The sequence below is a fragment of the Megascapheus bottae genome, chromosome 13 (assembly GCF_031878675.1).
Source record: "Megascapheus bottae isolate mThoBot1 chromosome 13, mThoBot2.hap1, whole genome shotgun sequence".
Taxonomy (NCBI): domain Eukaryota; kingdom Metazoa; phylum Chordata; class Mammalia; order Rodentia; family Geomyidae; genus Megascapheus; species Megascapheus bottae.
In genome coordinates this window covers 56,337,134-56,408,707 of record NC_143521.1, presented here as the reverse complement: position 1 = coordinate 56,408,707, position 71,574 = coordinate 56,337,134, and the positions used below count along the sequence as shown (strand labels likewise).

The following is a 71,574-nucleotide window of genomic DNA, read 5'->3' as shown; positions in this document are numbered from 1 at the left end:
AACTGGACAGGACTATGGACCAACAGGAACAGGCTTGCTCTATGAGAGATTTCTTGAGTTCACATAAGTGTGATATTTTGACACAGCTCTTTATGTTGGCTGAGTTCTGATCCTCTGCTTGCCACTAACATAGGGAAACTTGTTCAGAGCAAACGCACTATCACTCATCCCTCCTGGCTCTCAGGACAAGTCTAGAAGCCATGGACCACTTAGAACAGTTGGTTTTCCTGGAGCCTCTGGGATGCTGATGCAGCCTAGAGAAATTTAAAATTAACTTCCTGTACTCTACTCAGCATGTCCAAAGACTAGGCTTTTTATTTTGAGACTAATTGAACACTGCCCTCTGGTGTGTGAGGAAGGAAATTCCTTTGAAATGAAACCACTGTGTGGTCTTTTCTGGACCCTTTAGCCTCACCCTGTTCATGTTGTTAGAAGTTCCCCAGATGGCTGGAATGTCCCTGAGGGTATTTTTGGAAGAGGTCAGCTTTTGAATTGATAGTCTGAGGAAAACCATGCTCACCAGTGTGTGAAGATACCATCTAGTCAGTTAAGGACCTGAAAACAAAAAGCAGAAGCAAGGGGAGCTTATTCTCCTTGGATTGGGGCAGCTGCCCTCAGACATTGGCTTTGAACTCTGGGCCCGAGCTCTTTAGCTCAAGGCTACCACCCTACTCCTTGAGCCACAGTGTCACTTCTGGTTTTCTGGTGGTTAATTGGAGATAAGAATCTCATGGACTTTAGTGCTGGGGCTGGCTTTGAACCTTGATCTTCAGATCTCAGTCTCCTGAGGAGCTAGGATAACAGGTGTGAGCCACTGCACCTGCCTTAAAAGTCAGTTTTTTTTCTTTTTGTGTTTAAAGAGATATCACTGATTGTAGGTATAAAGTGACATGTTATTAATCTTAAGGGAAAATACTTTGGGTGGCAAATTTATAAACCAGTGTGAAATATTAGGAAGTCCATCTAAGCAAATGTGCAATTTATACTTTGGTGTGCTTATACACATAATGTTCACAAAAGTAATATCTATCATTGTTAACAATAGTAATCATATCTATAACAGACTCAGTTAAGTGGTTTAATGACTTATTAATAGTCCCAAGAGGGAAAAAAAAAGCCACGTAACCATTATATGCAGAGGGTAATTTGGGGAGATAAAGGGAAAGGGGAGAGGGGGAGAATCTTCTCTGCAGATGGCACTCTTTGTTTTGTTAAAAATCACTTCCAGCTGGGAGTTTGGCCTAGTGGTAGAGTGCTTGCCTAGCATGCATGAAGCTCTGGGTTTGATTCCTCAGCATCACATACACAGAAACAGCCAGAAGTGGTACTGTGGCTCAAGTGGTAGAGCTCTAGCCTTGAGAAAGCCTAAGGACAATGCTCAGGCCCTGAGTTCAAGCCTCAGAACTGGCAAAAAAAAAAAATCACTTCCACCCTTTCCAGTATCCTCTCAGAAGTTCCTTCTTGTGAAAATTGTTTCTGCATCCTCCACTTGACCTCAAGAAGAAGCAGAGGATGGAGATTCACTTCCTCCCTGTCCTTTGGTGAGTCATCTTTCCTGTACCTGACCCTTCCCCAACACCCCTTTGGAAGAACCCTGCGCAGGCGTACATAGCATCTTGCTATATACACAGCAGCATTTTCCCCAAAGAACCCTCAAAAATCCCCAGGAGGGAACTACTGATAATTAGAGTGAATCATTAATGAAACACGGCATCTGCCATTGCCATTTTGCCGTGGTCAACGTTAATCCTTGCAGACAGCAGATGCATTGGATCCTCAGCTGATTAATCAATTTGGAGCCACCCTAGTAGGTGCTAAATGACCAGGCCATGCCTTGGGCCTTTATCCCTGCATGACCACAGATTCACAGGATAAATGTAGATCTGGATGATGGAAAGTTATGGATAAATAACATATTTTAATGAGTTAGAAAGGCCGAATGAGGTGTCAGTAAGAAGACTGGTAAAACGAAGGGTTTTATTTAACATCGTTCTCCAGAATTCAGAGGAGTATAACTGCAAACCACCAGATGTCTCCACACTCATTCACCAGGAGAAATGATAAGTGGACCCCAGATCACAGGGTGGCACCACATATGAAAAATACCAGCCAATGAGATTATGGATGCACGAAAATGAACAGTGTCAAGAGCCTTGGAGATCTAGCTTCCTCCTCTTCTACATGGGATAGTGTCGAGCCAGAATGGGAAAGGGTCTTGGAAGAAATCAGACCAGTTACTATAAGCATGGCACGAGGGGAAGCTCAGCATAGCAAGTAAACCAAAACAAGGACATTGTTTCCTATGGGTGTGAGAGCAATCTCACTATCGAGCACAAGGCATGACAGGACTTAGCCGATTATGTGGTGCAGAGGTTTAAAATGATTTTCTTCCGGAGGAACACTTAAGTTGCGAGGCCCTGGGTCCCTTGTTAGCTCTTCTGAGCACATTCATCAAGGCCAACTCACCAAAGGAAGGAATGACAGCTGGCTGCTTTCCGGTGCAAGTTTTCCTTCTTGTCAAAAGAAGAAGCCCAGAAGGAAGTTGCCAGGCTCTGGTCCTGGGACCAGATGGGTGGAAATAGGAGTGGGAACTCTTGGTGAGACATAATGACGTGCCAGGAAGGCAATGAAGAAACCTTCTTGAAATCTGAGCTAAGTCGTTCCTCGGCCTCCTCAGTTGACAAGCCATTCATTCCCTTTGTCTCCAGAGAGACAAAGAATTCTCAGCTACCCGCACAGCCAACTTTTTGTACTGTTTTGTACTATTTCTCTTAAGGAATGCCCCAATTTTTGTGTAAACAGCTCTACAAAACTAGTATTATTTGAGCCAGGAGCGTAGCCTAGTGGTAGAGTGCTTGCCTAGCATGCACAAAGCCCTGGGTTCGATTCCGTGGTACCACATACACAGAAAAAAGCCAGAAGTGGTGCTGTGGCTCAAGTGGTAGAGTGATAGCCTTGAGAAAGCTCAAGGACAGTGCCCAGAACCTGAGTTCAAGCCCGAGGACTGGTGGAAATAGCAAAGAGGAAGCTGGGGGAACATCCACTCTGGGTTTGAAGATGAGATGGTGGTACAAGCCCCAAAGAGAAGCTAGAAGGTAAGGGAGCTCAAATACATGAGTCCATCACTCGAGTTTGACACCGCTTATCCCTTCCTTTTCAACCTCTGGACACAAAGCAGGGTTGCAAAGGGACAGCTAGAATATGTCTGGCAGAGTGGCCATGCCATAATGCATTTCTTCCTTTAGAATTATACCTGGGTGTGCTAACTGTGCCAGCCTACTCTTTCCTCCCCTGGGTAAGAGGTTGATGTAAGCTGGTGGTAAGCTCAGAGAAAGAAAAGAGCACTGTTAGTTTTGCATGCTCACCTACAAGAGCAGGACAATGTCCCTGCTCTCTGGTGCCAGCTATAGCCACAAGAGCCAGCACAGCAGGAAGTTCCTTTGAGACCAAGGTTTAGACATGCTGGAATAAGGTCCCTGTTGCACCCTGGTGATGAAAATGATTATAATAATAGCCTTATTATAATGCTCTAATGATCAACTTCTACATGATCATAACAACACGTGCCACTATTATCATGACATCGTTTAATCCCTGTGCTTCACAGGTTGACTTTATTTTGCTCTTAAAATAATTACTCCATTAAAATATTATGTTAAGCTGTTCATTACTTTGTTTTCTTGCAGGGAATCTCAGTTCTCATTATATTTGAACATGCAAATAACTCCCCGCCTTAGAGAAACCTCATGTGAATTGAGGGCAAATAGAATTGACAACAACTTTTCACTGGAGAGGTACTAAATTATAATTTCCTCTTATGGCTTCCTTAGTGAATGAAGGCTGGAAATATTGACTCTTCCCCCCGCCCCCACTCCACATATAATACATGATCCTTTACAAAAAAGAGGGATCTGTATAAAACTGAGACTGGAAGAAAAGGAATAGTCCATTCAATGATTTCTTAAGGAGGACAGATTAAATTGGTAGTTTCCCAAAGGGATTAGTTGTCTGGTTCCTCACAACACATGGAGACTACATTAAAAAAAAAAAACAGCAACTGGAACAGGTCAGATCGAGAGAGGATTCTAGTGTCACCTGCTGAGCTCTGTTAACACCTGCCCAGACTCTTTTGTAAAAGGATAGGAGCAGCTTAGAGACCCCCCCCCCCCCTGGTGGGCCCAGCCACACAATGGCTACTGCCAGGGGTTTGTTAAAAATTATCTTTCAACCCTCCTAAGTGAACTTCCTGGAACCAGATCCTCAAGGCTGACACTAGGGGGCAGAAGGCTCCTGAGGAGGGGTGCTGATGTTTTAGCCTGGTCTGGGTTCTGGGACGTGGTACAGCAGGTTACGCCTCTGTCTGATTTACTTACTCTCCACTCTGTTTGGGGGGCAACATGGAGGAAATTATGGCTGGATTATTGTATTTAAAAGGTTCCCAGCAAAGCTAAGGATGCAGTGGCTCTTGATGTCAATTCCTAAAACCAAAGAAGGCTGCTTGAAGGTTAGGCTTTAGAGGCGATTTCCTCAACAGCGCCTCTGTTTTTCATGAGCAGGAACTTAGATCTTAAGTGTGGTGCCTGGAATAGCAGCCTGTTACCGCTGTCTTCCGATATATGAGCCAGGTTCAGCATTTCTAAGAGTCTTAGTAATTCGTGCTTCCACTGAAGGGCCTTTCTCCAACTCTGCTTAGTGTTCTAGGCATTAGCCCCTGAGTAGTTTTGCCCTGCATCCCAGCTATCTAAGCAAATGGCAATGGAAAGAACCACAGCAAGCAGGTAGTGTTAGCTCTGCACTGAACAGCTTCTAACCAAGATGGGCCACAAGGATATCTTGGCTCATTTCCCTTCAATCCTGATTTTCTCTCTAATTCAGAATCCACTTCATCAGCATGACACTGTCTTTTGGTTTCTTGCTGACCTTTTTGATTGTTCTACCCTACATTTCAAGCTCATATAAAGTTTTGCTCATGGCTTTCGTATATTGCCTTTTTTTTGTCCATCATGGGGCTTGAACTCTGGGCCTGGGCGCTGTCCCATAGCTCTTCAGCTCAAGGCTTCTGCCCTACCCCTTGAACCAATAGTCCCACTTCCAATTTTCTAGTGATTAATTAGAGATAAGAGTCTCGAGTTCTTTAGTGTCCGGGCTGGCTTTGAACCTCCATCTTAGATCTCAGCCTCCTGAGTAGCTAGGATAACAGGTGTGAGCCACCGGGCCCAGCAAATCATATACTGACTTTAAAAATAACTATGCCTCTTCCCTTCTGCATTGTAGGAGCAGCAACAACAATCTCTAACACTTGACTAAGGTTCATTCCATGGCCAGTTTTGCCTAGTGGCTACCTCTGCATGTTACCTGTATGCATCAGGTGAATTCAATCATAACCAATACAAAGGCACGCATGCTTTTATAAGCTTAATCAGCTGTGTTCATGTGCCAGGTGAACTATTACTTGCAGAACATTATGAATACATACATACTGAAATGGCGAGCTTTTCAACTTTTCTTGAGTCATTTAAGGGATAGGGGTTGCTGTTTCTGAACTCAGACGTGGCTTCCGTCTCTCTGTTTGTGCCACATTTTTTATTTTGAGATCTAACCTCAATGCACAGTAATAGGTGGGTCCTAGAAGGTGATCAGATAAAAACAAAGCCTGAACCAATAGGGTCTGTGTCCTCGGAAGAGGTGGAAGAGCCAGCTGTGCTTCCGTCATGAGAGGACACTGCATGCTAAGTGATGAACTGGGCCCCTCGATAGATGCCGCAACTTCTCACCCCTCAGTATTGGCCTTGGATAGTGAGAATACCATGGACTGACTAGCTTACAAACACTGGAGATGCTTCTAAGATAATACCTCAAGTACTACACTAGAATTGGCACATGGATTTGCCCATGAAAGATCCACTTATCAGCCATGACTTGTTGATATTTTCCTAGGGAATTTGAACAGAATAGAGTCGTAAAGTTAAGGGAAAAAAAAACATGAAATGGTATAATAATGAGAAGGAAAAACAACATTTGGGATTTTCCAATGTCTACGCTGTCCACTGTCTTCTGTTGAATACAGATCTGAGATGCTTCCATAGAGAGGTGTGGCTAAACCCTTCTAGCAGCATGAGAGGGAGAGGGAGGGAAGTTGACCCCTTTGTTTTAGGAATATAATCTTGATCATAAAACTGCCTGAGGACAGTACCTGAGGACTATGGACCAGTATCACTTAATACAAAACTATAAAATTAGATCTTCAAGTTCAGTAAGCTACACACATAGATCACGACAGAGCTCAGTTTATCCCAGAAATCAAGGGGGATTCAGCAGGACAAAAATCTTCTCTATGTAACAAACATTAGGATTTTAAAAGAGGAAAAAATAAGGAAGTTACCTAAACAGCCAATATAGCTGTGAAAAATTCAAGCAATTTACAAATGGAAGAGACTTAAGATGAGTACATTGCAAAAATCTATGACAAATATGCTTTTATCCATGGTCAGACTCCTCTGTCTGCTCTTGTTTGCATATAAAATACAGGACACTCATTTTAAATCTCATCCGTTTGAACTGAAACAAACTGTTGAAGAGTTGAAAAACCCTTAGTATTTTGTTTTTGTTTTAAATACTGAATTGTACTAGGCAACTTTGCTGAACTTTTCCCTTATTGGCTCTTATTATGTAACTTAGAGTTTTTATGATGGTGATTACAAATATTTTTCTCTAAAGAAAGAGGATAGATTACCAAATGTCTCTATTCTGACATCTACTAGTAGAGTCAATAGGAATAGCATGTTCCCATTATAATGCCAAGTTCTCTCAGTTGCACCTAAGATTTAAAAGTTCTTCCAAGCAAAATCTCAAAAGGGGTTTGAACTGACTTAAAAATGTACACAGGTCAGTGCAGTGGCTCATGCCTGATAACCTAGCTACTCAGGAGGCTGAGACAGGATCGCAGTTTAAAGCGATCTGGGCAATACAAAGCCGAGAGTCTCGTCTCCATTTAATCACTAGAAAATGGGAAATGGGCCTGTTGCTCAAAGGTAGAGTAGTATCCTTGAGCTGAAGAGCTCAGGGAGTTTCCAGGCCAGAGTTCAGGCCCCATGCTCCCACCCCCCTAAAAAAGGGCACAGACGGGGCGAGGTGGCTCACGCCTGTAATCCAAGCTACTTAGGAGGCTGAGACCTCAGGATCAAGGGTCAAAGCCAGCCCGGGCACAATAGGACCTGAGACTATTATCTCCAATTAACCTCTAGAAAACAGAAGTAGGGCTTGGCTCAGGGGGTAGGGTGGTAGCCTTGAGCTGAAGAGCTCAGGGACAGCATTCAGGCTAAGAGTTCAAGCCACATGACCCACGGGAAAAAAATGTGCACAAAAGGGATGGAAGGGAAGCCTAGTGGTAGAGTGTTTGCCTAGCATGCATGAAGCTCTGGGTTCGATTCCTCAGCATCACATACACAGAAACAGTCGGAAGTTGTGCTGTGGCTCAAATGGTAGAGCTCTAGCCTAGAGAAAGTCCTGAGTTCAAGACCCAGGACTGGCAAAAAAAAAAAAAGTATACAAAATAGGAGCAGAGCTAAGGGAAGGGATGGAGGCAGTGCTACATGCAGAAGCCTGGACTCCCACAGTGAGGTAAGCTAGGAGAGGGGTCTCCACTTGGAACTGACTTTTGTGAGAGCTCCGATCTAATCTGATTCACATTCTTTGTCATACAGAGCAATGGGAAAAATCCATGGGAACAATTTCTCCAGGGCTTATAACTAGGAACTTGTCAAGTATGTGGTATGAAGTTTATTACTATTTTTTAATGTGAGATGTAATATGAAAGACCACCTTTAAAAAAACAAATTTAGCTGACATTAGCTATATTTCACTGAAAAAAAATCATTTGAAGGTTTTCTAAAATCAGACATGAGAAACACATAAATCTAACACATAAATCTTTAGATATTGTGTGTGTAGTTTCTAAAATTGAAAATGATTGGTAATGAAATTGAGTTGTGCTATGTCCTCCCTTTTCCTGATGGCAATACTTAAGTAGTCCAGATGGTGCGGCTACAAGAACTGACATTCTTTTGTTTTTACTGTTGGTTGTGGGGCTGAACTCAGAACACTAGCCTTGAGCAGAAGAGCTCAGGCCCTATTATTTTGATCCACAGAACCACTTCTGATTTTCTGGTAGTTAACTGCAGTTGAGTCTCACACTTTCCTGACTGGCTGGCTTTGAACCACAATCCTCTTATCTCAGCCTCCCGAGTAGCTAAGATGGCAGACATGAACTACCTTTGCCCAAATGAGTGAAACCTGGCCTAGCATATCTTTGTTTTATGTTCATAAATCTCAAGCTTCCCATGAAGCTCAGACAAGGACACTGATATTCATGATGCAAAATTTTCTTGCCATGTTCTGTTGGTATGGGAGTCAGTTACCAGGCATACACGACACTTGATGAATCTTGAGCTAATTCTTTAGTTTAAAAATCAAAGCAGGGTAAGGCATCTATCCACCCACTAACACTTCAATGTGTTAGTTCAATGTGTGATTGTTTGCCCGTGACCAAAAATTTAACATCAAAACTGAAGCATGTAAAGCACACACTAGTCTTCTAAACCATTTTTCTGTTCTCCAAAGTGGCGATTTCACTTTTTTTTTTGTCCATTGTGGGACAAAACTCTGGGCCTGGGCACTGTCCTTGAGCTCTTCAGCTCAAGGCTAGTATTCTACCCCTTGAACCACAGCACCACTTCCAGTTTTCTAGTGGTTAAGTGGAGATGAGTCTCACAGACTTTAGTACCCATGCTAGCTTTGAACCAGGATCCTCAGATTTCAGCCCCCTGAGTAGCTAGGATTACAGACATGATTCCACTTTTTATGGCCCACCAGGACTGTGACAACTCAACTCTTTACAGTCCTTAGATTTCTAAGTTTTAAGTATATTCTCATTACATTTTAGGCTGATTAAAAGTATTTTGAGGGGCCGGGAGTGCAGTCTAGTGGTAAGAGTGCTCACCTAGCATGCATGAAGCCCTGGGTTCAATTCCTCTGTACCACATACACAGGGGGCAGGGGGGGGGGAGCCAGAAGTGGTGCTGTGGCTCAAGTGGTAGAGTGCTGGCCATGAGCAAAAACATGTCCAAGGACAGAGCCCAGGCCCTGAGTTCAAGCCTCAGGATTGAAAAAAAATGTTTTGAATCATATTAATCCCACCTGATTTTTATTGTCACATGGGTGATGTTTCATCTCTATTGGACAGTGCTGCATCTCTATTGGACTGCTGTTCTGAACCAAGTGTGAATTTGTATTCCGAATTCCTTAGCCAGGCATCCCATTCCAGCTGTGATGGAAGAACTTTTAAGAAGACAACTTAAGCCAGGTACTGGTAGGTGGTTCATGCTTGTTATCCTAACTACTTAGGATGTGGCAATCTGAAAATCGTGGTTCAAAGCTAGCCTGGGCAGGAAATTCTGTGAGACTCCTATCTCCAATAAACTCCTAAAAACACACACACACACACACACACACACAAAATCCAAAACCACCCCCTCCCCCCAAAAAAGAAAAAAACCCTGGAAATGGCTCTGTGGCTCGAGTGGTAGAGCTCTTGCCTTGTGCACAAGCTCAGGGTCAGTGCCCAGGCCTAGAGTTCAAGCCCCAGGACTAGCAAAAGAAGGAAACTTATCCTGAGGGCAGCTGCAGCAGAGCACATCCCATAATGCAAAGTAGACAGCCAACCTGCCCACAGTTGTGTTCCTTCTCTCCTGGGAGTCGGGTGCCACGGCTCCTCCCCAGCTTTCCCTAGTGACACAGCAAGTGACTGCCACCTCCTAACTTGCCCTTCAGTCCTCTGCTGCCGTTCCTCTCCCCAGAGCCCCTCTGGTGGTCCTGGGAGTCTTATTCCACCTCTCTTCTCCCCTGAATAACCACTGTGATAACTTCAGATGAATTCCACAGATGGAGGTGACTCATACCAGCTTAGGTAGTATACTAAACTGCCAAAGAGCTGAACATACTAAGCATGTCACCTCTTTCCCTTAGGCTCTGCCAAGATTCATCTCAAGTCCAATTCTCAGTTATTTTTTGGCTCCCCAGGATGAGGCAACGACCACCCCGCAGATGTCCTCAAGCTCTTTCCTCCCCAGGTATGAGGCACCAAGGACCAAAGACAACGACAACAGGATAGCCACTGTGGGTCCAGTGGCCTCAGACTGCAGGAAAGCCTCCCTCCAGCTCAAAGCCACTGAGTGCAACAGAACACGGCCTGTGCTGTCCAAACAAGCAAGCCTTCCAAACTAACGTCCAAGCTAACCAGAGAAACATGGCACCTCGTGTAATGATGGACCCACAGGGTCCAACTCCAAGTATGTTCTGCTTACAATGAGGCACTGCAGACTTCAGAAATGGACCTGCAACCCAAGAAAGGCTGTGGAGTGCGCAGGCGCCACGCCTGCCAATGGAAATGAGGCCAGAAAGAATCGTACAGCTGTTTTATTTAACAAAATCAATGCCAACCTCTATGTACAATCGTGTTTCAAAATCAGAGCAGCAGACACACACACTGCTATGGGCACAGGAATTCTAACAATGCTTGACACGTTGGACGAAGTTTTGTTTTCTGCTCTTCTAAACATTCCAGGGGTTTCGAAGTCATTCTGAAGGCTGAACAATGTGACATCTTCACTTTCAGGGATGGCTTATGAAAATCCTAGAGGAGGGATAAAACTGCAGGGCTAATTCATATACACTGTGTCCTGGTGAGTGACTTTAACAGACAGTACTTGGCCCATGATAGGAACTCACAAAACGTTTTGAACTGGGGCTATAAATCTGAACAAAATGTATTCTATTGAGTATACTTAGTGGCTTTAAGATTTTATTAGCCTACCTATTTCATAAACATTAACCAGGTCATCTCATTTCTGGTTCCCCCCTCCCCAAAAGATCTACTTTAAAAATAAAGTTATTAGTACTAGTAACAAAATGTAGTGACTGGAGAGCCTTCAAAACCAAGGTTAAAAATATGCAAATCTGCACCACAGTTCTGCCCTATTCTGTCTGTGGGTTACTTCATGGCATTCAGCTACATGTCAAAGCTATGTTCTACAGCTAGTTACTTAGGGAAGACAAATCACTTTTGCATCTCCCCATTTATGAATCCCAGGAGCCCTTTGAGCTCCTTAAAAAGTTGTGTTTCATTCTGAACAGTCCCCAAACTTGGCTATGTATTCTACTTACAAAAATTCAGCTCCACTCAGGTATTTCAAGTTGTGTTTTAGGTAATACTTGATAAGGCAGCGAAGTTGCTGCGGTAACACCAACACCCTCTCCTGGTCCACAGCCGGCCCCAGCCTTGCCATACAGGAGAAAGCTACGAAGCAATGAGGTATAGAGACAGAAGTCAAACTCACAGCTCTTCCTTCTCCTCTTCACCACATCTTAGGTTCCTTTTGTGTGGGAGGGGGAAACAGCTGCGAGAGGACCAGACTTCAGGATGCTGCTCGTCGTGTGGCGAAATGGTATACGCAATATTCATTTGCCACCAAGCACCAAAGAAAAATGCACAATAGTTAAATGCCAGGATTTACCAGAGGGGTTTCTTTTCCTGTCACTCAGTTAGATGACAGATCGACAGACAGAGATCTATACACCAACATAGATTGACATCACTACAGATCAATATTGATCTATATATGTTGGTCTATATATACATCTGACTCCATCTACTGTGCTTTTGTTTTCAAAAGATGAGACAAAAACACTGTAAAAAGACTTCCAAAATAAATGATTTCTAGGATAGAAAAAAATGTTTTACATATTCCCAGTTCACACATCATTACAAAACAAGAAATGAGAAAAATTACCTCTTGCAATTTTCATGGTAAAAAATATATGCGTACATATAAGATTAAAAAATGCAAGTTTTAAGTTCAATAATAACTCTTAAGCAGTGTAATCCATGTATTGAATTGTAACAAAAAAAAATCATTACCTGTAATGAATATAGGCTTGAAATGAGTGCAGTTACATCTACATTTGGCAGAACTTAAGACTTTTTTTGTGTGTGAAAATTTCAAAACAAACAAAAAAAAACCAAAGAATCAGGTCTCTGATGATCCAGTATGTCAGAAGTAATCACCGATAGCGTTTCACACATCTCCCTACAGGAAGGCTATCCTTGTGACCACGCCACTTGTGCCAGGCACATCAGTGCCCAGAACCTGGACAAACGAGGAGTAAAATGCAGGCTCAATCTACATCTGCCAGGCCACCTGTCCTCTTGAAGCGCCAAGCCTGCCTGTTCAGGGAATGGGCTTAGGAGACTTCAGTGGCCCTAAGTACCTTGTAGGACAGTCATTGCCTGACACCTGTGGGAGAGCAGGGAGAGGAAGTCCTTCCAGCAAAGGCCAACAGAAGGGAAGTGCGACTGGCTAAGATAAAAATGAGAAGCAGATTGTTACCTGCACTGAAACCCAGGGACTGTGTTCCTGCAACAAAGGCAGTAGGGGGAGATGGTGGGGGGAAGCTTCATATTTTGGGCCACCATTTTCTAATTACCTCATGAGGGACACAGAGTGTCTCTCAGGTTCATGTTCAGAACAGGGGAGTGACCCCAGTGACCAGCTAGAGCAGAAAGCACCCTCTGTCCCTGGACCAGTTCCCACGTGGACACAACATAGACACAAGCCCTCGTCACCATGCCTTACAAGTCCACCAAATGGTCTCCCAAGGTTTATCTGTGATGTAAATCTCCTTACCACCTATAAGCAGCCACTTTGTTACTGTTAGGGACAAAAGAGAGGCCCAATATTTTCTCTTCTGTAAAAGGCACATTCCCCACTTAACTGACACAGGATCAAGATGGTTTTTCTTTCTTCTAGCACCTGTTACAAGGCAAACCCTTGGAATCATTCCCCAAAAAGAGTAAACAAAAGCAAAACTCAGTGCTACACTGAACACTTAAAAGTAACAGAGAAGAAAGAAAGAGGACGGATGGCCTTTCGTATGTGTGTGTTTAGAACCAAATTCCAGGTAACAAGTAGAAGGTACCAAATATTCAGGCAAGTTAACGCAAATGCAAAGTAAGTATGAATCCTAACTGAAGCTGGAATTCTTCAGTGGCATTTGTAGAAGGAGCAGGTGTCAAGCACTCTAAACCAGGCCTCTGAACGGAAGTGGATCCACTCAGAAAAAGAAATGTTGAACACAGACAGGTCTCAGATCCCACTGGCCATCTGCCGAGAACTTCACATCCCATCAGATTTCTGTGCATCCATTTGTGTACAATCTCGGGGCTGTAAGTGACTCTCACAGGCCAATCAGAGCAACACTCTGCCAGCAGATAGCAGGCTGTTCCTAAAGCCTGCATCTGGAGACCCCTCAAACCAGAAAACCTAAAAAAAAGACAATCTGCTTCCAAGACCAGTGTCTGTTCACTTGCCCTTAGAAGACAAGACTTCCCAGTCTCTCGTGGCTTCTATCAGGTGCCTCTGGCCGTGGCTCATCCACTCTTCCTGGTCTTCATAGAGCCGTCCACAAAACCAGCACTTGAATATACACTGAGATGAGTCGTCCGGCAAGGCATCCACCACCTGGTAGTTGTTCCTGTGGACTTTCTTCAGCTTCATTTTCAACAGCATCTGCCTTCTAATCTGGTTGGCCTCCTCCGTGTTCTGGTAAGTCAGCCGCACGTGGTGGCGGCGGAGGCTGAGCTGACACCTCGTCCTCTCTGACAGGACGACCTTGAGGACGTTGCCTTTGTACTTATTGATCACTTTCATGACGTTGGTCACTTCTGGGGAGTCTACATCAGGGTGATTTAACACAATCACTGGCTGGTTCCGCCGGGGACACTTAATCAGCTGATCGGGCTTAGCTGCTACCAGGCGGAGCTGTCTTGAAACCTGAAAGATGGAAGGCTCCTTGAGGCAGCGGCTGGGCTCAGCCTGGATCTTGCTTCTCTTTTTGGATGAGTAGACTTGCTTGGCCTTATTCTTGCTTACAGTCAGACTTCTGGAAAGCAGTCTCCTTGGCTTTCTCCAGTCACTGCCTCCGTGGAGGCCCTGGGCAGGGGCAATCTTCTTAGGGGTGGGGCTACAGATGGCATCCTCTTTTCTTGGTTTAGCCCGAAAATATGTCTCCAAACTTGGGGACATGTTTCTCCGCTCACTTCCGTTTACTGAAGGCTTCAAGCCGGAGTCTATCTGCACCTCAGGGCCAAAGGGAACTGGCTGTGGTAACTGCGCTTTGGTGCAAGGTATGCTGACAGGCGTGTCGCAGGTCGCCTCTATGATCTGGGCATCCTCAGAAGAGTTCAGAACCCTCAACACGGCTCCCTTGGGGATCAGGACTGGCGTGGCAACATGAGCCTTCCTGGTTACTCTGCTGCTGCTTTTCCCATCGTTGCCTCCGGTGAACTGTGGGTAGACTGACTGCAGCTGTGCGGTGGCAGGAATCTCATCCTGAGGTTTTTGGAGAGGACCCGCGGAAGGGTCAGAGCCTGCAAGTGACACGTTAACATCCTCAATCCCTTTGGGGGGGACGGCTTTGGAAGTTCCCCGTGACACCTGTCCCGTAGAACGCTGATGCGCACTGCTGGCAGACAATGATGAAGGCTTGCCACACGATTCAATTAGCTGAGCGATCTTTTTGCGTAACAGTTCAATTGACTTTATTTTGGATGTTGCGCTATTCCACTTAACGCCGTCTGGAACATTTTCAGATCCGGAGCTCAGAGAAAATACTGATGAAATGACCGGGCCGTCGAAAGTGTTACTAGTCCTTTCAGAATGCTTGGGTTCCACAGGCTTGGACTCCCCAGGCTGCTGAGACCTCCCCTTACCTTCTGTGGGTAAGTTTAGATGCAAATACTCACTTTTATGAGGAGAGGAAATCTGGTGCACACCCGACCTTTCCTCGCTCACCTCCATCTGGCTACTCCCCAGTTTCCTACTAGGGGGAAGCATCTGCACAGGAACACTGATCTGACTTCTGGACTCGAAGCCCTTTTCTCCAGATACGGAAGAGGCTGCAGGTGGTGGTGGTGGTGGTGGCGCAAGGGGAAGTAACTGCTGGGAGTCACCGTGGGAAGTCCTGCCACCATCAGCGGAAGAAAGGGCAGCCTTACACAGACCAGGGTTAGATGGGGCTCCAAGGCCACCCCCGGCATTGATTTTTCCTACAGAGGCGGGAGCCGGTCCTTGGAGGGCCGCAGAAGGAAGAGCCGGTCTACATGGATGCAACGCCGGTTTGTTCAGATCCCTACCTGAACTGGAACTGAGGAAGGGTGCCCTGTGGTTGTCCACGCTGGAATTGGGCATGAGAAAATCGTAAGACCTCAACCACTTCACATTTCGAAGGTGTTTCTGGACCGAAGACTGAAGAGTCTCCATGCTCGTCAGCTCTCCAGGGTTCAAGTCCATCCTCGGGGACTTGGTGTTTTCTGCAGGGGGTATCTGTCTCTGCTCACCTGGGCTTCTGTCTTGAGTCACATGCTCCAAATCCCCTCCGTCCCCGGCTTTGGTGGCCTCGAGGCGCGCGTTTTCTTCCAGCGGGAACAGTTTCAGAACAAGCTGTTGGGTGCCATTCACGATCTTCACATCCATCAACTGGGCCAGGCAGTTGGTGGGGACAACCAGCTCCGCTGGGGCCACGACCGTCAGGGGCACGCCAGGCTGCACCAGCTCTTTGGAGGGTGATAACACCTCCACCTCCACGCTCCTGTTCCCCAGCAGACTCCCCTCCCTGGACTCGGGGAAGGTCATTTGATTAGGGAGGCACACTACATCTTTTTGGTATTCCTTCGCATCCGGCAACAATATGCTATTGCGTGCTTTGTCTTTATTTGCGTGGAGAGAGAACTTGGAAAGCTGACTCGACAGCTTGTTTTGAAATGTCGTCCTTGGACTGGGAGCCTTGAAGAACTCAGTGTTTTGTTTGGCAACACTGGTTCTTTTGGGCTCCAGCTTGGCCACGGCCTTAAGGGGCCGCTTGGCACCCGCGCGCTCGTGAACCCGCCGTCTGTGCTTGACGATGTAGTCGTTTCGAATGGCTCCATAGTCACAATACTCACACTGGTAAGGGAATATTCCTGTATGCTTCACCAAATGCCTCTGAAACTCACCCTTTGTGTACGAAATGTAGCTGCAATGCGAACAAATGAATTTGATCTCTTCATGCTGAAGTGTGTGCTTTTTGTACTGCAGCGGGTCTTTGGTGGAAAACCGACATTTGTCACAATAGAATTTTCCTGGCTTAAAGTTCCTGACCTTGAATTTGTTATTGACTGGACTGGAGATGGTTTCGGTTGAATTCCCAATATGGGCAGTCCTGGGATCTCCGCCGACGAAATGGAATTGGGCAGGAGCTGAATGCAGGCTACATTTGAAGCACACGTATTTGTCTTCCTTGGGGCCCGGCCCAGTGCCCTTCTTCAAATCTTGAAGAGGGATTTGCTCAACACTTTTGCATTGCTCACATGTGGCGACAGTCACCATGGCAGCCTCTGCCTCTGAGCCTTGATATAAAAGGTTTTGTGCTTCCTGTCGATCCGGCCGAGTTGCACGGTTAGAATTCGGTTGTTTGGGTGACATGGTCAAGGAGCTGGGTCCACCATTCATCGGGGTGGTGTACAACTGTTCCCCAATGTCCTTCATCTTCTTTATCTGCATTTCCAGAAAGAGCTGCCTGAGATTCACAGAGATTTCACGGGACAAAATCCTCTGCAGCCATCCCTCGACGTACTTCGTGTTGGGTGGAGGAGTCGCAGATCCTCCCTCCCTGAACACTCAACCACCATGTTTTTGTATCTTGCTGCTGGTGCACGATCTACAAGATGGCTGCCTTCAGCTCTCTATTCTAGGCAACACTACAGAAAAAAAGAGAACCACAGACATTATTAGTATTAAGAACTCGATGCTTGGTTACAATAATACTATATTCACTCTGTATTTCCATGGTGTGGGAATTCTGTGCTGAATTCCAACATGGATCTTACATGTGTGTCATGGTTAACACCTCATACGACCACACAGGTAAGCTTAACTTAAAAACGCAGCCCCTTACAAATCATTCCTTTGACCAGCCCTGAATAGGAAAGACATGATGGGCACTCAGAACAGCCTTTCATCAGCAAAAGTTCATTCTGAGTGTTCCTAAGTGCATCCCAGAGAGATCACAGGTGTGCTTTCCTGTTAGCTGCACACACCTGGCCTAGGATATGGCCATTTCAGGTTCTGACACACACCTAGGTTACTACATGGTAAAGCAGGTGTCCACACTCCATCTACATTGTGACTTAACTCTCGCACTCGGTTTGCTTTGTGATATAGTGTTAGGGAGCCCAAGATCAATATTCCTTCATCTATCAATTTCTTCCAGTTGCTGGAGGACAGTGCTCACAAGGAACCAGTTCCTACCCTTAGGAGGCATACACCATGGCAGGAAGGAGATTATGCATTTAGTTCTTAAACGGAGGAGAAGAAACACTGTAGAGCTGGGTGAGGAGGGTAAGGAAGGCAGTAAAGCAGGGCTGGGGTATGGAGGCAAGGGCAGTCAGGAAGGGCCTCTGCTAGGTGAGTCACATCTGTGTGGACATCTGGGGTCCAGGAAGTGAATCCCAAGCAGAGAGAAGGCCAAGGTCTGTGGGTAGGAGACCTGGTTCACAGGCTGAGCGAGGGGCTGGAGTGGAGGCTGCAGACATGGTCAGAAGGAAAGAGAGTAATGGCCAAGGAAAGGTCAACAGTTTCACAGCGATGTGGGCTTTCCTCTACCTGGGACAGAGAGCTAGGCAGGAGACCCAATCACTGACAGAATATGGGCTGGGTTATGCTCCAGCAACAGCCTCCAGCTTCTATGAAAGAACAAGAGTGGTTTTTGTTGTTGTTGTTGTTTTGCCAGTCCTGGGCTTAAGCTCAGGGCCTGAGCACTGTCCTTGGATTTTTCTCAAGGCTAGAGCTCTACCACTTGAGCCTTAGCACCACTTCTGGCTTTTTCTAAGTATGTGGTACCAAGGAATCGAACCCGGGTCTTCATGCATGCTAGGCAAGCACTCTACCACTAGGCCTGACATTCCTGAGATAGATGAAAGTCCAAGAGCCACACAAAGCCAGTGTAAAGGCCAGCTTAGGGGAACAGAAGGTCCCCCCTCAAGGGTTAGAAGAAACAATTGCTGTATGTTCAAATCTTGCAGTTTTGAAAAGTAACAAAAGAACTTAAAGGGCTGGGAGCGTGGCCTACGAGCAGAGTGTTTGCCTACTACACATGAAGCCCTGGGCTCAATTCTGCAGTACCACATACACAGGAAAAGCCAGAAGTGGTGCTGTGGCTCCACTGGCAGAGCACTAGACTTGAGAAAGCTTTCTGGACAGTGCTCAGGCCCTGAGTACAAGCCCCAGGACTGGTAAAAAACAACAAAAACACCTCTATTTGATGCCAACCTCTATTTTATTTTCCTTCTGTGGTGTTTTCTTCCTATGCTACATTGGTAAAGGATAGTTACCGTCTTTGAAAAGCAATTCCGGCTTGCAATCAGACCTTGACTGTATTGAAGGACTCCCACCAGACTTGCTCGACCATAAGGGCACCTATCACACCTAGGCATAAACAGAAGAAAAGCGACTGAGGGGTTGCACTGTCTGTTCCTCTGTGTTCAAGCCCACACCTACTTTAGTCAGGGGCCATGATCCAGCAGAGAACATGTGGATGGTGTGAAATGGCAACAGATGAGCAAAGGAAGCCACGGACTTTTTTTGTTCTACTACCTAGATGTATAACTTCCTCTTATTTGTGTACTTCCAGCCCACCACACCTTGTATCCAAGGTGGAGCCAGTTCAATTTGGATCACTGCTCTCTGGCACCTAGAAAGACAAAAGGCCAAGGTCTGTCTACATCAGCTATGTCTATACTTCTGGTAGACAACTGGCAGACCCTGCAAGGAGCCGCTAGGAAAGGAAGAGGTATACTTTATTCCTAAAGTTTAAACTAGTTTTAGAAAAGACGACAGAAGTGACATATAGAATTCCTTCCACTCATTAAGTGATGTGAAAGCAAGCTACCCATCGGTATGTGCCCACTCATCTGGAACACGGAGTGGAGGAGATGGTTGTCAAACCCAGTCTGACAGTGAGGACACTTCAAGTTACAGACTGTCACCTGAGGCCACTATCCTGTGTTCATATTGCCATTCCTACCCAGCCTAAAGTGACAGCAGCAAGCAGGACCTGAGAAACATGGCGGTTGAAGCCAGGGAACTGGACTAGTGATTGTGAATCTAGATGAGTCTCAGAATTACTGCTAAAACAGACATGCCTGGGCTGTATAAGAGGAGGAAGAGACTCTGGGGTTTGTAAAAGAATCAGGTTAGGGCCGGGAGAGTGACCTAGTGGTAGAGTGCTTGCCTACCATGACCAAAGACCCGGGTTCAATGACTAGGTACCACATACCTAGAAAAAGCCAGAAGTGGTGCTGTGGCTCAAGTGGTAGAGCTCTAGCCTAGTCCAAGGACAGTGCTCAGGCCCTGAGCTCAAGCCCAGACTGGCAAAAATAAAAATAAATAAATAAATAAATAAATAAATAAATAAATAAATCGGGTTATCCTTATTAGTACTGGAAATCACTAAAGCTCCCAGGGACACCCAAGTCTGTAAGTCACTCCAGCAACTAATCACACAATAGGTTTTCTAAATACTAAACTCTTTCTTTCCTTGCTAGACAGTGTTGTAGTTTATCATAGTTTTCGTTGTGAATGATTTTCCCATAAAAGAAATTGAAATGAACTACCCTAATTTACTTTATTCTATCTACCTGGACTCTGGAATTATGGACACCATCATACCTACTGGCTGCACACTGCTTCTCTAAATCTTTCCTTTTTTTGGTCGGTTGTGGGGCTTGAACTCTGGGCTTGGGCATTGTCCCTAAGCTCTTCAGCTCAAGGCTAGCACTCTACTCCTGAGCCACAGCGCCATTTCTGGTTTTCTGGTTGTTAACTGGAGATAAAGAGTCTCATGGTCGGTCTTCTGTGCCTGGACTGGTTTTGAACCAAGATCCTCAGATCTCAGCCTCCTGAGTAGTCAGGGTTATAGGTGTGAGCCACCAGCACCGGGATTGCTTCTCTAATCTTTCTTTCAATTATACCCCAAATACTGGCATATAATTCACTATGTATCTTGTAGTCCTTCAATTTAGATAAAAAGGGGGAAAGAGACACAAAGATGAGCAAGAGAGAAGAAATTACTTTAACAAACCCTAGCACACCACCATGCTATCAGCTGTTACAACATAACTCTATGTCTCCAGACCCAACATGACAATATTCACAACCAACCTGCTTGTCATCTTTCCAACCTCCAAGATGCTTCAGAAATCTACAAAAAAATTGGTTCTGCAATTTCTCTCCAGGTCCTTTTGAAACTCAGAAGTGTCACTTGTTCTAAAGCTTTAAATAGACTGACAGCATGATCAAGAAGCAGAGAAATCTGGGAGAGGGCTGGCAACCCAGGCCCACAAAGATGGCTGAGAATCATGGCCCTCGGGGCCCTTGGAGAAGTGTCTGCATAACCCTCTAAGCAGTTACACACGTGCCTAACTCCAGTAAAAGATGCATGTAATGTTCCTGGCCTGCAGCCCCTTCCTGTATCACCCTTAAACAGGCTCAGAATCCTTGTTAGTCTACAGTAGTGAGCAAAACCTTCTATTCCATCCAAAGCCTAACTACATAATGTCCAGTATCTCATGCAATTTATTGAGTTCAACACTGATTGTCTGTACTCATGATCTCATGGCTAATGTACCCTATAGGACTTTACCTAGAAAAAGAACCAAGATCAAAATTGGAGGAAAAGACCCCACAAGGATAGGTTTCATGAATCCATACTGCGTTTATGTCATGATACAGTCACAAAATTCTAAGAACCATCTTGACTTGGAAAGCATCTGTATTCTCAATGGAGAATCCACAGGAACATGTGCTAGCACAAAACATGAGGCTGTGATGAGACACAGCTCCCTCAGGCCTCAAGGTAGACTGTGATCCCTGCCTGCCTGGCCTGACCTTCTCTACTTCTCAACCAAATAATGCAATGTTACCACAGTGCTTCTCCCAGTAGAAAAGATGTGAGCCCCCTTGACCTTTGCTATTTGTGTGGCTTTCTGCAGGGGCGAAAGAAGAGTGAGACAAAGGTAAATGGAAGCAGCAGGATGGGAAAAGGAGGATGACTTTGGCATTGGTACTTTTTGCATGTGAATTCTGCAAGGAGCCAGCCCTGTTGTTTCCAGCCTACGAGCCACCAGGCCTCTACTCCCTGCACATAATACCTCCAAGTTGGTCTGCCTCTGGAAGACACTGTGCACAACTGTGCTTGATGCTGAGGGGATGTCACAGCCCACCCACCTTCCTAACGTACCAGCCGCATAAAAGCCTGCCCATGAACCATGGCTAGAAGCACTCTTTCTTTAAAGGAGCTTAGGAGGGCTTCAAGGACACAGAAGATTGGTGTTGTTTCATCATCTATAGCGAAAGGCAAGGATGACAGCCATGCACCAGGAAAGGCAGTGTGCTGTTACAAGCCTGCCCTTCAACTGGCTGGTCTTTCCTCTACTGGATAGGCCGGGAGGCCTCCCTGCAGGGGCTGCTGGGATTTCTTTTACATTCTGAGCTCTTTGCCTGCACTGATTGATTGGTTTGGGCGGGTAATGGAGTTTGAACTCGGGCGTTGCTATGCCTTCAGCTCTAGCACTTGAGCTTTATCTCAACCCTTTCAATTCTAGTTATTCTTTAAATAGTGTTTGTCCAGGCAAACTTTCTTCCTAGCTGGAATGACTAGCCTACACAGATACATCCAGGATCTCTCATGTTGTGCTCTAACTGGCTTCAAACCTGGATCTTCCCGATGTGTCTCCCAAGTTGCCAGTGTTACAGGCATGAGCAACTGGTACCCAGCACTGGCCTCATTCCTTAAACACTGTGGGGATAGGTGGGAGGAAAAAAGAGTTTGAAAAAAGCCATTTCAATGGTAAACTAAGGATATGAAAAAACATGGAGTGTTTACCTAGGGGGTCATCGCAAACACTAAATTCAGTGTTAGTCACCACGTTCATTTGAGTTATGGGAACATCCTAAGTTATGTTAAATATGCTATTTCCTATTTTTAACAAAATCATGCCAACCAATGGAATAGTTGAAGGTACTAAAATATAGGCTTCTTAGCTGTCTGACAATTTCTTTGCTAGTACGCAAGCTGGATCTCATTTGCTTCTCTAAAAGTGATATTGATAAAACAACCTAGCTTCAGTGTCAAAGGGTTTCCTAGCTGCTCATGATTACCACGGAAAAAAGTATCACTAAGGAAGGGCGGTGGGGGAAGGAACTCTCTGAAGTTCAGAGTCAAGTGTCAGCTAGTCACTACCTATTTTTTTCTTTGCCCCCTTCTGAAGCTCAACCACACGGTGAAATATCCCTGCAGCAAATCAATGTGCCTCCACCATGCTAGATGTCAACTGGAAAAGGAAACTAAGAAGCTGGCCAAAATGCCCGGCTTTTGCTATGATAGACCCAGTAAACTTAGACATTCCCTGGCTGATGGAAGCCTCTGGAGATGGGACCACTGATCAGTCCTTTGCAGACATACGCTGATGTTGAAATCCTTCCACAGTGGCTCCTCATGCATCCATGGCTAGATCAAGGCTGTGAGCCCCCGTGGCTCATGCCTGTAATCCTAGCTACTTGGGAGGCTGAGATCTGAGGACTGTGGTTCCAAACCAGCTCAGGCAGGAAAGTCTATGAGACTCTTATCTCCAGCTAACCAGCAAAAAGCTATAAAATGGAGCTATGGCTCAAGTGGTTGAACACCAACCTTGAGCAAAAAAAGCTAAGAGACAGATTGCAGGCCCCAAGTTCAAGTCCCAGTACTAATGTGGCGGGGGGGGGGGGTGGGAGAAGTGTTTTGCAATCCCACCCCTCATTTGTCAGGTCTTACAGCAAGGCCACACCAAGCTATTACCAAGCTATTATGAATAGGTGATTATGAGAAGGCCTGGAAGATGTCAACCCATGGCCCAGCTATGCAAAAACTGTACCCATCTAGTATTTTTGTCTAGTAAGCCATGAAGAGCCTTGTCTCAATTAGTTTTACTAATGACCCAAATCTGGATACAGTTCAATCACAGTGAACCACTCAGCATGTACTGAAGTGCGACTTGGAAACTGTACACAAGTCTCCACTAAAGTATTTAAGAAGGTGGCCTCAGTCAGTGCAGGCTCAGGCCAGTAATCCTAACTACTCAGGAGGCTGAGATCTGAAGATTGGGGCTTAAAGCCAATGGGGAAGAAAAGGTCTTAAGACTTTTACCTCTAATAAATACTCCAAAAATTTGGGATTAGGTGGTGGCTCCAATGATAAGAGTGCTAGCCTGGAGAACACAGAGGCTCAGGGACACAGTCTAGGCCCTGAGTCCAAGCCCCAGCATTGCCCCCCCCCCCAAAAAAAAAATTGGTAGCTGAGTACAGTGGCTCACGGGAAACTCTTATCTCTAATCAACCTCTAGAAAATGGGAAATGGGGCTTAGCTCAAGGGTAGGGTGGTAGCCTTGAGGTGAAAAGCTCAGGGACACTGCCCAGGCTCTAGGGTAGGGTGGAAGCCTTGAGCTGAAGAGCTCAAGGACATCGCCCAGGCCTAGCTCAAGTCCTATGACACACACAAAAAAGTGGTCTCAGCAAAAGCTACTGCAGTTTCACAAATCCAGACTGAACAGGTTGGGGGAAATGGATTTAAAGAGGCAGTCAGTTAAGAGTGAAAATTCCTAAGCAAACTACCTGACACTGGAGAGGTGACAGAATTAAGGGACAGCTTGATAACAATGAATCCTTCTTGAGGTGGCAGGGAAGCCAGTACTGGGCTGGCAACAGTAGCGTGGGAGATGTGAATCATTCTGATTTCACAGGCCAAAGTGAGGGGAGAGAGAGGTGACCTTGGGATATCTGGGTCAGCCTTCAAACCTAGCCATCAGCTGACCATGTTCACTTAGATTTCTGATCTAAGAGCCTGAATGTTCTCACCAGGAAAATGAGAGCGATGCCTGACTTGGCTGCCATGAGAATGAACAAGGAAAAATCATAGACAGGCAAGGAGTACAGAGTTTATGTTTCATCAAGAAATAAGCCAGCATACTTCTGGTGGGGGTAGGGGATTAAGACTCCACCAGTAGAAGAGATCCACAAATGGAAAACCAGCAGGAGGTACCCTGAGGCTCTAGGCCCCCACCTCCTCCTCCGACCCCCAGGGTAGAGCAACACTGCTAACATAACAATGGACTCAACTTCCCAAAACAAAAGGCTTCCAATTCTCCCAACAGTTTAGAAAGCCTTCAAAAGAAAAGACTTAAGACCAGTGCTACCCATCCTAGAAGTTAAAAACTTCCAAAGTTTTGTTTGTGGAAAAATGTTAAGAAGCAAATATGCTCATTAGAATACAAGAACTGTTACCAGCCATGCAGCAAACTTGTTTTCTAAAATATCAGTGAGAGCAGGGTGGGGTGGCTCATACCTATAATCCCAGCTACTCAGGAGGCTGAGATTTGAGGATTGTGCTTCAAAGCTAGCAGGCACTAAAGTCCCTGAGACTTATTTCCAATTAACCACTAGAAAATGGGAAGTGGGGTTGTAGCTCAAGGGGTAGGGCGGTAGCCTTGAGCAAAAACTGTCCAAGGACAGTGTACAGGGCTTGAGTTGAAGCCCCAGGACTGGCAAGAAAAAAAAAGAAGAAAATACCAGTGAGTTACTACACTGTTGGTGGGAGTGCAAACTCGTTCAACCACTATGGAAAGCAGTGTGGCAGTGCCTCAAAAGGCTAAACATAGAACTCCCCTATGACCCAGCAATTCCACTACTTGGCATTTACCCAACCATCCAGAAACAAGGACATACTAAACCCACTAGCACAACAATGTTCATTGCAGCACTATTCACCATAGCAAAGATATGGAACCAACCTAGATGTCCCTCAGCTGATGAGTGGATCAACAAGATGTGGTATTTGTACACAATGGAATTCTATGCTGCTGTCAGAAAGAATGACATCGCCCCATTTGTTAGGAAATGGAAAGACTTAGAAAAGATCATATTAAGTGAAGTAAGCCAGACTCAAAGGAACTTAGGCTCAATGGTTTCCCTCATTTGTCATAATCAGTAGAAACCTTGGGCTCTACTAGCAGAGATCTGCAATAGAGCAAAATCTTGATACATAAGGCCATATAATGTGAAGCTAATTGAAAGGACCTCCAGGATATTGAAACAAAAGCCATATAATGAATGATTGTTGTCCTTAATGTACTATGTTGTCTCTCATCTCCTTTGCTGTCCCTTGGTTATCTCATATTGGTATAGTATCTCACTTTGTTATCTGATATATTGAATTTATTTGTATTTGGATATTTGAAATTTGATAGGGAAGGGGGGAAAACCAAGACGGGTGGGGGGTATGGGGGGGGAGGGAAATGGGTACCAAGACATGTGAAAGGGTATCAATGTATGTGAATTAATGCACCTTCTATCTGGCAAATATCATGTAACCCTTTTACTAATTACAATAAAAAAAAATTAAAAAAAAAAAAAGAAAATACCAGTGAGTTCAGATCCCTAATGACACTAAAAATGAGGGCATGGGGATAGATTCATTTTTCAAAATCTGAATTTTGTCAAAGAAATACTGGAGGGCCGGGGGAGGGGGGGCTGGAGGTAAGTAAAGCTCAGTTTGTAAGAGTGCTAGCCAATGAGCAAAAGCAGAAGGGACTGAGTTCCCTCTGACCAAAAAACAACCAAAAAACCCCCTCCCCCTATACCTCTGGTTCTTATCGGTGGGATCCTCTCTTGTCAGGATGGGGCCAAGGAGGTTTAGAAGGCTGTAGAGAGTGGTACCTTACAGAACACAGGGAGCTTTCTTTGGAATGATGCCACCCAAACCTCAATTCCCCCATTCTCACTCCCACACCCACCCAAGACCTAAAGAATGTGACCAGGTACTGGGAAGTAAGATACCCTCAACAGACAGCTAACCAGGGTGCTCCAGGAGGCTGCTGGCTGTCCGTGCTGGTGTTTCTTTGTCCCAGCTGGTGGCTAGTGTTACCTGTACTCTTCAAGCCTTCAATTACCTGCTTCTTTCAAGACAATAGACCTGGAGAAGGTATTTGGCTTTTTGAGGTCACAGGGACATGGGAGAGTAACAGCAGGTACTAGGACCCCAGTCCAGTCTAACCTGGGTTGTGCTTGTGGGGTGACAGTTCATCCAAGTCTCTGTTCTCTCTCCAGCAGTATTTCCTGGTCAGAGCCTTGGGAAATCTCTAGGCTCTGTCTCCTCTTCCAGATCTTCTCTTTTCTCGAGTTCAGGGTGCACCATTCTCAGGACTTAGGCCCTCGTACAGATGCTAGGCTCAGAACCCCGAGGATGCTGAGGCCAGCAACAGAAGCCAAACATTTGGGTTTAAGTCCAGGATCTACAAAGGTGTATTTTCTTGAAATTAATACTGAAAAAGAGAAGGAGCCCAAAGCATGATTCTCAGGTGCTGTCCTCCAGGTAGCTTGGGAAAAAAAAAAAAAAAGATTCTCAGGATACAAATGACCCAATGAATCCAATGGATTGGATGGCTCCCATCTACATAGGATGGGCAAAGGCTACAAGGTTTAAAATTCTTCTCTAGTGATTCCTGCGTCTCCCCACCCCACCCTACGATGCATGTGGTGGGTTCTACCTGCTTTCCCATGAACTGTAGTGGGCTGGGTTGGCATGTGTGAACTAAATGTAAAGGACAACAGGCAGTTTGGGAATAATCCAGACTGGGGCGATCCTCAGTGATGAAGTTCCCCTGCTCATGACCATCTCAACAGATGATGATCATCAAAGGCACTCAGTGTTCCTGGCAGAATGACTGAAGAAATGGGGGCCTTTAGAGCAATACCAGTGAGGCTTTTCTTTGTTTTTTTTTTTTTTCCTTTTGCACAAACATGGCTCAGATCCTACAAAAGGCATATGATCAGGAATGATTTATTTTTTCTAAGATGGCATTAGTGTATTTTTAAAAACTTACATTAGCAAAATACATCAGGAAGAATCCCAATGATAAGCAGAGCAACAATCTGGAAGTTTTTCTGCTAAGGTATTTTCAGCATAACCAAGCTAGATCATTTCTGTACTAAGCACAAGAGAATACCTATACATATGTACATTTAATGGCCTGGGTACTGTCCCTTAGCTTTGTTGCTCAAGGCTGGCACTCTACCTTGAGCCACACAGTTCCACTTTCAGCCTTTTGGTGGCTGACTGGAGATTAAGAGTCTCCCTGGATGTTCCAGTCCAAGTTGACTTTGAATCATGGATCCTCACATCTCAGGATTACAGGTAAAAATGCTAGGCACCCTGCAAAAAACTACCAAAAACACATTTTTTTTCTTTTGGTAAAGCTCGTCCTAATGATTAGAAACATCATAGAAGATTGTATTCTACTAGAAGTCAGAAGCCCTTCTATCTACGGTGCTTCTTTCTGGACTTCCAGTCCCTACTGTCATGGGCAGTCCAGGGCAAGGTTGAACTTTTGTCTATGTGACTCAGAAAGGAGTCACCTGTCACCCTCCTGCACTGCCAGTGCTGTCTAGTCCAAGGATGGCAAGCAAGCTGGCTAGGAGACCATGGTTTTCTTCCGAGCTGACCTCAGCTCTAAACTTGAGGGGTCAGGGTTCTGAGGGCATCCTGACACATCCCAGCAGTGGCAAGGCTGGCAAGACAAAGCCTTTTTTTGACACTTGCTTCTTCGATGTTCTTTGGCTTTTCAATCTCCTCGTTTTTTTTTTTCACAGAATGCCTAACAGGCCTAGTGAGCGGAGGTGGTGGGTCTAAGGTTCACCACCTCCCCTTTTGATTAAAAAAAAATGTTGATTTCATGTCTTCCTCCCCCCCTCCCCCCGGCTCCCCACCTCCACCCCAAGGCCTTCAACTGCTCTCCAGACCTCAGGCAACGAGATGAAAACCCGCAGGCCAGGGCCAGGCCGGTCCTTCCAAAGGTGACTTAGCGTTCGGAACAATCGAAGCCTCTTCCCTCCCCGCCCCACCCCCACCCCCACCCCGGCGGCCGAGGTCCCCGTGGGCCGGGGACGCGACCCCCGCCCCGGCTCTCCGGGGAAGGACAATGCCAGCCTGGATTTCCAGTGGATTGTCGGCCCGCTCTCCCGGGACGCGGCGGCTGGTGGACGGGCAGCGCGGGGCCGAGGACGTCGTGGCGCCCCGGGGGCCGCCGAGGACCCGCGGCCCCCGCTCGCGGCGGCCCCCGTGGCGTCCTCCGCCCCGGGGAGCCGGGAAGCGTCCGCGCCGGCCGCCCCGGCGGTTCGCAGGAGGAGGCTTTAAAAATGGCCTCCTGACGACACTTCCTGCTCGCCGCCGCCGGCGGGGACCGCGGAGCCGGGCATCATTTGAAACGCGGGGAGGAGGGGGGGCGGGGACCGGCTGAGCCGGCGACCGCGCACCCCGATCGCGCCCGGGGGGCCCCCGCGCCCCGCGCCGGCCGCACAAAGGCCGCGCCCCGGACCCCCCGCGCCCCAGCGCCCACGGCCCGTCACCGCCGCCCCGGGGATCCGCCCCGCGCGCGCGCGCGCGCCCGGGACTCGCACTCCGCGGCTCCTCCGCCGGGCCCCGCACCCACGCGGCCCCGCGCGCCCCACGCTCCCCGGCCGCGCCCAGCCTCGCAGGGCCGCCCCACCTCGGGGTGTGTGTGTGTGTGTGTGTGTGCGGGGAGGGGGGGTCGGGAAGCTCGTGCCCCCCCCGCCCCCCCGCAGCTTTGCACTCACCCCGCCGGGCTGGCGAGCCCCGCGATCCTCCGGTGCCGCCGAGGGGTGTCCGCCGCGCCCGCCGCCGCCGCCGCCCGCGCCGAGATCGCGGTAGGTCCCTACCGGAGGGGGGGCGGGGGCGGAGCCGGGCCGCCGCGCGCCTGCGCACTGCCGCGCGGCTGCAGCGGGGCCCGCCGGCGTCGGCCGCCCCGCGGCTGCGCGCCTGCTCCGGACTCGACGCGCGGGCCGGGCGAGCGCGAGCGCGGGACCCGGGTGCTGCGGGGCTCTGCCCAGCCGGCGGCTGCGGCGCCTCGTCCTCGGCCCGCAGCCGGAAAACCCGATCTCCCCTGCGGAAAGAGAAATCATCCTGCACCCTCCCCACCCCACCCCCGTGCCGCCCCGCTCCCGCACACACTCCTCCCGCCGCCCGGCGAGGGGCCGGCCTGGCGCCCGCCCGCACGGAGCGTGTCATCGGCCCTGCCGCGGTGAGTGCAAGCCGGAGCCAGGCAGCTCTGGAGGGCACCTGGGAAGGAGACGGCCCCCAGGTCCTGGATTCGAGTCTCTGGCCCGGTCCTCGATGTTTCACCTTGGGCGTGCAAGTCCCTTGGCTTCTTGACCCTGGGTGTGCAAGTCCCTTGGCTTCTTGACCCTGGGTGTGCAAGTCCCTTGGCTTCTTGACCCTGGGCGTGCAAGTCCCTTGGCTTCTTGACCCTGGGCGTGCAAGTCCTTTGGCTTCTTGACCTCGGGCGTGGAAGTCCTTTGGCCTCTCTCTTTGGTTTCTCCAGCCTGGCAGGATCCTTCCCGAGGTCTGAGCCTCAACTGTTCGTGTTGACCTCCTGCCCTGTGGGGGGCTTCAGCTGTCACTGCAAGTACACCTCAGTCTCCTGGAAGGAGGCACATCTAGAATAGACCAGCCCTGAGGAAAGACGGGACCCCACCATCTGTGACCTTGGCACTGTTCCCACAAAATAACGCTGCAGGTGCACCGGGAATGGGAGTGGGCAATGTGCTAGAGGCGAGATGCAGGGCTCGGCTGATTCCCCACGTGGAGCTCGGGAAGGGAGGCAAGCCACAGACCGCGGGGAACTTGTAACCCTCTTCTTCTTTCTTGTTTTTTTCTTTTTTTCTTTTTCTAGAAAGAGCAGGACGTGGGCAGGGAATGTCAGTTCAGAGGGCAGGACCCTTGACCTGGAGATGAGGAAACCGCTGAGCTTGAGCTGTCCGTTGGGGCATAGAGAAGCTAAGCACCTTTCTTCAGAAGAGAAAGAAAAAAATGGGGAGAGTCCAAAGTCTCCCTCAAGAATGGGGCAGGGATGGGAAGGGCATTACAGATCTGAATTGGCAACCTCTTGGAAATCTTGTGTCTGAAGGAACCCAAATCAGATCTGTGATCATCACAGTTCTGACCTCATGAGTCACAAAGCATGGTATTGTTGGAAAACTACATGCAAGTTGTCTGGAAATATGAACTGTTATAAAGCTGGTGGAGCGGGGATATGGTAGAAGCTGTAAGCCTGCTCGCTATCCTGTCTGAACCTCAGTTTCTCCTGTAAAATTCAGTTAGCAGTAGCAATAGAGCCTTCCTCAAGTCCGGTTGGGGGCTCAGACCCATAATCTTAAATACTTAGGGGGCTGAGATCCAAAGGATCATAGTTTGAAACCAAAACAGGCAGAAAAGTGTGAGCAACTCCATCTCCAAAATAACCAACTGGAGGTTGGCTGGAGGCCTGGCTCAAGAGGTAGAATGCTGGCTGAGAAAACACGAATCCCTGATATGGACAAAACTAGAAACAAAAACGTAGGTCTTTCCGGAGGGAAATGGGGACCAAGACATGTGAAAGGGTATCAGTGTGTGGGAATTAATGCACCATCTATCTCGCAAATATCATGTAACCCTTCTATTAATTACAATAAAAAATTTACATATATAAAAAAGAAAGCAGGTAAAAGCCAGGCGCGGTGGCCCATGCCTGTAATCCTAGCTACTCAGAAGCCTGAGATCTGAGGATCAAGATTCAAAGCTAGCCCAGGCACAAAAGGACCTGAGACTCTTATCTCCAAAAATCTCTAGAAGCTGGGTACAGTGGTTCACACCTGTAATCCTAGCTACTCAGGAGGCTGAGATCTGAGGATCGCAGTTCAAAGGCAGTGATTCAAAGCCAGCCCCAGCAATAGAGAGACTCTTATCTCCAATTAATCACTGGAAAACAGGAAGTGGGGCTGTGTCTCAAGGGTAGGGTGGTAGCCTTGAGCTGAAGAGCTCAGGGACAGCACCCAGGCTGAGTTCAAGCCCCATAACCCCCCCACACACACAGACACAAAAATGCAGGTAGCGTTATCACAGTCTCTGACATATTAAAAGGGACTACAAAGGTCTCTTCTATTTATCAGAAGCTCAAATGCAACACTTTGATTCAGTACTTTGCAGAGAGTCTGGAAATCTGATGTTTGAAGCTGGAAAGGGGCCATGCAGGGAAACAAGTAGTTCTTGAAAGGGAGGATTTTTCTAGCAATGTGACACCCCCCCACCTCATTTCTACACTTCCAGTTGCTGTTCGTGTCTCATTCCCCATCATATCATCATTTACTCAAATCCTTCCTTTAGTGTTCCATGGACAGAATTACATTCTCCAGAAGGCACTGTCCAAGCCCTGACTCCCAGGATCTGTGGATGTGACCTTGCTGGGAAGTAAGTGTTCAAGGTCAAAGGTAATGAAATTAACTTATGACTAGACACTTATGACAAGTGTCCTTGGAAGAAGAGAGATACAAAGAAGCTTTGTGAAGACAGAGATACATGTGGAGAAGCTGACATTCAAGACCCAGGACAAGAATGGAGTTTTACAGCCAACAGACTAAAAACAAAGAAATGACTAGGGTGATCAGAAATTAGGAAAAATGGCTGGCCATTGGTTCATCATCGCCCCCCCCCCCAAAAAAAAGTCCCAGCAAAAATCCAACCTGGAAGTGTGGCTCAAGTGGTAGAGTGCCATCTGAGCAAGCAAGCCAAATAAGCACCAGTCCCTGAGTTCAATCCCTGGTACTAAATAAGAGATGGAATGAATGTAAAACAAAGACAGAGAACAAAATTGGGAAAGGCAGGAGGATATTTATCCCCTCCCTGACACCTTGATTTTAGACTTCTATTAGTATGAAACAAGTTTTCGATGGACACTAACAACCTCTCGATTACAACTGCCTAAGAAGAGAGAAGATGAGATGCCTGCTGGAAGCTACTTCGTCTCTTTCCTGGTGCAGTCTATAAAGGCACAGGAAGTGCTAAGGGGAAGACTGAGAACGAGCCTTCTAGTTGGGGTTGTAAAGGACTAGAGCTTTTGTGCAAAATGCCAGGATGGACTCTGGGTTTTGTGAGGTGAAAGGCAGTGGAGGGAAAGCAGGAGGAAGGATTGTGGAAGGCCTGGCCAGCTCTAAGACATGAAGACAAAAAGAGCTTTCAGCAGAGAGGCGCATGTGCCTAGGCCCTGGGAAGGTCGAAGGCCCGGTGCTGGAAGGAAGTGTCTTATCTACACAACTGAAAACTGGGGTGTTAGGCACCAGTGGTTCACGCCTGGGATCCTAGCTACTCAGGAAGTTGTGACATGAGGACCACCATGGCTGTTCAAAGCCAGCTTGGGCAAGAAAATCAGCAAGACACTGCAATTTCCATTTAACGACCAATAAATCTGGAAGTAGAGATGTGGCTCAAGTAGTAGAGTGCTAGCCTTGAGGACAAAAGACCAGGGACCATGCCCGGAATTCAAGCCCTAGGAAAAAGCCAAAGCAACATAAATGATAAACAAGTTGTGTGATCTATCAGAGTTGTTTACCATATTTCACCAGTCAGGAACTTTGAGGCCCAGAGGAAGGGCTCCATGAGCCTTTCACAGGAGATTGGACTCTCTTTGTGCACAGCACTATTGTTTTCTAGTGCCTTCTAGCACTCCGGACTGATGACTGACCAGATCTTCACTGGATTTCCTGTACCCAGGTTGAGATCTTCCTGTAGTGTTCAGAGACACAGACTGTAAATCTCAGACACTTTAAAATGATGTATGTGAACCAGCTGGCTGCCAGTGGCTGATGCCTGTAATCATGCTGAGGTTTGGAAGCAATCTGGGGCAGAAAAGCCCAAGTCTCATCTTCAGTTTCTAGCAAGAAACAAAGCTGGAGAACTGACTCAAACGGCAGAACACCAGGGTTGTGCAAGTGAGCTCAGCCATTGTGAGGTCTCTGAGTTTAAGCCCAGGTTTAAAAAAAAGAAAGAAAATTACCATCTTGGGTCTTGGCATAAAGGGCAATGAAATTGAGTTTCCTTTCCCCATTTAAAATATTTCAGAAATTCTTAGTAACTTCTTATAGCTAGTATGCTCATCTATGCAAGAGAAAATCTTTTGAGCTGGGTGCCAGTGACTCTCACCTGTCATCCTAACTGCTCAGGAGACTGAGAACTGAGGCTCAGTTCAAAGCCAGCCTGGGCAGAAAAGTCTGTGAGACGTATCCCTAATAAACTACTCAGAAAAAAAAGAAAGAAAAGAAAACAACAACAGAAGTTGGGTGCTAGAGGCTCAGGCACCCAGACCAAGTTCAACCTGCAGCACTCCCCCCCCCAATCCAAAAAAATGTCTTGTGCTCAGGGTCCCTGCACATGACATACATGACACTGCTGGCACTCGAAAACTACTCTTCAGATCCTGCAGCGGTGGACGCTAGAATGGGCTGTGTTGGGGGTGCGGGGGGAGGAGTCACCACCAGTCTCTGACTGCAGACTGGGGGGTGAGGGGAGGGTTGGGGAGGGGGTCATAGGGCAGCCTTTCCTAGTGCTTACCCAGAGCGGGCTCCTGGACCACTTCCCCAGCATCCTTCTCACTCAGGGCCCTGCCTCCCCTGCCCAGCTGTCTCTGCAGCCCTAAGGTCTGCAAGGGGCTCCAATGCAGCCAGCGGGAGCCTTGAGCCCACTGCAGTTCCACCCGCGGCCTGTGGTGTCGCTGTGGAGCGCGCGTAGATCTCTACCCTGGCAGGAAAGTCCTACAGACTCTGATCTTCATTGAAATCACCAGGAAAGCTGGAAGTGAGGGCTAGCCTTGAACAAAAAAAAGCCTGCAGGCCCCAGGGACAGAGCTGTGACCCTGAGTTCAAGATTGACACAAAGAAAAAACAATTCACAACAGTCTGCTCAGATGCTGAATGGTATGAGGAAGCATGGCTGCATGGCTGCATGGCTGGAGTGGTTGCTCGTGGCAGGGCTGTGTGGACTCAAAAGAGGTCAGGAGTTGTGAGAAGACCTGGGCATTCGCCAGAAGAATGTCTTGGCTGCTGGGTAGGTAGCATGAGGCCTTATCCCCGGCTTTGCCTGGCCCCTCATCCCTGCTGCAGCATCCATTGACAAGGAAAGGAGTTGGTCTGCTGACCTTCCAGTGTGTGGGAAGGGGTCACCTCTATGGGCTGTAGTTCCAGGGTGGCCTCTTGTGGGAAGCATTTTGTTTTCATGTTCCCCTGCTCCCAGCATCTTCTTTCTCCTCTCAACTGCCAAATCACTACCTCCGAGGTTTATCTTTTTCTTTTTTCATTTTTTTTTTTTTTTGTGGGTCATGGGGCTTGAACTCTGGGCCTGGGGCTCAGAGTCCCTGAGCTCTTCAGCTCAAGGCTACTGCCATACCGCTGGGCCTGGGTGCTGTCTCTGAGTTCTTCAGCTCAAGGCTACCACCATACTCTTGGAGCCACAGTGCCACTTCCTGGTTTCTAGTGATTAATTGGAGGAGACAAGAGTCTCACAGTCGTTAGTGTCTAGGCTGGCTTTGAATTGCCATCCTCAGATCGCAGCCTTCTGAGTAGCTAGGATGACAGGTGTGAGCCACCCCGCCCATCCCTGATTACTCTTAAAGACTCGGCACCTGTGATAGAGAAGGCCTGGGACTCACTTGGTATCTCACATAGTAAACTGTAAGATTTACTAATTTTTAAACAGCAACAACCAAAAAAAAACCCAAAAACCAAACCCCAAAACAACCCACAGATACCCATGGTTTGAGTTGCTAGTGTATAAAAGGAGGCTTGGAACCTACCCATGTCCAAATATGGGCACTGAGCTATTCATTCTCACTTTCATCTCAGAGGAAATCATAGTGCGGATGTATGTTCCCTTGAAGGCGGTTGTGTGTTGAGGACTGAACTTCTGTAGAGGACCTGTGTTGTTGCTCACCTTGAAGGCTAAGCGTGGTCTGCGATTGCTTTCTCTGGGATGGATTGGGTGAAGCTGCAGGAAGAAGTACCAGCCTGTCTTGGTGCCTTCAAAAGACAAAGGTTCATTTTCACTTGCATTGTGTTTCCTTTCACACTGTGAGGACTTAGGAGGAACCTATCTCAGATTTGGAAAATCACCATAGATATTTTGCGAAGGCTTTGTATCAGTTGAGATGGATATTATCAACACTGTTCTGTCCACAATAGAAAATAGTCATTCAAGTTGGTCCTCCCCACCCCTTCTCTGCAGGAAGTGAATCAGCTCTGCTGCCCTGGTGGGGAGGGGTCTGTCTCTGATTAACTCAGGTTTACGTTGCTCAGAGCTGTTAGGCCAGCTACAGGTATATTCATGTCTGCGACATCCTCTTGGTTGTGGCACTCTTGTTTCATAGGCTAATGGCAGCAGTTCTGCTAGCTCATTCAGACAACAAAAAGGTCAGAGTCATGTATGATTCTTGGCAGTGAAGAAAAACTTTCTAGAAGCTTCCTGGAAGAGTTCTCCTTTATCATTGAAGATAATGGGCACGATGGTGTTTCAGTCAGGACCAGAGCCGATCCAGGGCTAGGAATCTGTGCAGTGGCATGGACCCTGTTTAAGAAGGCTCTCAGACTCAGCCTCACTCTCCCTCCTAATCTTGAAATATGTAATGCCTTTTAAATAGGATGTCCTGCTTTCATTTTGCAGCGACTTGGTAAATCCTGCAGCTACCCCACCTCTTGGCTGAAGATGGAGCCACCCAGTGAAGAACATGAAGCATGGATACCTGACCACGGTGAAGCAACTTTCTCTAACGGTTGTGAGGATGGCATATGATTGGTTCCAATACACTGACTAAAAGTTCTATTTTCCAGGTGGCAGTGCTGTGGCAGTACTGGGTGATTGAAAGGGCTCACAAGAGCCCACATGGCATACTCACATGAACCTCCAGGCCAGGTAAGAACATAGCAGAGCAGGGGAAAGACAGCTCAGGGAGCTGGGTGCTGCTGTCGAATGCCTATACAATTTAGCGCCAAACAAAAAAGTGGTAGAACACTAGGTTTGAGAAAAAAAGCTCAGGGACTGGTGCATGTGCCATGCCCACAGAGATAACTCAGAGATGTTGGAAGCTTCCAGAAGCGTACCCCAGAGCCCTTTCTTAGGTGCACAAATGCACAAAATAGAATTCATCGTCAGGTTGCAAACCACAAAATCTGTGTGAGATGCCCTGACATGGGACCAGCAGAATTCCCATGAAGGATGTCTTTGAACTGGATATTTTTCCTAATGGTTAACATTTGATTGGAGAGCTACAGTTGCAAGATATTCCTCAGAAATAATCTGTCCCTTAAGTATTTTGCAGAGACAATATGGTGACATCGTATCTTAGTTACGAATTCCATAAAATGCCAAAGCCAGTGACACACACAATAATTTATCATTATGTGTGATTTTAATCAATGTATGTGTTAGTTCTAGGGTTGAACTCAGGGTCTAGGTGCTGTATTTGATTTAAGCATTCTATCATTTGAACCACAGCTCCATTTCTAGCTTTTTGGTGTTAGAGAGGAGTCTCACAGACTTTTCTGTCCCATCTGGAATTGAACCATGGTCCTTATATCACAGGCCTCCTGAGTAGCTAGGATTATGGGTATGAATCACCAGCACCTTTTTTTTTTTGCCAGTCTTGGGCTTGGGCTCAGGGCCTGAGCACTGTCCTTGGACTTTCTCAAGGCTAGAGCTCTACCACTTGAGCCTCAGCACCACTTCTGGCTTTTTTCTATGTACATGGTACTGAGGAATCGAACCCGGGTATTCGTACATACTAGGCAAGCACTCTACCAGTAGGCCAAACTCCCGGCCCCCAGCACCTTTATTTTAAAAAGGTAAATATTTGTTTTTCTACATAAAGACTAATTTTAATTCGACTATTTTTGTTACAAGGATTTGGATAGTATTTTTTTTTAATTCCAGTTTCAAATGAAAGATTTTGGCCTTCTGGGTTTTTCAAACGGATATGATGCCAGAGGATTCGAGGCACACACGTGACAATGAGCCAGTGACCATTGTTTCAGGCAGTTTATGGGAGTCAGGTGCATTTTGGCTCCCACCTGAACTCCTAGTTATCCAAGCAGTTGAGAACTGAGAATTGAAGTTCAAAGTTAGCCTGAGAAAGAAGAGTCCTGGAGATTCTAACCGCCAAAAAGCTAGAAATAGAGCTGTGTGGCTCAAGTGTGGAGCACTAGCCTTGAGCAAAAAAAGTTCAGGGACAGTGAGTGAATTCACTGAAAAGCAAAAACAAACAAAAGTATATGGAAGCCACTGTCTTGCCTCTTCTCACCCCCCAATTGTCTTCTGTTACTCTTTGGTAAAGCACTGTACTCTACTTACAGCTTGTGGGGGGCTCAACTCTTTGTGAGCTTGAACACTCTTTGTTCCAGGAGCCTAGGATTTCCTCTTCTAAAACGGTTACTTTTATCCTTTGACTGTTTTTCAACGGGGTCGTTGTTGTTTCGATTTATGTGAGTCATGTGTGTACTATAGCTATGAACCTTTATGTTTTAAATGTTTCTCACAGAATATTCTCTGTTTTCTGGCTATGCTTATTTTCTCTTACATTGAATTTTAAATATTTACATAGTCAAATGTTTCTCCATTTCCTTTGGTTCTTTGAGCTTCCTGTCTTGCTTAAGAAATCCCCCCAACACACACACACACACACACACACACACACACACACACACACACACACACTGTGGCCACAAAAGCCAGATGCATACAGGTTTTTCCCCCTTGGGTTTTTTTTTTCTTTTTCCAGTTGTGGGACTTGAACTCTGGGCCTGGGTGCCCTCCCTCAGCTCTTTAGCTCAAGGCTACTGATATACCCTTTGAGCCACAGCACCACTTAAGATTTTCTAGTGGTTAATTGTAGATAAGAGTCTCAGGACTTTAGTGGCTGGGCTGGCTTTGAACCTCGATCCTCAGATCTCAGCTTCCTGAGTAGCTAGGATTATAGGTATGAGGCACTGTGCCTGGCTTCTTTCTTGGGTTTTCTTGTACATTGCTATTGATGTACTTTTATATTTCAGTATGTAATTGTGTCAGAAATTATTTTACAGAGGTAAGAAGAAAAAAAATCTCTTCTTTTCCAGCACCTTTGACATTCTTTTTTTCCAGAAATTCTTTTTAAACTAAACCACTCTTGGGCTGGGAGGGTAGTGATGGAGTGCCTGCCTAGCATGCATGGAGCCCTGGGTTTGATTCCTCATTACTACATACACAGAAAAAGCCAGAAGTGGTGCTGTAGCTCAAGTGGCAGAGTGTTAGCCTTGAGCAACCCGTGTCCAAGGACAGGGCCCAGGACTGGAAAAAATAAGTAAATAAACAAATAACCTAGTAAAATAAGCCACTCTTATAGTATTCTTACAGCATTGCTTTATCACTCCTTTGGTTTTCTGTTTGTAGATTTTTTTAGGACTTTGTGTGTGTGTGTGTGTGTGTGTGTGTGTGTGTGTGTGTGTTCACAATGATTTTATGCCTAAAAATAACCTTATGTCTAAAAGCCAGAGGGCATTTTGTTTGTTACAAAAATGTTTTTGAAAGTCGGGTACGTGGCTCACGCCTGTCATCCTAGCTACTCAGGACGCTGACTTCTGAGGATCAGGGTTCAAAGCCAGCCCAGGCACAAAAGGACCTGAGACTCTTATCTCCAGTTAACCTAGAAAATGGAAAGTGGGGCTTGGCTCAAAAGTATGGCGGTAACCTTTAACTGAAGAGCTCAGGGACAGCGCCCAGGCCAAGTTCAAACCACATGACCCGAGGAAAAAAAAAGAAAGAAAAAAAAGCTTTTGAGTTTTTCCTGAAATCTATTCTGTACATGAAACATATAGTTCTTTCCAGTCTATGACAGTGGTAAGGAGTGCAGAACTGGGACTATTTCCTCCTTAGTGCTTCCTCCTGGTGCGTCTTTACCATTGAGCTGGCAAGTTGTAATTCTGAGTCCTGCTAGAAAGTGGCCACCAGGAGTGTTGCAGAGGTGACTAAATGGTGTAGTGTTTGGCAGTGGAGCCTCTGGAGCCTGGCAGTGCCCAGTAGCCCTTCTGTAAGCTGTGAAGCTCACCACCCCCAACATACTTTAAAAAAAAAAAATCTCCCAACAAACTGTGCTCAAGGAAGCTTTGGTTCTGAACTCTTCCTCTGGGACTGGCTGCCAGCTCTATCCTGACTCATTTTGGGAGCTCCTCTTTGTAGACCTACTCCCCCTGGAAACAGATGGCCACTTTTTCCTTTCATGGCTGCATCTTGGCCAACATTACTTGCTGGGGTTATTTGGGTTATTTCAATGGCTTCCTGGTTGCCTTCCCTTTCATGGGATTCTTCTTTCAATCCTGCCTGTGTGGTTGTGTTTGACTCCCTCCACTTCCTCACCCCCCTCCGATCCCAGACAAAGTTAAAGCTGGAGCCTTTAAGGCAGTTAGTTACAAAGCTCTGTCTGGTGACTTCCTTGTTGACTCTCTGACTTTACTCTTTATAAGTCTCCGGGGATCTGGTATTTATTGATTCATTGATTCTCGGTGGAGTGCCTGCTATCGGTAAGGCCCTGCTGTGGACACACTGACATGACACATTTGTGATCAAAACAGATAGCTGTTGCTGTCTTTCTTGAGTTTTTGTTGTAAGGAGGATGTGAGGAAGAGTCTAGGAATAAAACAGACATCAAAATTGCATAATGTGGAGTGGTGAAGTTGAGCAACCATTGTCCCTGTTAGGACCATGGAATTTTTCAGGACACGTGCTAGAAAAGTGCTCTGCTACTTGAGCCACATCCCCAGTTCAGTATTTGTGTACTGGAATGGCCCTATGTTGACACCTCATGGATTCCATGTCTGAGGTCCATGGATAGTGTCAGTCTCTGTGATGTTTCTTCCATATCCTGCATTGTATCCCTCATTCAAGTTTTTTTCATCCTTTCTGATTTGTAGCTTTATTGCCTTGCACAGAAAGCTTTCTTCCATGCTCTTGACTATTCATATTAATTCATATTTAAGAGGCAAAAAATTCAGATTGGGCTGGGTGCTGGTGGCTCAGGAAAGCCTAGTACTCAGGAAGCTGAGACCTGAGGATCATGGTTCAAAGCTTGCCCAGGAAAGAAAGTTGGGGAGACTCTTACCTTCAATTATCTACCAGGAAACCAGAACTGGTTCTTTGGCTCAACAAGGTAGAGCGCTAGCTTTGAGCTGAAGAGGTCAGGGACAGTGCCCAGGCCCAGAGCTCAAGCCTTAAAACCAAATCAAACCAGACCAAAACAAAACAAAACAAAAAAAGAAAGAAACAAAGAGAAGAGAAAGAAACAAAAGAAAGAAAATGAAATCTCCTACCCCACCCCCTTTCTTTTATATGCCTGGTCTTTCACCAGCCCTATGGGCAAATGCTAATGGAGTTTCGTTTTTGTTTTGTTTTTTGTCAGTGATGAGACTGGAACTCTGGGCCTGGGCACTGTCCCTGAGTTCTTCAGCTTAAGGCTAGTGGGCCACAGTACCACTTCTGGTTTCCTGGTGTTTAATTGGAGAGAAGAGTCTCATAGACTTTAGTGCCCAGGCTGGCTTTGAACCGTGATCCTCAGATCTCAGCCTCCTGAGTAGTTAGGATTTCAGGTGTGAGCCACCAGCACTGGGCTTGGATTATTTGTTTTTGAGATAGAAATCATTTTTTTTCTTTTGAATTACTTCTTCCCAAGCTAACAATATCAATTCTTTCCTTTTGTTTTTTTTTGTCAGTCATGGGGCTTGAACTCAAGGTCAGGACGCTGTCTCTGAGCCCTTTTGCTCAAGGCTTGGGCTCTACCAGGTTGAGCCAGTGCCACTGTCCGTTATTATATTGGTTCCTTTAGCAAGCCTGTGTGTCTTAACCTTCCAGCCTGTGAGTATTCTTTTTGTGCAAGAATTACTTATTTGCATCCTTTGTGTAGACATATTAGGTTGCCTAATTCCTTTTTTATTTTTCCTAACTTTTGCAAACATGTGCAGTTTCAGTGTGATGAATCTATCAATCTTTCCCCACATGATTAATGTTTTCGTACCTAAGTCAGAAAAATTATTAGATATTAGAGGAAAATATATGACTGTGTTTTCAACTTTGCTTTTGGCTCTTAGCTATTTAATTCATGCAGAACATACATATGTTTGGATATAGTTTGAAATAGAGATATAGTTGCACTTTTCCCCTCTGGATGGTGAGTGAGTGCCCTAAACCACTTAATCAATCACCCGTCCTTTCTGTCTTTGTCTCTTCACCAAGTGGCCACTGCTTGAATCCCCATGGCCTGACATGGTATCATCAGACATCAGTATGCTGACCAGACCACAAAGTACATGCACTTCTTTTTTTTTTTTTGCCAGTCCTGGGGCTTGAACTCAGGGCCTTAGCACAGTCCTTGGACTTTCTCAAGGCTAGAGCTCTACCACTTGAGCCTCAGCACCACTTCTGGCTTTTTTTCAATGTGTGTGGTACTGAGGAATCGAAATGGGGTCTTCGTGCATGCTAGGCAAACACGCTACCACTAGGCCAAACTCCCGGCCCACTGCATCTATTCTATATTGTATGGTTTTATAACAGCTGGACTTTCTTTTTTAAAAAAATACAACTTTAGCCAGGACTGGTGGCATGCCTGTCATCCTAGCTACTCAGGAGGCTGAGATCTGAGAGTTGTGGCTTGAAGCCAGCTGAGGTGTGAAAGTCCAGGTGACTTTTCTCCAAGTAACCAGCAAAAAGTCAGAAGTAGAGCTATGGCTGATGTGGTAAAGCACAAGCTTTGAGCAAAAGAACTCAGGGACAACACCCAGGCCTTGAGTCTAAGCCCCATGACTGTATACGTGTGACATGCACACATACACATACTCCCCTGCCCCCCATACAGTGTAACTAGCTGATGTAGCTGATATTGAAATCACTGGACACATGTCATGTGGACAATTTGATGATATCTGTGGATATCTATATATGCTTTTGGAAACGTCCCTGCCATCAAGGCAATACACATGCTTCCAAACTTCTCTCTTCTCCCCATTTTTGTGGTAAGAATACAACACGAGTCCCACTCCTGGGATGCATTTGCAAGTGTACATTATTATTGAACATAGGCATAATATTGGTAGTACAGTGATCATAGAGCATTGTTTTAGAAACTGTATCCCTAAAATTGACTTACCTGTGGTTTTCAAGGCTTTTATGTACATTAGAACATAAAACAATAAAAATTAAACTATGGTTTGAATTTTCTCTTTTGAGTGTTCAGTTACAGAGAATGTTAAAGCATTTATATTAGCACAGCTGTGAATCACAAATGCTTAAAAAATGTTTAAAATGTTATAAACATGGTTGGGATGCATCTTCTCAAGGACAAATAAAGATACCAAAGAATAATGCCAACCATACACACTATGAGCAGTCATATGTTTGATAGTGGAGTTAATTTGATTTTCCATAGTAATTAAAACAGATCAGGCTAAATTTATGATGCAGTTTTGATGCATATATCCCCTGCCATGCCCACACACCAAGATACAATCATTTCTATGCAATAAGTTGTGGATAGCATAACATTTTCTGGTTCAGGCTTTCTTAAAGCAATCTTAAAGAGGCTTCATTAAAATAGTTGATATTGAGGGCCAGGAGTTTGGCCTAGTGGTAGAGTGCTTCCCTAGCGTGCATGAAGACCAGGGTTCGATTCCTCCATACCACATACTTAGAAAAAGCCAGAAGTGGTGCTAAGGCTCAAGTGGTAGAGCTCTAGCCTTGAGAAAAATCCAAGGACAGTGCTCAGGCCCTGAGCTCAAGCCCAGGACTGGCAAAAAATAAAATAAATAAATACAAAATAAAATAGTTGATATTGAACCTGGTGTGGCGGCTCACGCCTGTTATCCTAGCTAGTTAGGAGGCTGGGATCTCAGGATCACAGTTCAAGCCAGCCTGAGAACTAAAGACTGTGAGACTTATCTCCAGTTAACCACTAGAAAACCAGAAGTGGCACTGTGGCTCCAGGGGTAGGGCTGTAGCCTTGAGCTGAAGAGCTCAGGGACAATGCCCAGGCCGAGAGTTCAAGCCCTAGGACTGCCCAAAAAAAAAAATAGTTGATACTGTCCTCACTCCACAAGTAAGTGTTAAAATAGAAACACCACAGAGGAAAATCATTGATTGCCTTATCTGTCATCTGTCTCTTATTCACTCTTGTATTTCCAGTGAGTGCTACGATTGTACTTCATTCAGGTCAAAGGAAGGATAGATCAAGAAGAGTTAAGTTCTGCAGAATGAACCAAGCAGAAGCACATATGGATCCCGGAAAGGTTCCAGCCTTTGCTCACTTCTTACACGGAGTGTACCCTCTAGCTTTGTTGACCCTCCACTCCCTCATCTGTACCTTAAAAAACACATAATAAAAATCAAACCCTTTTCACATTGAGATAATACCATAGCTTGGACAATATTCTGAAAGAAAGGTCACTGATTTGAGCACAGTTCTCGACTTTTAAATGGAAGTCCATAATTAAAATGTTTCTTTTTTTAACATGTTTTATTTTCATTCAGCTGTATGCCTACTTTAAAGCTGAATGGCTTTCATCTGTTGTGCTTCTTACTAAGATTCTGCAAATACCATCATGGTACACAGAGTATGCCTGCACAGTGGTCCTGTGACTATGTCATGCCAAGGTGTTTCCAAAATGTGTTGTTAAGTTGGTATTTGCCAGTGCTCTTGATTCTCACGCTACATTCTTTTGCATTTCTACAAGAAATAAAAGGCAGCTACCAGTCATCAGTATCTTTAGCAGGAGGAGTTATGCAAACATAGTCAGTCCACGGGCCATCTCAGTGTCCTTCAGGGACCATGTCACGTGGAGAAGTCATGTGTATTCCTCGTGTGCCAGCAGTACCTTCTTTTCACCTTTGCTTCAAATCATCTCTTCAAGATACAGAAAATAATCTTTTGAAAAAAATCAGTAACAGGAGTGTGATGACCATAGTGATAGGTTTTTTTGTTGTTTCGAAGATGCTTCTCAAAATGTGGTATTTGTTTGCTTTTAGTGCTGGTACAGAGGCCTGAACTCAGGGTTTCCTACTCTCATGTCGCTATTTTGCTCAAGACTGGAACCGCAATTCCACAGTTCTACTTCTGGTCTTTTCCTGGTGAGTTGAGAGATAAGAATCTCAGAGATATTTCTGCATGGGCTAACTTTAACCACCACCTTCAGCTCTCAGCCTCCTGAGTAGTGAGGATTACAGCTGTTAGCCACAGGCACTTGGCCATTTTTGAAAGTCATAAGTACTTCTTTCACTGTTAGCTTTCCAAAACCATCATTCAGTTTCCAGTTTCCATCACAGATTGCTTTTCTTTTGTTCAAAGTGATAAAAATCATCTCTTGAAGATACATAAAATAGTCATTTGAAACCAATGCAAACCAATAGAAGTCTTGAACGTACTGAACTTAGAATGAAGCAAGGCCTGGGCTACCAAGGAGACAGGTGTCTGGTGAGACGGAGGGGCTGGGTGAGGTAACATTCCTCTCTGTGAACCCCAGTTTTATCTTTTCCATCAATTAACATAATAGGGGAGTACTTGTAGTGTTCAATGATGTCTTCCACCGAGTCAAACTTCTGAAACACAGAAAGGAAAGTTAATGATTTTTAACACTGGTGGTGCCTTTAGGTTAGAGTATAGTTAAGATTCTTGTCTCTTCTTCAGGAAGAAGTGAACTCTCACAACTTTTGTATTGCAAAAGTATGCCAGGGTGAACTTTTTTTAAAGTAATGCATCGAACAAGATCTTGAATGATAAAATTGAAAAGAAAAGGGAGAATAAAAATAGCTGGGTGCTGGTGGTTCCCATCTGTAACCCTAGCTGCTCAAAAGTTTGGGGTCACAGTGTGAAACCAGCCTGGGCAGGAAAATCTCTCCGATTCTCATCTCCAATTAATCACCAAAAAGCTAGAAGTAGAGGTGTGGTTCAAATGATAGAGAGCCAGCCTTGAGCAAAGGAGTGCAGGGATGGTAACCAGACCTTGAGTTCAAGCTCTAGGAGCATTAGCTGGAGTGATCCAAAGTGATGTTCAACTCAGGCATTAATATCAGAAGTTTCTGTACTTCACATCCAGCTGTAAGCCAAGAATTTTCTTCCTTGTTCTTCACCTTGTTGCTCTTTGCAACATTGGCTGCCACACTTTGCTAAAAGGAACTCTTTCCTGGCACCAATTTTCATAGTGAAAATACTTGTTTATTCTTATTTCTGTTTTCCTCAGGGTTATTCTGAATCTATAAACTCGATAGTCATTGTTTTAATAATCTACTACCTGGATGGTATTTTATATGAAGTTATAATTTCCATAAGGAATGGAAAGCAAAGCAGTGTAATTAATCATGCTGTCATATCTTATTGCTGGTTACTAGTGTTGTGTCCACAAGTGAAATACTCCCAAAAAGACATATACAGAGGATTGTAATTAAACTTTTATTTTTATCTTGCCTTCTTCCCCCCCACCCAGAGGGACAGCACCTATCTGCCTAATATTAGATCTCCAAGTATTTTTTTTTACTTTTGTGTTTATTCTATATATAAATTACAGTCAACTTTTTTTTCTTGCTAGGAAAGCAAGTAAATAAATCTGATCTGGTGCACATGAGCATAAAATAAAAGAGGGGCGGGGAGAGAAAGAGAAAAAAAAAACAACAACCAGATTCTTTGGGAAGTGAAAAACTCATCTTAGTCTTAAAAGTTTAAATTCTCAAGCATGTGGTTGGCCAGAAGTGGAAGTATAGCTCAAGTGGTAAGCCTGTCAGCCTTGAGCAAAAATGATAAGCAAAAGTAGTGGGTGACCAATAAATGAGTAATCAAACACAAGGGCTGACTGCCTGGGTTTCGCTTTTTGTTAAATGTCTCCTGCCTCGGGGAGGAGTCTGTAGATCACAGCAACCAATGGCTGTGAGCTGGAAGGGAGGGTGCATGTGCTTCATAGTGCTTCTGAATGTAGAGGAAGGACACCTAGGTTTCCAGCACATGGAGATGAGAAAATACGCATGAATACAAAATGGAGTTTCTGAAACTAGGAACTGGGTTCACTGTGGGGTCCTGAGTGGCATGAATTGTCCAAAAGCTAAAAGATGAATCTGTGGGCTGCCTGGGTTGACATCTCTCCAAGGTGATCAGCACGTGGTTGACATGTGGTGAGCTGCCCTTAGGTACCCTGTGTGCTCCTCTTCACAGCCCCGAGGGGACGTGGGAGAGGAAGCTGTGGCTTCCTGAAAGGCTCAGCTTCCTCCTTGGTAAATGGAGGCTCTGACAGCCTGTCTTTCCCAGATAGGTTCAAGGACCAAGTGAGAGAGCAAACTGAACAGCCTTTGCCAGAGGGAGCAGCCTGGAGAGGGTTCTGCCATGGTCATTTCTAGATTCTCTAAGGCCAAGGAATGTGGAAGCCCAAACACTTAAAAGTCACAGAAAGCTCTGAATGGAAGCACTGGAGGTTTGGCTCTATAGGGCAGTGACCACAATAGAAAAGATGCCCGCTAGAGAAGGGTGGGGTGTGAGCCTTCTAGCTCCTTCCACCTTCTTCCTCCATTCCTTCTAGAATGTGAAGAACACTCCCCCCACCCCCACCCTCCGCCCAGGCTACCAGCCATCCTGCTATGCCTACTAAAAAAAATTCATTCTTCATGCTGTCTCTACATCCTGCCTCCTGGGAGTTCTACACCATATCTCTTCCATGCTCCAAGCGGAATTCCTGCTGCAAGCATTTCTGAAGTCTGCTAACATTCACTACCCATGGGATTGTGATCCAAAATGAGGGTGGATTCATCTGGGGAGTTCAGTGGAGAGATTCTATCCTCTGTGCAGGTTGGCTGGTCAGAAATTCAGGGAAAGAATGAGCCCCATTGAAGTACTCACAGTATATTAGCTGGGTGCTGGCGGTGCATACCTGTAACCCTAGCTACTCAGAGTTGCATAGATCTGAGGATTATGGTTGAAAACCAGCTCAGAAATGAAAGTCCATGAAATTCTTATCTCTAGTTCACCAGCAAAAAGCCAGAAGTGCAGATGTGGTTCAAGTGGTACAGTGGCAGCCAGGTCAGGAACTTACAAATCCCTTGGTTACCAGTTTCATGATTATTCAATGAGTCCTTTCAATGGCTAGAAAATAATCCATCTGGATAGAGGTACCCACAGTGAATTGCCCCCCCCCCCAAGCTGCTACAGAAGAAGCCATCAGGGTACACTCACCTCATCTCCTCTTAGACCCGTCCCCAGAGCAAACTGCTGACCCTTCTCCAGGAAGCGGATTTTCACATTGTAGACTTTGTTTCCATGAAATATCACCAACACATAGGGCTCTGCCTTGGATTTTGTGGAACAATCTCGAACCAAGAAAGTGCCATCCTGAAGCAAAAAGAATGGTTAGTTATGGTCTCTAGGCAGATCAGCATCACGCCCTAGGAGAGGTATAAGTATGAATGGTGTGTGTGTGTGTGTGTGTGTGTGTGTGTGTGTGTGTGTGTGTGTGCGTGCGTGCGTGTGTGCACGTGCACCCCTGCATGTGTGGTTCCCATTTGTTTAACTCAGTCTGGTAAACTTTCATAGAGTATCTGTAACTGAGAATGATTATTACTTCCTGAGAAGTATACCGGGTGGATTGTGACATTTCTTCTTTTAGACCTCCATCATCCTCCACTGATCTCAGCATCTCATCAGTCATCTCTGTGCGGTGTTCTGGGTAGATGAGCAGACCAGATCATCGCTCACCTCCTGGCTCCAGGCCAGTTGCCATTTCCCAGGGGCACCTGTCCCCTGGGGCTCTCAGTCCTTGTGCCAGCTGTCTTTTCCCACCCAGGGAAGCCCTCTCCTGCCTCTCCCTGTGGCTTTTCCATATCTGTCTCTGTTCCTGCGTTACCCATTCTGTTCTGTTCCATGCTCAGTTCTTGTTCTAGAGAAAGTGGGACCACAGCAGCTCTGGACAGGGAAATTTTTCTCCTGGCTTGGATCCACTAAAGCAGTTTCTCTCGTGGGAAACACTCTACCAGTAGGCCAAACTCCCGGCCCCCACAACTGGCTTTGAACCATGGTTCAAACCAGTGCGCCATACAGAGAGGCCAGGACACATGCTCCCCAAGATTTCCACTTACAGCTTCTAAATCCCTTTTTCCAGATAAGGTCTCATATTCATGGATTCTGAGATTCTTATGTAGACGTGTGTGTATGTGGGAACTCTTTGATTTTCTATCAGAGCAAGTTATAGTTGTATAGATGTATGTATTTTTACATACATTTTGAGTTCTATTAAAATTTATTGTTGGCTTTCTATTTATTCAGAAACTTACTCATTTTCATCTTTTCTCATCTAGCAATGACCATTGGACTGACTAGTAGAAGATAGGCTTTGCTGTTGCAAAAGTCTTGAGGAAATTCCTGTTATTTCAAAGCAATCTAGTGTACCTTTCTACACATAGTTATTCATAATTACTTGCTTTGTGATGATGATGATGGGCTCTGGGAGTCATTTGACTTGCTGACAAATATTACAGTCCTTCTGTCCTTTTTGTTTGTTTTGGTTTGTTTTTGTCTGTCAAAGGGCTTGCACTTGGGGCCTGGGCACTGTCCCTAACCTATTTTGCTCAAGTCTAGTGCTCTACCTCCTTGAGGCACAGTTTCACTTTCAGCTTTTTTTATGGTGGTTCATTGAAGGTGAGAGTCTCATGGACTTTCTTGCCTGGGCAGGCTTTGAACCACCATCCTCAGCTCTCAGCCTCTCGAGTAGCTAGGGTTTCAGGTGTGAGCCACCAGCGCCCAACCTTCATGGTGGGTTTAGATGTTTGTAATCCCTTTGGAGTTGGGTTTGGACAGGTGGATTTAGTCACCTGATAGATGATCGGAGGGAACGATGTTAGTTGGGTGCTGTGTGTGTGAATGTGTGAAGATCCAGAGTGCAGAGGTGAGCACCTTATAATTACCTCCAGCTGCCTGGAGGCAAACCTGTGTTGAACATGAATGCCAAGCAAGCAGTACTGCTACATGATGGAGATCTTGAGGGCATTGTTACTATGGCATAACCTGTCCAATCTTGACTATGCTGAAGAGCTCATAATCTCTGCTCCCTTCCTGAAGAAGGGACACACTGTGTCCCACTGTGCCTTAGGCGGGACATTAGCAGGCAGTCAACTTGAAGCCAGCAGCAGGAGAGCACTGGGCACTGGGGCCCCTACCACACATTCCACACATGACCCTTACTTCCTTGGGCACGATTTTACTTTTCAACAAAATTTATGACTGACAAACTTATTTCTTAACTCGAGAATGTCACCTCGCCGATAAGTGGCATAGCTTAATCTTAGATCTGAAACTCTCCATTCCAAACACCTCCCCTTTCAGTGACAGCAACCCAGCACAGAGTGGGGAGTGACCCCACTTCAGAGCACCTGCTCTGTTGTGACTCAGGACGACCACAGGGCAAGGCTGGAGGGCGTTACCTTGCTCTCCTTCATCAAGGCCTCTTCCACAGCCTGGCGGCTGCATTCCCCAATATACCATTCTTTGTGCAGGAGCTCCTGTGGTTCAGGTTCAGTGAAGGTTTGGGGATGGAAGGGAAGATAAACAAGAACATATCTGTTAGGCATTTACAATCTCTCCCTCTGCCTTGACTGGCGCAGTAAACAGAACCTCAGCATTGCCTTAGAAAACTTGGGGGACAAATGAGTACTCAGGAAATGGTTGCTGGATGCTCAACCTGAGTGAATATGGATGAGAAAGTATGGCAATGTGTCATCCCTGGCTAATTCTCCCTGAGACTGTTTCACAATCACCTACTATTTCCATTGTTTTGCATTCATGAACACAAAACACCTGGAGAATGTCCAAAGACAAGAGGTAAAGAATTCTTTTTTTTTTTTTTTAAAGATAATAGATTGTGTAATTCAATGTTTTGGGGGAATAGTAGAACCCACGACTGCAACCACAGCAACCTACTTTGTACAGTGAGCCCGACTGAATTCGGATGATACCCAGAAGGAGGTGGTCAAGAAGCGTCTGTTTTACCTTTTCGTGCAGCAGTGCAGGGACGGGTTTGCTCTGGTTTGTGTTTTTATGGAGCGGCACATTCTCTCGAGGGCCATAGCTGGCTGGAGATGGGCATCTCTGCTGAGAGCAGGAGTGCATGCTGCCTTTACGATGTGAGAGGAGAAAAGTCACACTTCGTAGGACTGCATTTCCATCCCCGCTCCTGAGCGGGCGGGCTTGTGCCTTGCCCCTCCGGCCTGGCTGGATGACCCCCTTTTTTACACATCTCACCAGTGACTGAAGGCCTGTGGACTGTTCCCTGGCTTCAGCTTTGGCCCTTTCGCTGCTTTCAGCAGGGGACCTAGAGCAATCTGAAAAGTGTGATTCTTCCTTATCCTGGCTAAAACTCCTTCCCACCTAGGAGAAAATCAAGGCATCTTCCTCCTGTCTCCAAGGCTCTGGAGCCTTGACTCCCTCACACTCCATCCCGTCTGTTGACTAGAACGAACTCTGTTCACTCTGTATATATCAAGCTCATTCCCACCTAATACATATCTTGTAGAAAAAATTTCAAAGGAATAACTGAAAGAGGAAAAGAGTAGTAGAGGCAGTTATTTTGAGATAATGGATGTGCTATAAAGTTAAAAAATAAAAAATGAGATTACTTTGTATCCAATTTGAAAGAAGGACCAACAAACTCTAGTTATTGAGACTTGGGTATTTGGCAGATCCTTTTTTTTTTTTTTTTTTTTTTTAAAGGAAGAGAGCCTGGCATTTTTTGGGAGTCAAGGGGGAAATGTTTCTTACCAATCATGAATTCAGACTTTCTAAGTAGGAATTGGAGTCTGGCACAGCTTGCATCTGTCATTGCGATATAATAACAACCCAATTGTCTTTTTTTTTGGGGGGGGGAGTTCACGGGGCTTGAACTCTGGGCCTAGACACTGTTCCTAAGCTCTTCAGCTCGAGGCTATCGCCCTATCCTGGAGCCACAACCCCTGTTTTCTAGAGGTTAATTGGAGATAAGACTCTCATGGACTTTAGTGTCTGAGCCAGCTTTGAACTGTGATCCTCAGATCTCAGCCTTCTGAGTAACTAGGATTAGAGGCATGAGCCACTGAGCCTGCCTGACTCCCAGCCCTTTCTGTTGTCTCTTTGCTTCCCAGCTGTAGTGAGACAGCTCACCTTGCCACCATGAAATGCTTCCCCGCCACAGGCTCAAAGGGCGGGCTGAAGCAGCCACAGGCTGAAACCTGTCAAAGAGTAAACCAAAGGACTCCCTCCATTTAACCTGTTTATATCAGGTTTTTCACATTCATGAGACTTTGACTAACAGACATATTTGCTCTGATTTGGGTTTGAAATGTCACCTTCAGATACCCCAGGTGGTATCCCTACTGATAGGTGATTGTATCAGAAGGATGCCATTTGCACCAATGCCTTAATCCATTGGTAAGTTCATAGTTGAGTGAGCCAAGCTGGAGGAAGTGGTCCCTGAGCCTGGGCCTTTGAAAGGAAAATCTTGTTTCTAGATTCTTCTTCTTGCACTCTTTTTTTTTGGGGGGGGGTGGGCCATGGGGCTTGAACTCAGCCTGGGCACTAATACATTTGTTAACACTGAAAGAATGGCTTATATACATTCCAAAAAATATTCTTCCACTGGTTACCATTAATATCTTAAAGTATACCTGTAATTTCAGATTCTCTTCCCAAACAAACTAAAAAAATGTTTAATATTTCACAGGTTTGGATTCTGTGACATTTCAAAGTTTTGCTTAACTTTCAAAGTTAAAAGGTTTAATAGTTTACAGGTTTAGCTTCTATGACATTTCAAAGTTTTATTAACTAAACTTTTATTAGGAGTGATGTCTTTTGCTTTATTCATACTTTTAAGGTCATAAATTGGCAGTTGAAATTAGTATGATAAAAGCATTTTGAATTTTAACTGATCAGTTTTCTGCAATACTTGATTTAATATACATAAATTCTCATAATGAATATTTTCTATTCAAAAAATCCCCTGTGTGTGTGGGGGGGGGAGTTTGGCCTAGAAGTAGAGTGCTTGCTTAGCATTCACAAAGACCTGGGTTCGATTCCATACCACATACACAGAAAAAAGCCAGAAGTGGTGCTGTGGCTCAAGTGGTAGAGCTCGAGCCTTGAGAAAACCCAGGGAGAGTGCTTAGGCCCTGAGCCCAAGCCCAGAATTGGCAAAAAAAAAAAATCCCCCATCAGAGATAATACTAAGGGAGAATACTAAAGGTAACCAGGAGTACTTTTTGGTCTTATTAATCTTAGAGGGTGGTTGACTTCTGAATGTCAGGAAGCAGAATCAGTTCAGATGAAATGTAAGTGTTGTGTTAACTAGTAAGTAAATAGTAGCTGGCGCTCCATTTAGCAATCTTTCAAAGTTCTTGGTAGGCTACCAGGTCAGACTTCAACTTGGTTTTATTTTTTTAAGGTTGAATTAAATCATTAATGCTTATACATGATCACTTCAGTTCCACATACTATTTTGTCTAGGATTTTATTTATATCTCAAGGGTCTTATGATTGGTCATTCCTAGCTTAAAATGACTTATATGTTGGCCTAAAAATCCAATAAAAAGGTAGGTATTTTAAGACTTGTAAAATAATATAAAATTATAAAAATAGATCTGAGTTATTAATAAGCACAATAAATTTCAAAGGTGCAAGCTTAGCATTTAAAAATCATATGTGGGTTGGTCTCAAAAACTCTGGTGGTGTGCTAATTGCAAACTTAAAATACAATAGAACCTAGAGATCGTAAGTCAAAGAACAGAGGAATATAGGCCAGGCAAATTGAAACCAAGAGAAAATGTACAGAGATGTTATGGTTATAATAAAATAACTTTAGAGCAAGGGAATGGTCCATAAAGAAATGTACTCATGGGGCCGGGAGTTTGGCCTAGTGGTTAAAGTGCTTGCCTAGCATGCATGAAGACCCGGGTTCGATTCCTCAGTACCACATATATAGAAAAAAGCCGGAAGTGGTGCTGAGGCTCAAGTGGTAGAGTTCTAGCCTTGAGACAGTGCAAGGACAGTGTTCAGGCCCTGAGCTCAAGCCAAGGACTGGCAAAAAAAAAAAAAAAAGAAATGTACTCATTACCTATGTAACTGTAATTCCTTTATACTAACAATAAAAAGTAATATAATCAAAAGTTCTTTTAGGAAATTGTAGGAAGCAGGGATAGAGGTGTAACTCCTGTGGTAGAGTGTCTGCCAATGAGCAAAAGCATCAGATATCAAATTTGAGCCCCAGTTTTGGACAAAAAAAATAATTATAGGAAGAAATACAAAATAGCTTATTATTTAACTGACCACAACAATGGTTTTCACGTGGTTTGAAACATAAGTGTCCATGGGACAGAGGAAAATCACCATTTTCATTATTTCCTATCACTCAGCCTGAGCTTCAGATATGTGATTATGAATTTTTTCATGATAGTTTGACAACTGATTTATTGTTTTTCCATTCTGAATAGCTTGCTTGAATTTTTTAAAAGCCCCAGTTAAAGAAAAAGCATTTGGAAACAGTTATGTCTTTGAAGTCTGGTTAGAGAGTTAAACGAATCAACACACACACACACACACACACACACACACACACACACACACACACACACACAGCCAGAACAACTTTGCCCCAAAAACTTTCTTCTGAAGGCTTCATTGGATCATTATGGACTGAGTAAAGTATGAACATATCCCACTTAAAGTAATCAATTGCTTTTGTTTGAAAATAACAGAAATAGCCAAACTTGGGGAAGCGCTTTGTAGAGGAAACATTGCATTTGAGCTTTACCACCCCATAAAACAGGACTCCCACTTGGGGAAGGGGGGGTTATAGTGATGAAGAGCTTGGAGCAGAGTGCACAGGAGAGGATTCTGGTAAGGTGGTGGCAACACGTGAGATAGGGCGGCCTGATTACAGCAAGAATGGGTTGTAAAATCAATTAGACATCAGTAATCTTTAATATTGGGAGATTCCCATGCCATGGTGTTAACACCAGTCCTCACCTGTGCAGGCCATTCTGTAAATGCCACCCATGACTGTGGCTGATATTATGAGATACATACAAGTCTAGACCTTCCTGTTGTCACTTACAATAAAATATATTTTTTTCCCAGTCCTGGGCTTGAGCTCAGGGCCTGAGCACTGTCCTTGGACTTTCTCAAGGCTAGAGCTCTACCACTTGAGCCTCAGCACCACTTCCAGCTTTTTTCTATGTATGTGGTACCAAGGAATCGAACCCCAGTCTTCGTGCATGCTAGGCAAGTACTTTAGGCCAAATTCCTGGCCATGATAAAATATTTTGTTCCACTAGGAATTATTAGAAGGCTTTACTTTATTCTTACATAATTAAAAAAAATAGTGAACAAAGACTTAAACCCAAACAACCAAAAAAAATCATGAATCATGTCAAAATTAAAGAATGATATTCAACCTATTTTGGAGCAGACACCAAACATTTGTGCATCCTCTTCAATGTATCAGATATATCTTTTGTTTGGTTTTGAGACCTCTCTTTGGGCTCCTTATAGTTTAGCTTGAATTCATTTATTAGGAAATTGAGCAAAGTGTATTTATTAAACAATGACAGAGCTACCCAGGATAATGAATTGTTTCTGAACTTGTTTCCTTGTTTGTGAGATAAAGACCATCATGTCTACAGCTACAGAGATGTAGATTTCACTGTTCTATTTGAATGCCCATCTATGGTCAATTGCACTAGAAACAATGTGCAAGAAAGACCGTATCAGACTGAGAATTCCACCAGTGTCCTGTAGGAACATTGTTTTCTGCACATCTAATGTTGCCGAGCTCATGCACTATCTTGATTGGGTATTCTTTTCGCTCAGCTCTCTTCATGTAAGAATCACATGTGTGTTAGATATGTGTTGTCTAAAAGAAGAAATGGAGGCCAAGACATATTCTGTGTTCACTCCAGGCTTCTTTAAGGAAGCTTGCTTGCTCTGAGATATGTTGAGAGCAAGGACAGTCTGCTTACAGCCCTAGGCTGCGGGGCAGGCAGGCCTTTCCTCCACCAGCCTGGCCCAGCCTCCAGTTGCTCCTTACTGCGTCATGGTGCACAGTTTTATCTTTCTAAGACTGTAGGTTCCTATCTGAAGGACTGAGTCTGGCCTTATTCCCTCAGGTCAAGCAAGACACCAGGCACACAGGAACAGTCTTGACCACACGTGCCTGTCCCCAGGCAGGTTATTCCAGTCTGGGGTGACACCACTCGTGGTCCCCAGAGGATAATAGCCCCTCAGACCAGGTGGAGCATTGTTCTGTGGGTCCCCAAGAGACTATAACTCATTTTCTATTTTCTGTTTCCTTGGTAAGCCCTACATAAGCCCACCCCCAAATCCAGTCCTTGGCACAAACTCCATCCCACATGAAGGTCTCTGCCCCTTGTGGTTCCTCAATAACCAGTCCTCACCTATTGACGATTGAGTCCGGCCCATTCCTCTTCTTGTCCCCTCCATGTTCCTAACACTGTCTAGATTACAAATCTGCTGCTTCTATTTTTGTAGCATTTTTTCAACCCATGACTCTCCTGAAGTAAAGCCCTTTCTGGGTTTATTTAGCTCCTGGATTCATGACATAGTAATGTTCATAAGAGAAGGAAAAAAATGGAAACTACCCCAAGTGATCTATTTTATTATATATTAAGAATAAAAATGATTAATACTGATATTGTTGTATGAGTCCAACAAAATTACTATCATTCAGTGAAAATGAGCTAATCACATCTCTGTACATCAGCTTAATGACTCGGAGCTGCAAAGGTTGTCACAGTAGAAATATGACAATGTGATGGTTTACCTGTTTGCTGTATAATTTCTTAAAATATTCTTACCTCTGTCTTGCATATTGAGGCTTTTTGGCATGAATGAAGAGCTAAAGGAAATGCCAGAATTGATATAATGTTAGAATTTCTATAGTGAATAAAGTTCCTCTCAAGAGCACATTAGCCTTGTGGCTCACACCTGTAACCCTAGCTCCTCAGGAGGCTGAGATCTGAGGCACTTGAGCATGAAAATCTGTGAGACTCTTATGGCCAGTTAACTGCCAGAAAACCCAAAGTGGCATTGTGGCTCAATGGTAGAGCACTAGCCTTGAGCTGAAGAGCTCAGGGATAGCCCCCAGGCCCAGAGTTCAAGACCCATGACTGACTAAAAGAAGAACACATTAAATGAGTGTCCTGAAGTTGCATTTATAAAGTACTTCATATTTGTTCATTTTCTAAGACAGTTTGCTACGCGTGAGCACACACATGTGTATATGTTATGTATGAATTTACTTTTTAAAAGCCAGTAGTTTAAACTTGCCTTGTAGCTACACTCACAGCAATGAGTGTTTGTGTGTCTGGAGCTCAGATTCTATAGAAACTATTTGCTGATTGAGAGTCAATTAGAGCCAGGACAAAGAAGGGTATATGCATTTTATCCTTGAAATATGAGTGGGTTGAGAACACTGGCAAATTACAAGCAATTCCAAAAAAGGGATTATAAAGATCTAGTCAAAACAGCAATATCCATTTCCAAGACTATTCATCAAAGGCTTTACTTTGCATTCAAAACTTAATTTTCAGGTCCATTTTGCATTGTGGTCAATATTGTCAATATAAGCTCCAGGTGCTAATAGAATTCAACCTAATTACATGGGCATGCTCTGGTCCAAGGACTGTGGTATTGACAGAGGCCTTCTGGGTTAATTAAATGAAACTTGACCTTTTTCCTCTAATACCAGTGAAATCATCTGAGCATGTGTCTGGTTTTTGTTATTTCAACAAAAGCCTGGGGCCATCTAGGTTGCTTTGTAGGTAAGAATGCCATGGGTCTTGTGACCATCACGCTGGGCTGGCCTCCCTGGTTACACTCTCCACATTTACACTCCCACTGGTTACACGCCCTCCATCCACACTCGCATACTCACAAGCCAGGACCTCTGTACTGGGAGCCAGTGCACAGTTTTGTTAAACAGCTGGGAAAAGAGTAAGTAGCACAATGCCTGTGCTCTAATGTTTCAGAAAATGCTAAAGAGGAGGAACAGCCTCTGAGGATGCTGTGGTCTGAAGTGCACAGTGCGTAAGGATAGAAGCAATCAAGTCAAACGGCTAAATCTAGGCTAGAAAATGATGGCCCTTCTATTTCATAAACACACGCTGGGCACTTGCTGGACCGAGAATGGGGAAATCAAAAGAATGAGACGCAGTCTTTGCCCAGAGAAGACTTACTTCTGACCCAATCCTTATGTCTCTGGTGAACATCATAGGAAAAGCATTCACAGAATCAGCTCTCATGACAGTGAAACATAGAATGGCTCTGGTTCTCCCCAGAGAGCTAGTGGGCTGACTCCTGAAGGGTGAGAGGAGTGTGAAGGAGCTCAGAGGCAAGAAAACAAGCCCTACCCTGTGAGAGCCCAGGTAATAGCTCTGCACAGATGAGAAGTTGGGTAGAGCGATCCCTAATATCATTAAAAGGCTACTTGCAGCTGGGAGTTTGGCCTAGTGATAAAATGCATGCCTAGCATGCACAAAGACTCAGGTTCGATTCCTCAGGACTAACATACACAGAAAAAGCTGGAAGTGGTGTTGTAGTTCAAGTGGTAGAGCTCTGTCCTTGAGAAAGCCCAAGGACACTGCTTAGGCCCTGAGTTCAATCCCCAGAACTGGCAAAAAAGAAAAACAAACAAAAGGAGGGCACTTGCAACATGCCAGACAAGTGTTGATGAGAGCTGGGGAAATGGGAGAGAAATGGATAGGTGGGATCTGGAGAGAGACAGTAGGGAGGCAGATGCGATGGGACAGGGAGAGTGACTAGGTGAAGAGTCTGAAGGAATATGCTGTGGGTTTGGGAAGGAGAGTGGAAATGTGGAATTCAGCTTTCAACACAACCAGTTTGTGATTCCTTTGATCCCTCTCAGGGAAAGTGCCCACTGAATGACAAATGGAAATAGAGGGTTGGAGGCAAGGGAGATGTCTGAGAAACAGAGATTTAGAATGTAGGGCTTACATTCAATACTCATATTGTCACACTATCTTACCTTGTCATCTGGTATATTGTATATATATTTATTTGGTTATTTGAAATAGGATAGGGGAGAGGGTTGGAGGAGGGAAATAGAGACAAAAACATGAGAAAGGGTAGCAATGTTTGTGAAGTAATGCACCTTTTATCTGGTGAATACAATGTAACCCTTCTATTAATTACAATAAAATATATGTAAATAAAAAATAAAAATACTGAGATGAATGAAATTACCTAACCTGAGAGTAACAGAAAAAATGATCTATTGAATTCTGAGGAATAGCAACATTTAATATCGCATTGGAGATAAGTCTCCCCAAGAAGTGTTTTTAGATGAAGCAGCCAGTTAAAGAGGAACTAAAAGGAGGAGTCCTTGTTGAATAGATACAACAGACAAATACAAAGAAGTGAGAAACACATTAAACAACTACTGCTGGTAAAATACAATCCGGTGGATTTGTTTTTTCTTTTAGAAAGTTATTTTAAGAAAGGGTATTTTAGAGGGCATCAGTTTGGGACTTTAATAAAGAGCCAAAAAGCAATAGATGGAAAAGAGCAAGAATGAAGATACTGAAGGTGCAAAAGCAGGAAAATGAGTGAGGAGAAGGGAATCAGGTCCATATGGCTCTCCACCCATTGTACAGGGCCTGCAAGTTGGATGGGAGCTGACATTTTCTGTCTGTTGTTACTTGTCTGGCTCTGACACACATCTGTGAGTGACATGGCCCAGTCCTTGCTCACTGGCTTTGGCCTTCCACAGTCTGACTCCAGAAGATCACCTTCTAACCACAGTTCTGTTCCCCCACAAACACGATACATTCCCAGTTAAAATTGGGTAAATGAAAGACACTGTTTCAGTTATGGGAAGACACCAGGGGAAGCTGTAATTCATGGAATTAGACTTGACTTTAGTGGTAAAAGACAGCCTCCCTAGAAGTCTCTCCCTCCCCCCCTCCCTCCTTCCTTCCTTCCCTCCCTCCCTCCCTCCTTCCTTCCTTCCCTCTCTCCCTCCCTCCCCTCACCCCTCTCATGGGGATTGAACTCAGGGCTTCATACTATTGCTTAGCTTTTTAGCTCAAGACTGATTGGTACTTTACCACTGAAGTCACACCTTCATTTCCAGATTTTTCTGGTTTTGTTTTGCTATTGTTGTTGACTATTTAGAGATAAGACTTTCTTGGATTGGTCTGTCCAGGCTGGCTTCAAACAAGGATCCTCAGATCGTAGCCTCTTGAGTAGCTAGGATTACAGATGTGAACCACCAAGATCTTGCTTTCTTGGTACACTTCTCTTCCCCCTGCCTCCCTTCCCCCCACATCTGGGCAGTGGGTAAGGACTACGTGCTGGGTTCAGAGTTTTCCACATAGTAATGTGGTGTGGGGTGGAAAGAAGGGTTCAGACAGATGGACAGGATTTGGAAAGACTCTGGTAAGGATAGCATGGTTGCTGGAGAGCCCCGGATGAAGCTGTAGAGCACAGTGAGGACTGTGTGACATAAGCCAAGGTCAGACTGATTGGTCAGAGTTGGGCGGTGAGGCTCCCATAGCCCTAATGTTGGAAGCCAGGAGTTTCTGGGGACTATTGCTTCTTCAGTTCCTCAGTTGGGTTGGCAGGCATTATAATAACCAGATTAGACAAGTATTTAATCAGACATTCCTGGTGCTCAATAATTTACAATGTTCAAGAGCCACGTTCAGCTTTGTTGTTGTCACCAGACGAGTATAGCTGGGAACTAAGAACTCTTCCTCTGAGGTAGATTAGTATCCAGTTCAGTTAATCCTTTCCAGTTGATATTCAGTTCTTCAAAGACTCCATACTTATCTACCATCCAGTGACTTAGAAAGTGCAGGAAGAACAGCAGTAGATTCTATCAAAGCTCAGATCCACAGGTTTCTCTTGGGAACTCTCACTGGGCTCCAGAGACCAAGGATCAAGATTTCTTCTGTTTCACAGAAGTCACCATCCACGATGGCTTGTGGCCTACCTGAGTGGGGACCCATGAAGAATCCTGGTTCCTTACCTGGCAACAGCAGCTTCACTCCTCAGATTGCTCTGTGAAGGGTAAGATGCTTCTAGCCTTGTCGGATGATGAGAAACTGAAAGATAGGCTACAATTCAGTCATGGGTATTGAAAATGATTGTGGACCATTAAAAACCCACTGTAATGGCTACCTATCACTTCATCTAAATAATCAATCTCTGGTTAGAAACTATGGTTCCTCCAGCTTCCCTAGCTCCAGGGACATTGGCTCCGGTAAGAGGATGCTATATATCTTGCACCAAATGTGTACAGTGTGGAACATACATTATTGAATTTCTCAGAAATATAGACTCTCTGAGTGGAAGGTATCTTAAAGGTCATTCAAGAGTTTAGAAAGTGTTGTTTTTATTCCCTTCTTTTTATACATCCATTCATCCATAGCATCTCATTGAACACCTTCAGTGAAACAAGGATTCTTGTCCAAATCTGGAGTTAGACAAGAGAACCCAGGTATATGTCTTACATCCCAGTGGAAGGAGACAGCAAATAAGCATGCAACCAGACCAATGTGAACATTTCAGAGAGCACAGGAGGTATGGAAACAAAGAGAAAGTTCTGCTTTAGGGTACAGGGTTGAGTACATGTGAGGCTACATAAGGCCTTCTGAGAGATGACCTCTGAGCCGAGCTCTTGATCAGGCCCCTAAACCAAAGCACTGCGCTGGATTATGCAGGAGCTGGGGCTAGGGCTGGCCTGTGCGGGCACCAGTTCCCTGCATGCTGACACTGTTCTGTGAGGAGGCAGGTGAGTTTCCAGGGTTCTGATGTGGAGCAGTAGTTACCAGCAAGTTAGCTCCGGGGACACACTTGCCCAGTGCTGTTCCCTGGATGATCTGGAATAACTCTTCTGGGCCCAGAGCCTGGAGTTGTGTAGTGATTGTGTATGCCATTGGTGTCATTGCCTTTCAGTCCTCTTCCATCATTGATAGATGGTAACCAGTCCTCCAGAATGACCCAGGGCTTATAATCACATCATGGTAGGAACTGCCACTCAGCGTTGGCACAGTTGCGATCGTACATGATAAAGCTAAGGGAGCATTTTTCAAGACCCTGACATTTGTGTCTTAATTTTGGTTGTCACACTAAGGATGACCACAGACTCGGACCTCACTGTCACATCTTGATTTGATAAGGATATTCCCCTGCCCTGTCCTTCCTCCATCTCTTCTCTCTCTTACAATTTCTGAGATATGTTACCATCTCACTATGTAGTTTTTGTTCAAGTTGCATTACTTCTGTTTCAACCCTTATCTATGATATATATGTGTGTGTATATATATATATATATATAAAGATATACACATAGAGATAGACAAATGGACAACTAGATAGACGGAATGAGAACATGGCATTTCAGGACAGTGTGACTACTTTTGACTAGAAGCTTGTGGATGAAGAAAGACCACTTGTCCAGCCCTGATTTAAATAGCCCTGTTTAGGCCCAAGGACTTTTGAATGGACTCTGGCTCAGTGAGCGCACATGTATGCACACATTCATACTGCCAAGGCCTCAAAACCATCTCTTCACAGAGCGACTAATGCAACAAATCTAGTAGCAGACCTTATTCTAGTTACAGCAGAGCAAGAAAATGAATGGAAACCATTTACCTTTGTCCACTCCAAGGACCTATATTAAACGAAAACAACACAATAGTGAGTGACTTTGGATGATAGGGAATTCAATATAATACTATGCGGTTTTGGAGCGTTTGTCAGGATTTGGGAAAATGTTTTGTTAGTATAAATTTTGTTCTATCAATGTCTAAATGACCTAACAAGCCAAAATTGTATACTCTTGGCCCAACATAACAGATAAATAAGAAGCCTGTTTCCATACAATGGGTTGTTCTGACTCAGAGAACAATTAAACCATAGTTATCAATAGTCGTAGAAATCCCATAATCCTTATCGTACTAATTACCTTGATGAGAATCTTACTCCAAATTTGGGGGTGATTCTTAGAACAAGTTCTAGGTTCATCATTCTTCAAGTATCAAACCATTAGAAGCAAACTATATTCTCAGATAATTGTTCATCTTGGTCCTATACATCTTGACTGGGATATTATGAGGCATATATGTACACACACACACACACACACACACACACACACACACACACACACACACACACACATTATTCTATTTATTTATTTTTGCCAGTCCGGGCTTGAGTTCAGGGCCTGAGCACTGTCCTTGGGTTTTTTTTCTCAACACTAGAGCTCTACCACTTGAGCCTCCGCACCACTTTTGGCTCTTTTTTTTTTCTCTATGTATCCACATATCGAGGAATCGATCCTGGGTCTTCGTGCATGCTAGGCAAGCACTCTACCATTAGGCCAAACTCCCCACCCTCCCTCTTTCTCCCTCTCTCTCTCAATGGAGAAAACATTTTCCCCACTGATATCTTTTCCAGTTTTTAGACCAGTATGGGTTATTTAGTTGCAAGATCCTATCTCAAAATATTGAGGTAGAACATATTATAAATGTAACTGTAACACCTCTATTTGGGAGGGGTGGGTTTTCCCCATTGAGAGAGAGAGGGAAAGGGAGAGAGAGAAAAAGAGGGAGAGAGAGGGAGAGAGAGGGAGGGCCAGGAATTTGGCCTAATGGTAGAGTGCTTGCCTAGCATGCACAAAGACCCAGGTTCGATTCCTTGGTACCATATACATAGAAAAAAGAAAAAGCCAAAAGTGGTGCTGATGCTCAAGTAGTAGAGCTCTAGTGTTGAGAAAAACCCTAAGGACTGTGCTTAGGCTCTGAGCTCAAGCCCAGGACTGGCGAAAAAAGAAACAAACAAAGAAAGAATGAATATATATTGGGCACTGGTGGCTCATGCCTATAATCCTAGTAAGGATTAGCTCTGAGGATCCCAGTTTAAGGCTAGTCTGGGCATAAAAGTCCCCATGAAATTCCTGTCTCTAACTAGCCCCTCAAAACCAGAAGTGGGGGTCGAGAGCATGGCCTAGTGGTAGAATGCTTGTCTAGCATACATGAACTCTTGGGTTCTGTGTATCACATACACAGAAAGAATTGGAACTGGGTCCAGGAGTTTGGCCTAATGGCAATCATCTTGTTTTCCCTACTGAGAGAGAGGGAGAGTGAGAGAGAGAGAGAAAGAGAGAGAAAGAGGGAGAGAGAGGGAGAGAGAGGGAGGGCCAGGAATTTGGCCTAATGGCAAAGTGCTTGCATAGCATGCACAAAGGCCCAGGTTTGATTCCTCGGTACCACATACATAGAAAAAGGCAGAAGTGTTGCTGTGGCTCAAATAGCAGGGCCCTAGCCTTGAGAAAGCCCTGAGTTCAAGCCTAGGACTGGGAAAACAACAACAACAAACCCAGAAGTGATACTGTGGCTTAAATGGTTGAGCCCTAGCCATGAGCACAAAAAGGCTCAGGGCCAGCATCCAAGCCCTGAGTTCAAGGCACACAACTGACAAAATAAATATATAGAGAGCTTATGAGAAAAAATATATATCAAGCTTACAAGAAAAAAAGTCCATAAAAATGAGCCTATCTAGGGGCTGGGAGTTTGTCCTAGTGGTAGAATACTTGCCTAGCATGCATGAAGACCTAGGTTCAATTCCTCAGTACCACATACATAGAAAACGCCAGAAGCAGTGATGTGGCTTAAGTGGTAGAGCTCTATCCTTGAGAAAGCCCTAGGGTAGTACTTAGGCCCTGAGTTTAAGCCCCAGGTCTGGCCAAAACAAAAGGGGGAGGGGTTAGGCCAAGTGCCAATAATCTTAGCTGCTCAGAGGACCAAGATTAGAGGATCAAGACTCAATACCAGGCCAGGCAGAAAAGTCCCAGACACTCTATCTGCAATTAAACAATAAAAAATCAGGCTAGAGGCACTGCTCAAGTGGTATTGCATCAAGCATGATCAAGCAAGCCACGCAGGTGCCAGGCCCCAGTACCAATACCTATGCACTTGCCTTATGATATATTTATACGTCATCAAATAAATGTGCATTTTTTGTTGGATGAGGTCACATATTTTCACAGGTATCTGAAGTCTAAGAAACATGACAAATCAGGGCTATGCAGATGAGATCCCAAGAGCTGGGGGGCTATTTAGAGAGGTTCCTAAGATATCTTGTAACCTAGGATGACCTTGAATGTGGTTTGAGTCACCTGTACTTCATAGATAAGAAACTTCCAGCAACAATTTGCCAATAGATGCCTCCTGTGTCTGAATCTAGCCAACAGATGGGCTCCTTTGTTTGAAAGACCTTGGTGTCCTCAGGGCTCTAGAAGTAGAATACACATTTCATTATGGATAGCAAAGCAAAGTAAGTCTATGGATTAAGTCACAAAGGCAATGAATCCATGCTAATAAGTGATTTTCTAGTCTCCCCACTGAGTCTTCTGGGGACTTTGAACCTTGAGTTCAAAGTGCTCAATCAGATGGACCTGGGCTCTCAGGCAACTCCCAGGAGAGGGCAAGAAGGCCCATAAATACTGCCTGAAGCCTGCGGCAAGGGGAGTCCTGGTTTTATTTCATCAAGACACAGCTGACTTTTTGCTTGAGGGCTCTGAACTTGAAAAAATCATGTGTAATTAGAAAAGCAGAGTGAAATCTCTCTAGGTTTTCTACTTTAACTTTTTTTGTTAGAAAATAAACATATCCAACTTTTCCTTTCATACTCCTCCCCTCTTTCTTTCCCTTCTTCCTTTCCTCCCCTTCTCCTTTACATCTTTCTTCCTTTCCCTTCTCCCTGTCTTCCTTTAAAAAAAGTATTTTAGGTCCGGTTGTCTCTATTTTTTGTTGCTGGTGTTGGTGGTGGTGGTTTTTTGTTTTTGTGTGTGTGTGTGTTTTTGCAGGTCTTGGTACTTGCAGGCCCGGGTATTGTCCCTGAGCTTCTTTTGCTCAAGGCTAGTGCTTTAGCACTTGGGCTGCAGTTCTACTGTCTTCTTTTGGTAGTTTACTAAAGATTAAAAGTATCACAGACTTTCCTGCTCGGTCTGGCTTTGAATGGTGATCATCAGATCTCAGCTTTCTGAATAGCTAGGATTACAGGCATGAGCCACCAGCACTCACTATCTCTGTATTATTATTACTTTGTTGGTGGGGGGGGCTTAAACTCTGGGCCTGCTCACTGTCCCTGAGCAATTCAGTTCAAGGCTAGCACTCTAGCACTTTTGAGCCACAGCACCACTTCTGGTTTTCTGGTGCTTAACTGGAGACAAGAACCTCACAAACTTTTTATGCCTGGGCTGGCTTTAAACTGAGATCCTCAAATCCAGCCTCCTGAGTAGCTAGGATTATAGACCTGAGCCACTGGCACCTGGCTTGTGTTTATTATTATTATTATTATTATTATTATTATTATTATTTTGTGGGTCATGGGGCTTGAACTCAGCCTGGGCTCTGTCCCTGGGCTCTTCAGCTCAAGGCTACCCTGGAGCCAAGCCCCACTTCTCATCTTTTCTGGAGGTTAATTGGAGATAAGAGTCTCAGGTCCTTTTGTGCCCAGGCTGGCTTTGAATTTTGATGCTCAGATCACAGCCTCCTGAGTAGGCAGGATTACAGGCATGAGCCACGGCGCTCGGCTCAGTAAGTAACTATTTTGCCCTGGATTTTTAAGGGGGAAGCGGGGCAAACTTCGTATTGCTTTAAGTGTCTAGAATAAACAAGATCTATTTACTTTAGATACTTTGGCACATTTTATTCTCACAGTAGTCCTATCTGTCATGCATCGAAAGAGAAGACTCAGATTTTAAACTGGCATGCCACTCTGCCAGCCTGCCCAGTCAATGTTGACTGGCTCTATCAGGAGGAAGCCATCCATCCATCCATCCCTGCCCCCTCCCCACAGCTTCCAACACCAGCATTCCAAAAGTAAAATGCTGGAAACCCAAGCTGGCTTCAAACTACAATCATCAAATCTCAGCCTTCTGAGTAGCTAGGGTTACAGACAGTAGCCACAAGGGTCCAGCCAAGTTCTAGTTTAACACGCACACACACACACACACACACACACACACACACTCACTCCTGTTTATCTTCTGCAAAGATGAATCCTCTTAGTGAGGGCTGTGATCCAAGACTATGTCTGTATTGCAAAAGCCCTCCAGGAAGCGCAACGCACCTGTGTGTACAGTAAGTACTTGTTTGATTATGCCTTGTAGAATCTATTCCAGCACAAACAATGTGTGACCTGTCCCAGGTCAGTCCACAAGGCACACCCCAGTTTCCAAAGTGGAGACTAGTACTCTCCTTTTGCCTTATAAAGCCGTAGGAGAAAAGTGAGGCCTTAGAGAGCTAGAGAATTTCTAGACTTTGCACAGGCATAAGATAGGGCCAGTCCTGAAATCCCCCAGTCCAGTCCTCTCCCCACAGCTGTGACTCTCTGTTTAAAAAAATAACAATAGCCTGTCATCCTACCTACTCAGGAGGCTGAGATCTGAGGATCAAGATTCAAAGCCAGCCAGGGCACAAAAGGACCTGAGACTCTTATCTCCAAATAACCTCTAGAGAATGGAAAGTGTGGCTTGGCTCCAGGGTAGGGAGCCTTGAGCTGAAGAGCTCAGGGACAGCCCCCACGCTGAGTTCAACCCCATGACCCACACACAGAAAAACAGTTACTTGCTTTACTGAGGTCTTTCAAGCTTATCTGCCTGCAAGAAAAAAGAAATGTAGTATTAAATAAATGCAATTATTAATGACCAAGATAAAATCATTCTGAATCCTCTATAAACCTTTGATTACGCTTTCATTGCCAAATTGACAATCTTATAGCCCAGTATGATATTTATCACTGTGTTAAAAATGAAAGGGTTTGTTTTTCTTCATAATTTTCTAAGGAAAGGAAGACGTTGTAAGTCAACATAAAAGTGGTGATGGGAAAGACTTGAACACACTTGCTTCTCATTTTAGGGGAACTTAAATAATGCCATTCTTCCTTTGACTTGACTTCTAAAGTCAGGATTTCATTAGCACAGTCAGAGTTATTATTAATTTAACTTTAAATTTCCCAAGTATGTTAGTTGGAGAAAAAGACACCGCTTAAATATAAAGCTATCAGGTACAGTGGGTGCTTATGAGGCCATGTGCAAAAAAAAAGGGGGGGGGCTGTGGCTAACAAAAAGAGATTCAAAATGCCACCAAACCGAATGGCATTATATTGACAAGTCAATTAATGTCTCCAAGTCTCCTTTCCCTCATTTGCAGAACGAAGACAAGAATATTTGTCTAGGGGAATTATTGTGAGAATTGCAAGGGATGGAAAGAAAATATGGCGAGTATTCAGTGGGCATGGTCTCTGGAGTCGGTGAGGACACAAGGGAGGGATTAGGTTAAGCACATGCATATGTCACTGAAAAGCCTGGAGGATGCTGCGAAGTTAAGTCTCTGATGCCCATATCAGGGGAAGCTGTCAATCTGCAGCCTATGAGCACCTGGACATCAGGGACAATGACCCCAGGCACATGCTGCTCAGATGATGCTACATCCTGGTCTTAGACCTCCAGGTAGTAGCCCACCATCCTGAGATGCCACTGTTTGTAAAGTGCATCACCAAGCTCAGATCCTGGCTCCTTTGTATCCTCCCCTGTCAGCTGGGCTCATCTAAGATAAAGAGATGTAAGTAGAGATAATGAAGTAGAACAAACACCCATGCTATCGATTATTTTGCCCATATACAGAGACTAATCTCAGTGTATTGAATGGTTATCAAAGGTAGTGATGGGTGAGTTCTGTGATTTCATTTTGAAACAAAGAAGTGACTTTAGACTTACTACTATACCTTTCATAAAGTTAAGACTTGTTCAACTCCATTTATGAAAGGGTAAGAGAATTTGATTGTCTTCCCTATAGGTATGTATTTTCTTTATTAGAGTCATAAAAATTGCTAAAAGTAGCTTTGCTGGGTCATAGGGGAGTTCTATGTTTAGCCTTTTGAGGCACTGCCACACTGCTTTCCATAGTGGTTGAACGAGTTTGCACTCCCACCAACAGTGTAGTAGTGATCCCTCCTGGCCACATCCCCTCCAGCATCTGTTGTCATTCGTTTTCCTGATCCTGGCCATTCTAGCTGGAGTGAGGTGGAATCTTAGAGTTGTTTTGATTTGCATTTCTTGTATGACCAGAGATGTTGAGCATTTCTTCATGTGTCTATAGGCCATTTTTGTTTCTTCTTCAGAGAAGACTCTCTTTAAGTCTTTGGCCCATTTTTTAATGGGATGGTTGTTACTTTGGAGGTTAGTTTTGGAGTGATTCAATTTTTTGAGTTGTTGATATATTTTAGATATGAGGCCTTTGTCCGTTGTTTGGTTGGTGAAGATCTTCTCCCACTTTGTAGGCTTCCTGATTAGTTTAGTAGCTATGTCCTTTGCCATACAAAAGCTCTGCAGTTTAATGCAGTCCCCACTTATCCAGCCTTTCTCTGATTTGTTGTGATTCTTGGTCCTTATTAAGAAAGTTTCGACCTGTGCCAAGGAGGCCTAATGTATCTCCTATTCCTTCCTGTAAAGTTTTCAGTGTGTCAGCTTTTACCTCCAGGTCTTTGATCCATTTGGAGTTAATTCTACTGCAAGGTGACAAAGAAGGATCCAGCTTTAGTTTTCTGCAGGTGCTTAACCAGTTCTGCCAGCACAACTTGTTGAAGAGGCTGTCTTTCTTCCATTCTATTTTTTTGGCTCCCTTGTCAAAGATTAGGTGGCCATAGGTCTGTGGTTTAATATCTGGGTCCTCAGTTCTATTCCATTGGTCTTCAGGCCTGTTCCTGTGCCAGTACCAAGCTGTTTTGAGAATTATGCCACCCAGAAACAAGGACATACTAAACCCACTAGCACAACAATGTTCATTGCAGCACTATTCACCATAGCAAAGATATGGAACCAACCTAGATGTCCCTCAGTTGATGAGTGGATCAACAAGTTGTGGTATTTGTACACAATGGAATTCTATGCTGCTGTCAGAAAGAACGACATCGCCCCATTTGTTAGGAAATGGAAAGACTTAGAAAAAATCATATTAAGTGAAGTAAGCCAGACTCAAAGGAACTTAGGCTCAATGGTTTCCCTCATTCGTCATAATCAGTAGAAACCTTGGGCTCTACTAGCAGAGATTTGCAATAGAGCAAAATCTTGATACATAAGGCCATATAATGTGAAGCTAATTGAAAGGACCTCCAGGATAGTGAAACAAAAGCCATATAATGAATGATTCTTGTCCTTAATGTACTATGTTGTCTCTCATCTCCTTTGCTGTCCCTTGGTTATCTCATATTGGTATAGTATCTCACTTTGTTATCTGATATATTGAATTTATTTGTATTTGGATATTTGAAATTTGATAGGGAAGGGGGGAAAACCAAGGCGGGTGGGGGTGTGGGGGGGGAGGGAAACGGGTACCAAGACATGTGAAAGGGTATCAATGTATGTGAATTAATGCACCTTCTATCTGGCAAATATCATGTAACCCTTTTACTAATTACAATAAAAAAATAAAATTAAAAAAAAAGTAGCTTTGCTTACTAGGACTGCAAACTATTCAGTCAGAATCAAATATGTTCAATTATGATAATGAAGTGCACTTAGTGGAGCGTTGCATTCTTGTTGCTAGCCCTTGTTGTTTGGGTGAGTTCATGTCTTTAGAGGAACAGCCCCACTGATTGTCTTTCCATTCAGACAAAACCATCTGATAAAAATAGAACAATATACTTTATAGTTTGGAATTTGTTGAAGGTATTAGGATTTGCCCCACTGATTGTCTTTCCATTCGGACAAAACCATCTGATAAAAATAGAACAATATACTTTATAGTTTGGAATTTGTTGAAGGTATTAGGATTTGAACTCAGGGGCTCACAACTTATCAGGCAAATTCTTATCATTTAATGCCTTACCTCCAGCCCATTTTTGCTTTTGTTTCTTTTTTCTAGACAGGATCTCTAGATTTTGCCCTATCAGTCCTAGAAACTTGATCTTCCTACTTCTGCCAACAATGGAAGAGGGCCCTTCCATAAATTGAATTTTAAACAGACCAAGGTAAGGTCTTCTTGGGAGTAGATGGCCTATCTGTCCTGCTTGCCCACTTTGCGTTGTGGTTTTATTTATTTATTTATTTTTGGTCTGTTCTGGGGCTAGAACTCTGGGCCTGGGCACTGTCCCTGAGCTCTTCAGCTCAAGGCTAGCACTCTACTACTTAAGCTACAGTGCCACTTCTGGTTTTCTTGTGATTAATTGGAGATAAGCGTCTCACAGATTTATCTCTTGTGCCCAGGCTGGCTTTGAACTGCAGTCCTCATATCTCAGCCTCCTGAGAAGCTAGGATTACAAGTGTGAGACACTGGTGCCCTGCCATTGCCTTGTGTTTTTGTAAGGTTGTTAGGTTTCATCTGCTGGAGGGGGCCAATATGATTTAAAAACAAAGCCATTCCCCCATTTAGTTCTCTTTCAGGTTAAGTCACTTAATACCTAATACCTACACCTAATACCTGCCTAATACCTTTTCTTTTAACTGAGAAATTTCCCTCAGGTTTCAAGTATGGGTTTGAAACTACTAATGCCTCAGTTATTTATGACTATGGCTTTCTTTTAGGTGCATTTATTTAAGTGAGAAAAATGAGGGTAAAACAGTGCCTGGGAATTTTACAAATCATTTCTGTCCTAGTACATTCAGTAAGTGAGAATATCCAACCAACACTTTAAAATTCAAAGTTTTGAGCTGTTAGCGAATGATTTAAATGACACTTTTTGAACTGAAGTGAACCAGCAATTGTTTTGTGATGTGAAGTCTTAGCTTCCAAAGAGAATAGCACAGGCAGCAGAGACAAAAGAGGGCTGGGAGACAATAGCTGGACCCGGGGCCACCATCCAGGATGAACAAGCCGTTGTCACCATTGTCTCCATTGTCAGTGGGGCAGCCGCCCGCTGCTTCTAGTGGATGTCCTTGAAGGCTCCCATATATCACCATGTCATCGGCCTTAGGACACGGGTTCAGCCACTAAGCCTTCTGGAATGCCGTTAGAAAGGGAGGAGCACCGCTCTGTGTGATCACTACAGATGCTTTGGCCTTGGCGAGCTGTACACGCACGCGCCTTGGCAGCACATCCAGGCCTATTTCTGGGAAGACCTACAGATGCACAGTGGACTGACAGGACCTGAAAGGTGTGCCTGGGAATGGCTGCCCCGTCAGAGGAGCTCAAGGATGGGTGCAGAGCTCCTGCAGGTTACATGGAGCCCCTGACTGGGCCAGGGAACTGATATGACCTGCAGGCTGTCCAGTGAGCTGGAGAGTCACAAAAGTTTTTCCTGGAAGCTCCTTGTGAATCGCTGTACAGGGCATCCAGATGGGACCCTCTCTTGGGACCTTTCTGTGTAGCAGGAACTCTGCTTACTTATTTCTTCTCTATAGATTTGCCATTTTACTTCTTCCTCTGGGTCTGTAGACTCACTCATTGAGAAAAGAGACAAAGGACCTAGTCTCGGTG

At 44.9% G+C, this 71,574-nt stretch overlaps 1 protein-coding gene and 1 long non-coding RNA gene across 7 annotated transcripts; one reads left to right on the top strand and one right to left on the bottom strand.

The window, feature by feature from the left end:
* Positions 1-12,857: 12,857 nt before the first annotated feature.
* On the bottom strand, positions 12,858-28,026 carry Znf518b (zinc finger protein 518B). 4 transcript variants are annotated; one of them, XM_090343830.1, is made up of 4 exons: positions 27,978-28,026; positions 26,233-26,500; positions 18,482-18,575; positions 12,858-16,849 (listed from the first exon to the last, which is right to left on the bottom strand). In XM_090343830.1, exon 4 carries the CDS (start codon positions 16,650-16,652, stop codon positions 13,416-13,418), a length of 3,237 nt encoding a protein of 1,078 aa, XP_090199956.1. In that variant the 5' UTR covers positions 16,653-16,849; positions 18,482-18,575; positions 26,233-26,500; positions 27,978-28,026; the 3' UTR covers positions 12,858-13,415. The 4 variants fall into 4 exon arrangements, with proteins under 4 accessions (XP_090199956.1, XP_090199954.1, XP_090199957.1 ...); XM_090343828.1 differs by lacking the exon at positions 27,978-28,026 and adding an exon at positions 27,254-27,356; XM_090343831.1 differs by lacking the exons at positions 18,482-18,575; positions 27,978-28,026 and adding an exon at positions 27,254-27,356.
* Positions 28,027-29,116: 1,090 nt separating this feature from the next.
* Positions 29,117-70,075, top strand: LOC150055973 (uncharacterized). 3 transcript variants are annotated; one of them, XR_016537496.1, is made up of 4 exons: positions 29,117-29,275; positions 35,716-35,803; positions 35,883-35,964; positions 70,024-70,075. It is a non-coding gene; the product is annotated as an uncharacterized LOC150055973 (long non-coding RNA). The 3 variants fall into 3 exon arrangements; XR_016537495.1 differs by lacking the exon at positions 29,117-29,275 and adding an exon at positions 29,489-29,770; XR_016537494.1 differs by lacking the exon at positions 29,117-29,275 and adding an exon at positions 34,651-35,090.
* The last annotated feature ends 1,499 nt before the right edge of the window (positions 70,076-71,574 follow it).

Excerpts from the sequence above, each read along its gene's own strand:
- Znf518b (XM_090343830.1), bottom strand. The coding sequence starts at position 16,652 with ATGCAGATAAAGAAGATGAAGGACATTGGGGAACAGTTGTACACCACC.